Source organism: Xenopus laevis, chromosome 2L, assembly GCF_017654675.1.
Source record: "Xenopus laevis strain J_2021 chromosome 2L, Xenopus_laevis_v10.1, whole genome shotgun sequence".
Lineage (NCBI taxonomy): Eukaryota > Metazoa > Chordata > Amphibia > Anura > Pipidae > Xenopus > Xenopus laevis.
The window spans coordinates 137,820,595-137,892,683 of NC_054373.1; the positions used below are offsets into that span (position 1 = coordinate 137,820,595).

The 72,089-nt window shown below is 37.9% G+C and overlaps 1 long non-coding RNA gene across 1 annotated transcript; it reads right to left on the reverse strand.

The window, feature by feature from the left end:
* Positions 1–13,519: 13,519 nt before the first annotated feature.
* Positions 13,520–50,301, reverse strand: LOC121399657. Its single transcript, XR_005965243.1, has 4 exons — positions 50,117–50,301; positions 14,442–14,487; positions 13,644–13,740; positions 13,520–13,556 (listed from the first exon to the last, which is right to left on the reverse strand). It is a non-coding gene; the product is annotated as an uncharacterized LOC121399657 (long non-coding RNA).
* Between the last annotated feature and the right edge of the window lie 21,788 nt (positions 50,302–72,089).

The following is a 72,089-nucleotide window of genomic DNA, read 5'->3' on the forward strand; positions in this document are numbered from 1 at the left end:
TCTACATTATACAATTTACAAGATGGTACTGTCACATAGTTTATAATCTATATTCTCATCTTCCCCCTGCTTAGCTATCTTGAACTCAAATCTATCATAAGCAATATTTAACATTGACTAAAATCTTAAGATGTGCACATCTGCAAAGATTATATATACTTGTCTTACCTTCTGCCAAATATTTACCTGTATAATATGGCTGGAGTAAGGAAATCAAATTCAATACCATATTTTGTTCGTATGCTCAGCTTCTAAACATTTCTTTAATGCAGCCTTTTATTTCTTTACTGTATTTCCTTTTAAAATGTATTCAGAATATAATACAAAGGGATTTCATAAAAGATACAATTTCCATAATGTGTGCTGTTTATTCATATTTTATGCAAGGTTTTTGATTCCAACTGCTGAGGAAAATTATGAACAAGGAAGGAACAACTTTTAAAAGGAAAAATTGCCCTTCAGTGAACACTATACAATATACGGTAATTCAAAATGCACACAACCTTCTTTTATAGAATGTTTTATTCCACCTCAATGTGTTGCAGTGTATTACCAGTACCCTTAGGAAGTGACAAATACTGTAGGAGCTGATTTATCATGCCTCGAGACATGAGAAAAGGCTAGGTTTTATGGTTTTTTTGCTAACAATTAGTGGGAAAGGCCAGTTTTTTTAAAAAAAAAAAAAAAAACAGAATCAGGAGAAAACAAAATCAATTAAATGCACAAAATGTGATTGGGTTTAGGAAGTGATTCAAGTTTTCTGCAATAGTTTGACCCAACAATGATATTTTTTATGTGATCGCCAATAGAGATAATTAGGGGCCGATTTACTAAGGGTCGATATTCGACTAGGAATTAAAATCCTTCGACTTCGAATATCGAAGTCGAAGGATTTAGCGCAGATAGTTCGATCGAACGATCGAAGGATAATTCCTTCGATCGAACGATAAAATCCTTTGAATCAAACGATTCGAAGGATTTTAATCCAACGATCGAAGGAATATCCTTCCATCAAAAAAAGTTAGCCAAGCCTATGGGGACCTTCCCCATAGGCTAACATTGACTTCAGTAGCTTTTAGATGGCGAACTAGGGGGTCAAAGTTTTTTTTAAAGAGACAGTACTTCGACTATCGAATGGTCGAATAGTCGAACGATTTTTACTATGAATCCTTAGATTCGAAGTCGTAGTCAAAGGTCAAAGTAGCCCATTCGATGGTCGAAGTAGCCCAAAAAAAACTTCGAAATTCTACGTTTTTTACCTTCTAATCCTTCACTCGAAATTAGTGAATCGGCCCCTTAATGTTATATTGTGCTCAGGCTTCATCCAGCATACCAGAATAAACCATTCCACAATATTGTGGATGCCTAATCTCCTCTCAATATTGTTGCCATTTCAAACATATGGAATGATGATCTGATTTGTGTTTTCTGTAACATCATTAACAGTGCTGCTATCAGGGCCGCCATCAGGGGGGGACAGGGGGGACAAGCGTACCGGGCCCGGGCATGAAGGGGGGCCCGGCAGCGCTGCATTTTTTTGAAGATCCGGGCCCCCCTTACGAGCGCCCGAGCCGTACGTCTTGCCTCTTCAGTGCCGAATGCGGAAGTGCCGAAAAGCCGAAGCCGATGCGACGAAAAGACCCGAAGTCACGGAAAAAGCCGAAGTCCCGAAGTCACGAAGCGCCGAAAAGACCCGAAGTCACGAAAACAGCCGAAGCCGAAGTCCTGAAGCAGCGCAAAGACCCGAAGTCACGAAAACAGCCGAAGCCGAAGTCCTGAAGCGGTGAAAAGACCCGAAGTCACGAAAGGAGGCGAAGTTGAAGTACTGAAGCCATGAGTTCAATTCTACTGAACACCAGTTTGTGTTTTTTTTTTTTTTAATCCCCTGGCCACCAATGTATTATTTTAATATTCTATAGGCCCCTGCCACCAATCTTTTTTTTAAAACTTTTGTTTTTGGGGCCCCAATTTTTTTTTTAACTCGTAAGGGGCCCCTTGCCACCATTGTTTTTTTTGGGGTTTTTTTTTTAAAAAAAAAAATTAATTTTCTTTTTGGTGGCCCCAAATTTTTTTAACTTGTAAGGGGGCCCCTGCCACCAGTTTTTTTTTTTTCAAAAAAAAATTATTTTTTTTTTAAATTTTTTTTGGGGCCCCAATTTGTTTTTAACTTGTAAGGGGGCCCCTGCCACCATTTTTTTTTTTTCAAAAAAATTTTTTTTTCTCCAAATTTTTTTTTTGGGGCCCCAATTTGTTTTTAACTTATAAGGGGGCCCCTGCCGCCAATGTTTTTTTTTTTTTTCAAAAAAAAATTAATTTTTTTTCAAATTTTTTTTTGGGGCCCCAATTTGTTTTTAACTTATAAGGGGGCCCCTGCCGCCAATGTTTTTTTTTTTTTTCAAAAAAAAATTAATTTTTTTTCAAATTTTTTTTTGGGGCCCCAATTTGTTTTTAACTTAGAAGGGGGCCCCTGCCACCAATGTTTGTTTATTTTTTAGTTTTTTTTACATTTTTTTTTGTTGGGGCCCCAAGTTTTTTTTAACAGGGGGCCCCTGCCACCAAGGTTTTTAAAAAAAAAAAATTTTAATTTTTTTTTTTTTTGGGGCCCCAATTTTTTTTATAAGGGGGCCCTGACCATCAATAGCTTTTTACAACTTGTGTGGGGGGGGGTTACTTTTTTAGCGCTGATGTCTGTGTGGTCTTTTAACTGCGATGTGGGCGGGATATGGGGCGGAGCTTGGTCGTCAGTGTGGGCGGGGCCCAGGGGGCCCCAAAAATTTTGTTGTACGGGGCCCCGTGATTTCTAATGGCGGCCCTGGCTGCTATAAATACTATCGCATAGGAGATAACTCTTGAAAAGTATTCTCACTCGTTTGCATATAGACTGACACCATTGCTATTAATAGTAAGATGGAGGAGATAAGTTTAGAGGTGGGTTGACAAAGACCACTTACAATAGGCAATTAGACTAATCAATCCACAATCTTTACATTTTACAGACTAATCAAGCATACTATCATGGACAACCTTATGCCAATTCTCTATATCCTTGTGATATACCTGTACCACATCCCTATCAAGATAATGCATTATCACTAATGCAATATCCATTAAACATACAGTATAAAAGAGAACAATTATCTGCACCTGAAATGTGCCAGCACCCACTCTATCCATTACTTAAGCCATGTCCACCATTGCCACAGAGATGGGAGTGGAAGAACTTGACAGGACAGCACAGTGCCAGTATCAGTGCCTTGTCTCTTACATATGAATAAAACTAATCCCACCAACAAGGTTAAAACATCTAGTGGAAAGCCTTCCCAGAAGAGAAGAATAATGTGAAGAGACTTAATTTTATTACCATTGTTTTAAATTAAATGTTGGATAGACAGGCTTGCTGCTATATTTGGGCATTTAGGGCTCTATTTACCATGCTGTGTAAAAAGTTAAGAGTGAAACACTACCAGTGATGTTGCCCATAGCAACCAATCAGATCTTTGCTTTTGTTTTCTAACTGTTGACATCAAAATGCTGATTGGTTGCTCTGGGTAGTGCTTCACTCCACTTTTTGCACAGCATGATAAATAATGTATAAATGTTTTATTTAGTGTAGGGAGATTTAAAGGAGAAGGAAATTCCCTGGGCGCAAAAACCCTGCCCCCTCCCCTGTGTTGCCCCCCCTCCCTCCTCCCCCCTGGCCTACCTGTCCCGCCGGGCAAATGCCCCTAACTTGTTACTCACCCCTCTGCGCAGGTCCAGTCCATGGAGTTCACAGGTGCCATCTTCTCCAAAAGTCACATGCACCAAAAGTCACTTTGTGTCGTGACTTTTGGCGCATGTGCAGTAGATCCGTACCGGTAAAATGCTCCTACTGCACATGCGCCAAAAACGCCAGTCAAATCAGGAAGAAGACCGCGTGGGAAAAGATGGCGCCTGTGAACTCCGTGGACTGGACCTGCGCAGAGGGGTGAGTAAGGGGCATTTGCCCGGCGGGACAGGTAGGCCATGGGGAGTAGGGAGGGGGGCAACACAGGGGAGGGGGGATTTTTGCGCCCAGGGGGTTTCCTTCTCCTTTAAAGCTCATTCATATACATACATGCATTGTTTGTACTGGGGCATTTTGAGGTGATAATCATATGTGTGGAGCTACAAACTACTATATGCAGTATTAATAAAGGTATGTATTTTCTTTATGAACCAGCACTGTTTTCCCTTAATGCAGACCTGATGTAATTGACTGAGGTCAATGAGTCAAGCTCAGGTATCAAATTATTTTTGGTTAGAAAATGGTGGAAAAGTCACAGGTTTGGAATACTACAGTTTTGGCTACACATAGGCCTAAATGCATTACAAAGTGCTATACTTATGCCTTATTTTCATAGAGATTCTTCTTTGCGCAGTAATATAAATATATTGGTGTGTAGACTTACGCATCAGCCTTTTAAGTAGAATCAAATATTTTTATATAAAGGTTCACCAAACTCATTCTACCCTCGCTCAGATTGCTGAAAAAATATATGATCTGCAATAGAGAATTTAGACTTAAAGGTTCATAGTATTCTCACCTGTGTACCAGGGTGATTCCCTTGCAGTATAATAGAAATGGTCCAGGTGTGTTAATTGCCATGCTGTTTCCCTAGATCACACAGACTACATTCCACAGTTAAGAGAAATCATACATGGGGTCAAACAAAATAACCATGATGTGATTTACAGAACTATTTACTTTAGATCTGCCTAGGTAAAAATGTGGCCCTGCACTAAGCACTTTAATGGATGGTTGGTCTAACAATCATGACATTAGGGCAAGAAAGAGCCATTTCCCAAATTTCAAATATCCCCTGTCATTCCAAATCTTTTGCTGAATAGATTTTTTTCTTCAGCTACTTTCCTATGCTGTTCTATCTAGAAGATACTCTGCTATTTTATTGATGTATTATATCTTCCCCCTGACAGTTTTAAATTCACAAACAACTAGTCCATTACGAGCATTTGGTTGAGCTTTTGTGTATAAGACAGAAGATTTCAAAGTACAGATAAGAGTGTCTCCAAGTAACTAGAGTAATTGTTTCACTGTTAATATTCTGACAAAATACTCATTTGCATTTGTGATGCATATTTCTTTGTGATGATAAAACAGAGCAGAGAGAAAAGGGGATTTTTTTAATACCACTAAATGTATTTTGATTGTGGTGTTTGCCTCTTGCGTCCTGTAGAAAATCATAACTCATTAATTTCCTTCCATCCACACAATTTGTAATTTCTAAGTAGTATTAAATGAACAGTTAGGCAGTCTCTAAGCTTCCAAACCAATGCAAGAATCAGCACAATGGATGCTGGTAAAGGAATCCCATTAAAAGCAATACATTTCAGAATCCTAGTGCACCCTTTTTGCTCCCATCTAATCCCAGTACTCTGGTAATTAGACTTTGATAAATAGCTGTTCAAATGGTCTATAATACATTAGTCTTTGCATATTTGCCTGCGTGCAATTGCTACTGTTAAACATCACTGCAGCTTATTCTGTGATTAAGAAAACCAGCGTTTGCCAAGTATTTTGTTTGAAGTATGGATTTATCTGGAGAAGGCACACACTGCTTTGAAACTGCTTGCACTCCAGATGCATTGCCTGTAGGATTTACCTTACTGTGTGATCCCATATCTGTAAACATGGCTGCTTTCTGCATTTACAATTCCTAAAAAAGGAAATAAATTAGGCAGCTACTTTCAAGTTACATATTTATAAGCATTAATCATTTATTTATATTGCAATTATTTAGAGTAGATATAGTGTATATTAAACTGTAACAATATTGTACAGCATCAGAAATCAGATTTTAAGGATTTTAAGAACTGTTCATTGCCTGTCTTTTCTGTACTTTTTTTAATATGCAGGAGTAAATTAGAAAGAAGTTACACCTAGTGAGTAGTGATGGGCGAATCTGTCCAGTTTCAAAAAATTTGTGAAACTGTGAAAAAAACACAAATGGCGAAAAATTTGTGAAACACATTGAAGTTAATGGGCGTCAAAATTATTTTGACGTGCATCAAGTTTGACGTGATTTGTCCAAATGCATTAAAGTCGATGGGCGTCCGAATAATTTTGATGAGCGTAAATTTTTATGTGCGTTTTAATTTTCTTCACCCATCACTACTAGCCGGTAAAACACCTGCCAAGCCCGAGACCAGTATTTTAAATTTACCAGCAATGTAGTTGCTGGTAAATTTGCAATACCCTTTAGCTAAGCTCCTGGCTCGTCAACTTAAACCATCCACCCTTGATTCTCCATTGTGTTAATGCTCCAACCCATTTTGGCACGGCCCCTCCCAATTACCTGCCCCCTTTCATTGCCACCCTTCATCTAACCGGTACATCTTTTTTTTAAAAAATATGGCAACCCTAGCTACACAAAATGAGGGCACAGTGGTTAGCATTGCTGCCTAGCATTGCTGGTTTATTGGGTTTGATTTCAGCCTGGAGACTATCTGCAAGATGTTTCTATGTAGTGCATTGGATTTCCTTGGGCAAAAAAAAGAAATCAAATTACCTTAATAGTTGTAAAATGATTGGTGAGCATGCAAACTGTTAAATTTATATTTGTAAAACACAGAATTCAGTTTTTTGGATTGGTGAGTGTGTAAGCTGATAAATTTATATTTTGAAAAAATGCAATTCAGTTTCTTTAATATGATCTGTCAAAGGGGTGTTTCACCTTAAAGGGTAACTTTTAGTACTGTATGTAATAAAATAGCTAAATCTATGAAACTTTGCAATTGGCCTTCATTTTTATTCTTTCTTTTTTATAGTTTTTGAATTATTTACCTCCTTCTTCTGACTCATCTAAAAAACAAATTTAGCTCGACCATTAGATAGTCGAAGTACTGTCTCTTTAAAAAAAAACTTCGACCACCTACTTCGCCACCTAAAACCTACCGAGCACCAATGTTAGCCTATGGGGAAGGTCCCCATAGGCTTTCCTAGCAATTTCTGATTGAAGAAAAATCATTCGGTCGATGGATTAAAATCCTTCGAACGATTTTTCCTTCGATCGTTTGATTGAATGAATTGCGGTAAATCCTTTGACTTCGATATTCGAAGTTGAAGGATTTACCTTTGATGGTCGAATATTGAGGGTTAATTAACCCTTGATATTCGACCCATAGTAAATGTGCCCCATATTGTTATTGCTACTTTTTATTACTCATCTTGCTATTCAGGGCCTCTCCTATTCATAGTCCAGCCTCTAATTCAAATCAATGCATGGCAGCAACCAGATTGCTTAAATTGCATTGCTAAAACTGCTTAAAAAGTTAATGTAAAGGTGAACAACCCCTTTAAGCAATAGTTATATGAATAATTGAGCAGATAGGAATATGTTCTACAATATCCCTGTTTTTCATAGGGTTGAATTTTTGTTTTTCCTCTGGGTAGTCTGATTACCTGCCAGACTTTAAAAACACACAGGCAGGATAATTGGCTCCTGATTAAACTGACATTATATCACAGAGATCTTATACTGAGTCAAGTAAACCCCATGTATGTTTTTGAAGCATGGAAGGAAACGAGAACTTAAATAATGCCTCTATACTAACACTTTTTAAAAGTGACTACTTCCTGTGGATAAAAATTATGCAAGTTTACAAGAATAAGGCACTTGCAGCAGAGATTAAGTGCTCAAAAAGGGTTCATTGACACACAACATGTTTAAACCCCCGGAGCTCTTTATATCAAGTGTGAAACAGTACAACACAACATATTTAAGATGTAGTACAGGAAGTGACCTACGCAAATTAGAAACATTCTCCAAGTTTTACACCACCCCTAAGGTGATTGACCTAAAATATGTCCAAAACTAATGTCCAACAGGTTGCACAATGTCCATATTTCCAGTCCCAATCACAAAGCCAAATATTCAAGTGAAAGTCCCATGAGTTGACAAAATATCCATATTTACATAGGAACTGTGGAGAATAAAAATCAAAGCATAAGTAAAAATATACATGTATAGAGAATGAGCACTAGGATATATATATATATATATAACAACCAAAGGGTCGGTGCACACAGAGCACAAAATGGATGCCTAGGTGCTGGAGCAATTAAACATAGTATGGAGGTAACAAGAAAAGCCCGCACACACAGGAAGTCTTCCTGAAGACGGCTCATGTGACTGGGCCGAAACGTTGAATAAACTAAAAAAAATTTCTTCACTCAAGTCCTGTGTGTGCGGGCTTTTCTTGTTACCTCTATATATATACGTTACCATTAGCAGTATTCTGAGTGTCCACAAATCTGGACTAGGGCAAAATATTAAAATCTGAAAAGTAAATAGAAAGTTGCTATTAACGTCAATAGTATAATACCATTGCAAAGACCCAAATTGCAAGAAAACTTTTTACACTCCAAGATTAATTTATGCCTTTAGGACTAACCATGTTTAATTTCTTAATCCAATACATTTCTCTTTGTGTTTGTATTAATTTAAAATCTCCTGCTCTAGGGGGCATATATACAACCCCCAAGACTAGACATTTTAATTGGCTCAGGTTATGATTCCTCTCTATGATCTCAAAGTGTCTTGCTACCACAGTATCAGTGTAAATGCCTTTACGGTAGTTACGAATATTCCCACAATGTTCTTTAATTCGTGTTTTTACCTGTCGTCCAGTCTGACCCACATATGCCATCCCACATGGGCATTTAAGTAGATATACCATAATTACAGGAGTCACAGGTGGCATAGTTCTTTAATTGTATTGGGGTACCATGTAGGGGTTGATTGATCTTAACTCCTTTAATATTGGATGTGCAACATACACAGTTTAAATGGGCATAGGTCCTTCTTAGGTTTACCCATGAATCTTTGGGTGCTTTTTTTTCATGTGCTAAATGTATATACTTCCTATGGCTACATACATGCCATCAGCTATGAACACACCATTCCTATTAAACCTTTGTTATATTATTGATTTGGAACTTCCAAACCATTGGGAATATTAGAACTACTCTTGAAAAAGGCCCCAGGGTGAGCATCTGCAGGTAAATAATCTAGTGACTTTATAATTCACTCAATTTAATGACCACTAGCACTGTTTGCTATTATACATGTTAAGTGATAATGTGGACACAAGGGAACTGGTATAGAAACAGTGATGATGCAGTAAAAAAGATTGCAAATAACAGTTGGGTTAACAGCTACAGGAGGAGAGCAGAAGGATTGAAGAATCTGGTAGCGGTGGTTGAGGCTGAATAGTAGCAATTCCTTTTAAAAGGTATATACTGTTATCTACAGAACACTGTTCAACACTGACATTTTCATCTTACGATTTTTCAGCCCTCATCTGTCAGAAAATTGATCGGCCAGGTTAAAAAATCTTTATCTTCACCCGTGCAATTTATCTATGTTTGCCGGGCCAAGCAGGCAGCTCCCCTTTTTTTTCCTGGCAAATTGGTCTTTTTAGTTGATGGACAATTCGTACGATCGTTCCAAGATAATCATGGTCTCATGATGACGATCGGATCTTTTAAAAATCTCAACATCTATGGCCAGCTTTAGACAGAGGACTGATCAATGTAAGTATGGGTGGGAGAATGTTGGAGCTCATGTTTACCTTTCCTAATGGAGCAAAAGATACTTCAAAATTATTAAGTAAAGCAGACTGGAGCTCCTTGGAGTAGGACAAAGGATATCCCAACATGATCTGCCACAATAGGGAACAGGTTTATTTCTTTTGCATTGGAGAAAAATATATATAATGACTTTCTAAATATATCTGGGGAACATATAACGCATCTGATGCCTTATTCACCAGTTGACCTTTCCAGTGGAAATTACATTTGATAACATGAAGTTTTGTATTTCTTTTTAAATAGATGTCATGTTGTGTAATTCTCACCCAAAGCATTTGTACAATACGATACATTAAATAATTTCAAGAAATGGCTGGATGTTTTTTAAGCAAGTGACATGATGGCAAATGTATATTTTGAGCCATTATCACCATGTAACATATAGTTTGCTGATTGAAGTTCTTGAAGTTTTCTCTTCATTATATTTTAGTTTATCTTATTTTAGGGGACCAAGAAAGCTCTTTTATTAATACTAATGCAATTTTTCTCACAAGCAACCAATTAGTAAACAAAGTTCAAACAGTTTTTAATGGTTTAATACATTATGGGCCACTTTGTTACTGCCTTATAGCATTTGGGTGTCTTTTGCTAATATGTTTTCAGTTGTGCTGGTGACGTTATTGATTGTACTGTGTTTGTTTCATTTAAATATTGGGATTTGTTTACAAAGTGAACTTTGGCATTTCAAAATATACAGAAACTGCTTATATGCGCTTCCAGCAGAGGATGATTACTTCAAAGAATAATAATGATGGTTAAAAATTGTTTTTGGTCCTCAATACAGCAAGTAATAATGATCAAGTTTGAAAATACGGTATCATAAACCTTCAGTGGAAATAAGGTTCTCATTCATCAAAGTGACACTTAAAGGCAAAAACTGAGCCAAGAAAAAGTCAAGGAAATGTAATTCAAACAGATTACAAAAGCACACCATACTGAAACACGTCAAGAAACGTGCTCTGTAACTTTTATTTGATGCATATTCACTTCTTTATTTGGCTAGCAGTTTCAGAGGAAATGTCAACTTTGCAAGCCAATTATGATTGGAAAACATATTTATTCAGGATCTAATTGCTTTCTGAACCAGTAAATCAACAACCTGCATTGAAAATAAACTGAGCATATTTCAGCATTGGGATTAGGATGAAAGGTTCTGTCTTAAAAACTGCTTAGACTTTGCTTTATCAATAGAATTTCTGAAATCTCTCCCTGTGTTTCATTCAAAGGCTTACCTGTGGTTGCTTGGATTTGTTTGCTTTACCACACATAAGCTTCACATTGCCTTCCAGCTACAACAGCCATGGACCTCTCCAATCAGCAGTGTAGCAAATGTAAACAATTGTTTCAGTTAAAGGGCAATTGATTTGCTTTGTGAAATGCTTGCTCTGATCCTGAATTTCCCATAACCACTGATTATTACCAGAAAGAAAATAAGTACCAGGGAATACACATCTCATTGTGAGTCCAAATCCAGAAACTAATAATAATGTTTAAGAAGTAAAATAAATCAAAAGTTATGTAATATTGCTGTTCAGTTACAGGTTAACTATTTCTGTTTTATAACATTTTCCTTGTTACTGGGTGAGCTTTTTGGTATCCTTCACCTTGTGGTCAAATCTTCTCCTCTCATTTCTCCATGCAATTCCCGATTGTAAGGCTTCTCTCAAGTTTGTACCTCTGTCTCAAGCTGTCAGACTCTCTCTTTCACTCAAGTTCAATGGCTGTTGGCAGCTAAAGAAAATTTGCAATGTCACGCCCCCCAGCAATCTAGTCCATGCTAGTCAATTTTTTATAGAAGAGGCACCAGCCTGGGACAAAATGTTGGTATTTTTCCTGTGAAATGTTTAGGGCTGAAGTATCAAGCATCTCCCTTTTTCTACTAAATCCAGCCCTGCATTTTGGAAGTTGTATCAGAATGTGTGTATGTATAATAGGATATCACAAATAATATAATTGCTCTCATAATAACAATGGCTTACTCTGAGAAGCATTATTCGTTTTAATTGATTATAGTGCATTTTTTTAATATGCAGTGCACATTACAGTGGTGCACAACACTAGATTTCATGGACTGAACATTACATGCCATGTGCATGGTTTGAAATCATTTGGACAAGTGAGCACTCAATACCACATTGCTTTCAATGACAACTAAGCTACCACCTGTAACAAATTATTGTTCACAGTTACTATATTTTCTTATTACCCATTAATATATGTACATTAATTTTTCCATATAATCTTTAAATAAATAATAAGAAAGCATACAAATTGTGTCTCTTTAAATAGATGTGATAAAGGGGGTGTGGCTTGACCCAAAGTTGTATGGCAGCATAGAAAGAGAGCTCCGTGCTCACTAAATGGAATTAGCCTTTTATAGCATCGGAGAAGATGGGGAAAACTCACAGAGCAAAACCAGAGAAAGAAAAAACAAAACCCTGAGGAGGAAAATACTGGCAGCCTCAAATGAGATAGCAACGCTTTTCTTTAGAAAAAAAGTGGAGCATCTCAATTCCAAGATGGCGCCGATGCGAGACACGTCTGAGGAGGATGAGGCTGCAACAGACAGAGAGCAGTCAGAGGGTGAAAGCAACGCAGAGGAGGAATGAGGCATACACAATTATATTGCCAACTTGCCTTCAAAAGCTGATATTAAAGAGATGTTGCAGGACAATCCACAATAAATCCACAATAAAAGAAGAAATCCAGGATATAAAAAAGATATGATATCCCTTGCTGCACGCACAGAGGATATGGAAACTAATCTTACCAAGTGCACATCTGATCAAAAGACGATCTATAAGCATATCAAACACAGGACATTATTATACAAGAATTGCAGAGACAACTGGAGGACCAAGAACACAGGAGCAGGAGGAACAACATCAGAATAGCTTCAATGGGAAATTCTGTCTTCTCAAATAACAGCCCAATTATTACAAAGTTCCTACTCCCAAATACATTGAAAGCAGAATTTACTTGGCGTCTAAATGAAACCCTGTTACACACAGAGGATAGAAAACAGCAAATCCAATCTTGGATGTCACAAACAGTCCAAACAAACAATACTCCACACACTTCACCAGCGACATTTGGGAAACTCTTAAATGTGTCTTAAGAGGGAAATTGCTTGCCATGGGGAGTAACCTAAAAAAAAAAAGAGAAAAAGATAAGTGAATTATTGCAGGAAATATCAGTTTTAGAACAAATTCATAAGACACTTGCCCAAAAAACTCTTACTAAACTACAGAGCAAGAGGCTACAACTAGCAGTATTAGATCAGAAGGTGCAAAAAGCTTATATGAGGGTCAAACAAAAATATTACAAATTAAATAACAAATGTACTAAGCACTTTGCTCGAACACTCAAAAAAAAAATACAACCCCATACACATATGTCTATTAAAGATCACAATAAAACATACCACGACACAAGGTATTGCTAATGTTTTTCAGGAGTACTGCCATGCCGTCTATAAACACAAAACGTCAACACGTCAGGCTAATCCGTCTGATAATATAGAGAAATTTATAGAAGAGGCGAGTCTTCCTAGATAATCTCAAGAACAATCCCAATTATTAGAAGAACCCTTTACTAATATGGAAATTGAAGATTATATAGATTCCCTGCCTGCAAGGAAAAGCCCTGGACCTAACGGCTACACTGCATTATTCTATAAAGCATTTAAAAAAGATTTTACTCCTCTACTTTTCCAATACTTTAACTTTGTCTCTAAAGAAAATGGCTTCCACCCCCAAGCTCAAGAGGCTTATATCACCATAATTCCAAAGCGGGAAAAGATCCTCAATTATGCCCTAGACCTATTTCCCTTTCAATTTAGATATGAAAATATATGCCAATATTATAGGTATTAGACTGAAAAAATACTTGCCCTTTCTGATTCAAGACCAAGTGGGATTTGTCCCTAAAAGAGAAGGGAAAGACAACACATTTAAAGTTATGTCATTGGTACGATATGCACAATGAAAAATATACCTTCATTGATACTTACCACAGACGCAGAGAAAGCCTTTGATAGGGTGTCATGGCTTTTCCTTGACAAGACGTTAGCTGGGTTTAGGTCCAATCATCAGACAAAGAATGGCTCTCTACAAAAAACACAAGAATTAGAGTGAATGGTATACTATCCCCAACTGTCCAGATCCACAATGGAACAAGGCAGGGATGCCCACTCTCGCCCTTTATATTAGTTATGGAAACATTACTGTCACAAATTAGGAATAACCCCAACATTTCAGGGATTGTAGCAGCAGGCAAAGAATATAAATATATTGCTTTTGCGGACGACTTACTAATGTGCATTACCAAACCACATAGTATCACTGATGAGAACTTTTGGTGAATTATCCAATTTCAAGGTTAATTATACTATATCTGAAATCTTAAATATAAATATCCCAGAGTTACAAGCCAAGATTATTAAACAGAATTTCTCATTTAAATGGGCTTAACCATTCCTTACATATCTAGGTATCAAAATTAGGGCAGATTTGGACATATCTTATCAAGACAATTATATCCCATTATTACTCTCACTTCAAAAATTGGTAGATAATTGGACTAATTACATTTATCATGGGTTTGGTGTATTCAAGCTACAAACATGATTGTAATGCCAAAATTACTTTATCTACTTCAAGTATTGCCAGTGTGGGTACCTCATTCCTTCTTCATCTCGATTAAATCACTGATATCGAGATTTATTTGGAATGGGAAAAACCCAAGACTTAAGCATCAACTACAGATTCTACCCAAAAGAAAAGGGTGCCTGGGTCTTCCAGATACCTACCTTTATTACTTTGCAATTCGCTTGGCTCGCATTCTCTCCTGGGCCTCTGAAAAAGTAAAGAAAGATTGGTGTGTCTTAGAACAAAGCTTATTTGAATACCCAATCATAAATAATTTGTGGTTTGAAAGTGGAAGTTTAACTAAGGAAATAAGACAATGCCCATTAATTGGGGCAACTTTGAAAACATGGCATAATAACAAAAGTATATAAGCTAACAAGTCCTCCATTTGTACTCCAACTTTTGTTGTTTAACCCAAATGTTCCTGCCACTCTAGAGAAGGGTGCTTTCATTAGATGGGGGAAATTTGTAAGCAGAGACACTAAACTTAGTGACTTCATTAAAAACAATAAAATGATCTCACTAGCGGAGATCCAAAAATGCTGGGGTCAGCATCCAAGAGACATATGCGGTGAATCAATTTATTAATCAGACTGGGGATAGAGTGCAGAAGGAATCTAGAGCAGAACAACAAGAGAAGCTGATAGCAGGAGAGGACTGGAGCAGAAAGCTGGAGTGGACTGGAGCAGAAAGCAGGAGAGGACTGGAAAAGGCAGGGCAAGATGCAGAGTGAGATGAGTTGGTACAAGGCGGGTCAGGAAGCAAGAATCAGGAACAGGCGAGGCAAGGTCAGTACAAAGTAGGACAGGAATCAGGAACAGGTCAAGGCTGAAATAGGTTAAGGCAAGGTGAATGGTAGAGAACAGAACAGGCAGGAACAGAACAAGGAAAGATAAGGAGGAAAGGTTCAAGGTAGGACAGAACAAAGCAAGGAGGCAAAAGCTGAAACCCTTAGCTAGGGACAATGTCACACTGCTAGTCTGGGAAACTCTGCTCTGCTCTGGCAAGGAGTGTTTGGAGGGCTGACCTTAAATAGGGCAGAGGCAGCCCTGGTTGGCTGATTGCAACTAATCAGGCAGCAGCTGGGTTGGGGCTGCAGAGGCCAAACAGGCTGCAGCTGGGCAGGGGCTGCAGAGATCAGGTAACATATAGCAAACAACCCTACAAGCTGCTCACCTGGCCAAATGGTTAAGGTATCGAACCGAAAACCCAAAGGTCTCTGGCTTGAATCCCAGCAATACCTGACAATAATAAGTGGCTAAATAACACTGAGGAAATAAGACAACTGGAAGAATTGACACATATGATGAACAATGATAGTGCTACCTACTGGAAAATTTGGTCCCCCTGGATAAATTTCCTTAGAAATATCAAATAAAGTATAAATTCTAACATTTATAGCTAAGCGCAACCTAGAAGGGAAAATCACTCATATGTAATCCTATTCACAAGATCTGTCAATGCAATTTTATGGTTGTATCTGTGTAGAAGTATTTCACACTATAATTGAGTCTATGACCTGTTGTCTGACTTGTCTGTCTGTATACTATGGTTTTGATATTGTTTATTACATGTATACCTTATTCTTTCCCAACCCTCTTCCTTTTTCTTCTGTACCCCTTCCCCCTCCCTCGTTAAAATTATAAATAAAGAATTATATAAAAAAAAAATGATGTGATAAGGTGCATCAGATCTATTTAAAGGGATATTAATCTATTTTAACTTGCTTTAATTTATCCTTTATTCAACATTTACATTAAAAACATTCTGGTTAAAAAGCTGATTATTTCTTGCATAGAGAAATGGTTGCCTAGCCAATAGTCTAGTTGACAATAAAAACAGTATCTAGGCCTCTCTTATCTTATTCTCCTATGATGACTCCCTTAGGTCATGCAGTGACCTTAAGTCAAAGAAGGCAATGTGCTCCAAGGAATTGCAATTTATCTAGCAGGTTGTGATAAGAATGCTGCTTTTTTGTTATCTTGAGTATTGGTCATTTTCCAAGGAAAAATTCTCTTGGTATTCTCTTTATTGCATTCTTCACCTATTGGCATAATGCACAATACATAAATTGAGTTTTTTGTTGGGGTAAAATATATAAACAAGCGAATGTAACATAAAGCAGAATAAAACTATTCAGTGAAAAACAATAGCGAATGTGTACCTTTAATATTTGCATTGTTTATTTTCCTGACAGGTTCTTTTAAGGCTTATAACAAGCAGGCATTTTTAATTACTATTGTCTTCTTGGCAAGAACCATGTGATCAAGACAACCTTGTTCTCCAATTTCTACTTCCCACTCTTAATGCATTATGGTTAAGAACAGTCATTCACTTATCTTTCAAAGTATGGGAAGTTTATGGCAATGTTTTAATTTTTGCAGTTCTCCCTCACCAAGGTGATCAAAATGTGCTGTCTGCCATTATTCATGACACTGTAATAAAAACTATGTATATTAGTATTAGGGGAGGTTATTTTTTTTTAACCTTACTTAAACGAATGCTCTTTGCAGTTTTGTGCCAGCATTATGAAATTTATTTTTTCAGTAGTTATTTGACTGTCTCTCCTAACTTTTTTTTCTATATATGGCTTGGTTATCACCTGGCTAGTGGCTGCTGGCTAAAATACCAGCAAGGGGAAGTACATGCTGGTAAATTTATAATTCCCTGTCATTCTGTCTTCTGCACACCTAAATCTAACTATCTGCCACCAAGCTCCCAGCTCAGCCTCTATTCCCCTGCTCTTTATCAGCCTGACTAACCCATCAAATCACTGCCTATATCTCCCCTTTTGCATCATCTCCCTGCACATTTTGCATCATGGTCTGGCCTCTTATACATCATGGACCCTCAACCTTACAGGTTCACCTCCTCTCCTTTCTCTTTGGTCAGAATCTTTTCGTTTAAAAGGTAGCAACCCCTAATTGTGACAAGGATTCTAGCTATGCATTCAGGATAGACAGTAGGGGGCAGATTTATCAAGGATCAAAGTGAAAAATCTAATTAAAAAAATTAGATTTTTGAGCTTTTTTTTTTTTAGTGTACTTCGACTATCAAATTGTCCAAAATGTGTTTGAATTTGAAAAAAATGTGACTATTCGAATATCGAAATTTATCATGTACTGTCTCTTTAAAACGTTGACTTCGACCATTCGCCATCTAAAACCTGCCAAATTGATGTTTAAGCCTATGGGGGACCTCCTAGAACCTATTTGGAGTCATTTGGTGGATGAAGTTTTGAGATCTAAGTTTTTTGGGGCAAATACTTTGATTCCAATTCGATAAAACTTTGTTTTGAACGATTCGAATACAGCTTATTCACCCGAACTTTGATTTCTTTTTAATAAATTTCAATTGGTCTTTTTTTATTCAAATTTTGAGTTGAGGGGAGTTTAAAAAAACTCCCCTCACCTCGAAATTCGACCCTTGACAAATCTGCCCCTTGGTGTCATTTATTAATGCCACAAGCGAAGGTGCACTAAGAGCCACAAAGGTGCACCTCTTTATGGCCATTCACTTCCTACTTGCAACTGGGACCATGCAGCACAATGCACCTTGTGCCAGATAAAAAAAAAATCTTGTGCTGCCCTCCCCTCATGAATACAACCCTAATACAGGCATGGGGTAGACCAGATCCACAGCAATTGGGGTGACAAGTGCAGAACCATTGCAGATTGTGCCCATGTCTTGCACTATGCATCCTTTCCTGCACCTAATAAATAACCATTTATCTGAAATGTTCTTCTACTTTTCACTTGGATATGACTGTGACTAATTTAATCATAAAGGGTGGAAGAAATAAGAAAACTTGTAAAATTATCTCACATTTCTACCTCTAATGCCTTATGCCTTATAAATGCTTGTTTTAAAAAAAAAAAAAAATGAAATGGAACCAATTTTGAGATAATAGCTTTACTTGAACTGAAAAAACCTCAAATGTTCCTTACCGCAGAGCACCATTTCCTAATGTCCTGCTGCTTTTTTAATCTCAGAGACAGGAACACTTGCAGATATATACAGTGAGTAGGAGTGCTAGTGATCAGGCATGGTTGATGCTACTCATTTCAATGACAAAGCACTTGAAAGTCTTCTAGAATGCAAAGGATTAATCTAAGCAAATATCTCCCTCACTAGCCAAGATAAATGATGATAAACTATTCATGAGTGCACATGTGAGCTTGTTAGCACTTTTTAAAGCGACTATTTACTGATTGTAAAATGATCAGAAGTGTGCTTTTGCATCTGTATTGCCAACATCAATTCACCACATTTTCTTAATGAGACAATCATTATTCATTGTAATGCCTGAGAATTGCTTTCTTCATTAAACTCTTTTGTTCTTCAATTCTACTTCACACCTAGGTGTGTTCATCTTCCGATCTGTCATTTGTTCTCTTTTCAATGCCTTTTGAGTTATGTGGTATAGAATATCATCTTATTAAAATTACTCTTGGCAAATTAGTCTTTTAAATTCAGTACAAAATCTCCACTAAGTGATGGAAATAGGTAAAGGTGAACTGAGTCAGATTTAATCATTTAATGCAAATTACACCAAGATGGAGTATGTCAGTCTGAAATAAATAGTTATTATAGTCCGTGGGTTTTCCTGAAATCTACATAAAAGTCTCCTCTCATCTTTCAATAGGAGGGAGTATTATTTTTGTATTAAAATTATATTAAAATTAGAATTACTCATAGAGAAGTAAAATCATCTTCACCATGAAAAAATGCATAATGGATAATACACTATTTGAGTCATACTTTTTTAGACTTTTACAAAGAGAATTTCATAATAATGAAAGGGATCATCAGGAATTATTCACCTCACAAGACAGCTATAGCTTAAACAAAGTCATCCCGGATCTACATAGAAAAGCACATTTGCGAATTGAACTGAGTCAAGTGACTTATTACAAAAGGTCATCAGACTCTGAAAGCGAAGGGAAGATGTATTGTTTTATTTGTTCTAAGTAAACCTCCATATATTAAACAAGTAATATCTCTTCATAAAAGTGAAGAGTTGTTCCAACATTAAATACTCCAACAAAAGCCTAAACAGCAGAGGAGCAAGTCAATGGCAACTATGTGCAGTGGACTTTGTATACAAAATATTTTTATAGGAACAGAGATTCTTGCATATATTCAGGCATATTTGAGCAATGTAATATCGGTTGCTAATGAAAAAAACTTTTGAAATTAGTTCGCAATGCTAATAAATGTTTGCAAAGTAAAAAGTTTTGCCTTCGCTAACACTTTGCCCCTCATGTGACAGTAGGATAGCGAATTTTATAGTTTGCGACATATTTATGTAATAAAATTTCATAATTGCAAACTGTTTTTTGTTACAAAATATTTAACGAAACTCCAGAGCAGGTGTTAAATGTTCACAATGCGCAATTAAAATTCGCAATGCAATAAAAGTTTAACGAACAATATTACATTGTGACATGCAAATTTTTGTTTCCAAAGTTTTGCACTTTGAAAATTTTATTAAATGTCCCCATTAGAGTTTTTCTTGACTATATTCTACTTGACATTTACTAGGAACTGTATATTATGACCTGGATAAAACAGAATCTTCATAGACAACTCATTTAGAGCTATTCCTGGATTCTGACTGGTCAACATATACCTGTCTAATGATGGTTTAACCAGAATATTCGTGCTCAGAGTAAGAACTATATTTAGTAACCACACACACACAGGTTTTATCCTATTGCAGTGAATTATCATTTTGCTGGGAACAGACAAGGCATTGGACCAGAGATACGTCGGGGCAAATTCACTAAGATTCGTAGTTGCGCCAGGCGTAACTTTGCCGCACTTCGCCGCACTTCGCCAGGCGTAGTTTCGCCAGCGCTTCGAAAATTCACTAAAATTCGAAGTTGCGCTCAGGGGTAGCGTAATGTTGCGAAGTTGAGCTAGCGTTGATTTGCTAAGTAAAGAGAAGTTACGCTAGCGAAGGCTAATTTGCATACGGCGCCAAATTCAAATTTCAATGGAGGAATACGTATCAGCACTACAAATGGCTAGAAAAGCTTCAAAACATCAAATAAAATTTTTTTTTTGCCTTACACATGTGCCCACTGTCTAGGTAAGTTGCCATGAGTCAGGAAATGTAGGGGGGAAAGAGGGGAGCCCCAAAAAATTTTTCGATCTTTTTCAGCCTATCACCCATAATGTAGAAAACACGCCAGCGTTTTTTGGGACTTAGAAAAAATGTTGACTTTTTTTGAAGCAATCCCTATCTACTCTATTGCGCTTCGTCTGGTCTAAGGTGGCGAAGGAAGTCTAGCGTAAAAGGTAGCGTTCAGTACACTGCGCGCGTTAGTGAATTTGCGTAGTTACGTCGCTAGCGAAACTTAGCCAGGCGTAAGGGTGCGAAATTAACACTAGCGAAACTACGCCAGCGTTCGTTAGTGAATTTGCGCAGTAACGAAAATGCCAAACGCTAGCGAAGTAACGCTAGCGTTCGGCGCTTTGGTGCTTAGTGAATTTGCCCCTTTGAATATTCACACTTTCACAACCTGCAAAACTACCAACTTATTTTCATTATCCGAGGCTACTTATGCAACCCTTTTATAAAACTTTCACAAAATACTACAATTGCATATTGGCAATAGCTCCATAACCCCTTGTGCAGGCCAGACAATACATTATCTAAAAAGTTGCTTCCAGAATAAAAGCTACAAAGCCAGACTCTCTGAACAAAAGCAAAGGAAAATGTGTGAAACGCATTGAAGTCAAGGGCTGTATTTTGACAGCAACTTTTTTTGGCAACAACTTTTCAGCGCAAAATACATTTGTGATTTTTTCATAGCAATATTTTTTTGGTGGCAACTTTCTCTGCACAAAATACAGTTTATGAGCTTTTTTTCGATATAACTTTTTTGCACAAAGTACATTGGGGGGTCTAGTGTTTTTTTACAGCTATATTTGGTTATGCAAAAATATTAACTAACTGCGAAATGCAGAATTTTATTGCAAATGCAATTTTTAATTACTATTGTCTTTTTGGCAAGACAGCCTTTTACTCCAATTGCTACTTCACATTCTGCAGAGCTCCCAAATGAAGTGTGTAGTGATGAGTGAAACGCATTCAAGTCAATGGGCGTCAAAATTATTTTGATGCACGTCAATTTCTATGCCCGCGACAATTTTTATACGCACCAATCATGTCCAAATGCATTAAAGTGAATGGATGTCCGAATAATTTTGATGCGCGCGACTATTCTGACGCATGCCCAAATTTTTTGGGGCTGCGTATTTTTCGCCGGGGGATTTTCTTGACAGTTTAGGGAATGTATTTGCTGGTGGCAAAGTGCGGAAATTCACAGTGAATTCAGGCCTGGCGAATTTTTTCGCCCATGACTAGCAGTGTGCTATAGGACAGTCATTTCCAATTCAATAGTAGGAGAAGTAATTGGTGAAATGGATAATAATTTTAATTGTTGCTGTTCTCCCTCACCAAGGTGATTGAAATGTCTGCCACTGCCCCAATGTGACACTGTTCTAAAAATAAGAATGTACATGTATTTAATTACATTCATTTGAGCTTCTATGTAATGTGTCACTGCTGGAAAAATATTGTGCCATGTTTCCAGGTTAGTATTACTTGTCAATGGTGACATACAATAAGTGCTTGTCCAGGGTGGGGAAAAAAACATTGACTTCTGTAATGTTTTAATCCATTTTTATAATAGCATTTTTGCAGGTACCTAGGATCCAGCTCCACATTACAGGAAGGCAGCCTCCTAACTCATTTAAAGCATTTAAGCATTTAAAACAGGGTGTTTAAATATTTTTTAGTAGACGGGAAGTGTCACGGATTACGGTACTTCCAGCTGCACATGACTTTAAGTGTGACTATCAGGGGTCACTAGCTCAGTCTCTCACACACCTTGCACACAGGTTAGACTAACACACCAGTACCCCAAACACCAACCAACACCCACAAAACTTGCTGCCATCACTTTCATACTTCTCCCACTGGAGGTGAAAGAAACCAGGTACTCTAGTAGTTCAAGGGTTAATGTAATTGAAACACACACTCTTCCTATGAGCATTCAAATGGTTACTCAGAACACAGCATGCAGAGGGCTAAGGCTCACAAGTTACACACTTTCAGGCTAGGGTCATTTACAGCATCAAAGACAAACTTGTTACATTTTATATGTTATAGTATAAAAGGTATAACAGTGAAAATTAGCAAAAAGATGTCACAAAAAGCCACACATTCAAAAATACAAACAGTTTATAAAATAAAAGGGAAACCACCTAGAAAACCTACACTTGTGTTCAAATAATAGAGTTTCCTGGTCCTATAGGCAAGGGGAAACAAGGAAACTATGGAAATAGGTCCCCAACTTCTTAGTCAGAAGAGATGACTATTTATTAGTGATTTCAGGGGCATCAGGTAACTGGACACTTCCCCCTCCTTCAGGAATGCAAGGTTTTTTTTTATGACCTCCTGTGTAGGGACAGGACCAAGAATACAATAACCATAAATCCTCACATGGTGGAGTAATGATATTACATTAATCTGTTATTCATTTTCCCTTAGATTCCATAGATACTAAACACCAATACAGGAAAGCCCTGGAGCTATAAGGGGCTGCATGACAAGGGATCTGAATGACCAGCAGCCAAATTATACTGGTCTAGGTCAGAGATGTGCAGAACCACATGTAGCTGTGTTTAGGTGAGAAGGAATGAGTTAAAGCAGGAGATGGCCAGGCCCAGGGGTGGAGTAATAAGAGAGGGATGTGATGTCAGGGGAAGAAGCAGTTCACTACCTTATCTTCTGAGCAGGTAGAAACATGAGGCAGAGCTCTCTCTGTAATATAATGTTATTAGCTGCAGTATATACACTTTAACTCCTCAGTAAACTGCATGGAAGTCAGCCTGGGCCCAACAGGCACCCTCTGTATTATAGAGAAACCCAGCCTGTGACACTGAGCTGCTGCAACTCATTAGAATATACAGAGAGCTGTAGTTGGACTATACAGAGAGGGCGGTGGGCAGTATTTCTAAGATATTGTTACTTGATTCAGAAGCCTGTCTTCAGAGTCTCACCTCTAATTTTACTGGGCTTTATTGACTTATATATATATATATATATATATATATATATATATATATATATATATATATATATATATATATATATACATATACATACATACATACATACACATATATATATATATATATATATATATATATATATATATATATATATGTATATAGTAAAATTGGTAAATAAACCGCACAACCAGGACTTCAGTAAAGTGTGAAAAAAACAAAGATTATTTTATTGTCAACGTTTCGGCTCCTGAAGGACCTCCTGAAGACGGCTTAAGTTAGGATCCGAAATGTTGAAAATAAAATAATCTTTGTTTTTTTCACACTTTACTGAAGTCCTGGTTGTGCGGTTTATTTACCAATTTTACTATTTATAATTTAACCAGCACCTAGGCAGTGACGATCACTTGGGAGTGCTCCAGATCGCAATTTTGGATCTATATATATATATATATATATATATATATATATATATATATATATATATATATATATATATATATATATATATATATATATAATTGAGCCTGTAGCTAGTTATATATTTATTTGTACAACATTTCAGCTGTCCTGTCATACCCTATAGAGGCGGAACACTGTCACTCATGCTTGTTGCATAGGGCAAAGTAGTTCTAAGGTGTTAAGACAGTTCCCCCCTGTGAGTTTACAGTCAATCACACTGGGGTCACTCAGGCAGCATGGAAGTCACCTTGGGGCCCAAAAGGGGTACTCTCTGTATTTTATAGAAATCCTGGCTGTGGCACTGACCTGCTGCTACGGCAACTATTTAAACGATACAGAGAGCTGTAGTTGTAGTATACTGGAAGGCAATACATTTTCTGGTGTTACTTTCAGAAATCTGCATATTGTATGGTATTTCTATAGATAAAATTACTCAAGTCAGCAGCCTATTATCAGATTCTGACTTTTATGTTATTAGCCTTTATTGAGTTACTGATTTCAGCTCCTGCTCAGAGGACAATCCACTACTACTGCAGATGGAACCTACATATAGTAATCCTCTGATACCGCGGGTAAGTAGCAGCCACCAGGCCCAGATGTTGATTACTGTATTTAAGGGTGTGCGCATTGTGGCAAGCTGGCGGCTTGAACACGTAACTTTTGGGGGAATAAGTCAATGGTAGGCAGGCAGCATAGGAAAAAGGAGCATAAAGACAGTGACACACAGCTTCTTCAAAGAAAACACAGGTTTATTTTCCAACTTTAAACAAACACAGTGTATTGTCCACAGACACAGAGGTAACCATTTTATCATTCAAACAAATCATAAAATAAAACCTAGCCCATTGGGCACTACCTTCCAACTTTGGAGCAGTCCCTGACTAGGCTGGGCCCCTTGTGGACTACCAGCAAACAAAACAATTGTTGTGGCTCACCCCTGTACTCACAGTCTTGGAGTGAACTTTTTAGCCTCCTGGCTTTTCTTCAATGTCCCACACAGACAACAAATCTGGCTCTTAGTCACAGCCACAGGCTCCCTCTGCTTCATGCAGTATCAGGCTGCACTCCCAGCTCCTCTGGGAGTTCCTCACACAGCCAGGTCTCCTACCTGCTGAGAGACACACTCTTCCATTCTAATTAACTTTAAATAGCCTTTCCACAGGACAGCTTTCCTGTGGAAGGTGAACTCCAATCTTTGGACTGGATTTGCGGAATGGAGTCCCTGGCTACTAAAGTCTTTAAACAGAGCACTGATTCTCTGTTTAAAAACTCCCTTCCTGGGGAGAAATTAAAGGCTAGAGTGACCCTTTTCCACCTTTTCCTAGTCACCCTACCACAGCATAAACAGTATATGTAGTTATAGCAGACAACTCCAACATACAATAGGTCTTGCAGTGCCTGTGGCTTGCAACTAGAAGTTTCGGGATGCTTGCCTTGGGGGCTATGGCCAGAGTTTATTGAGCTGAGTAGCCAAATTGTAGCGAGACAGGGTCTTGATGGGCAGGAGTCCTGCAGTAGTAGGGACAAGTGGCTGGCAGGTTACACTTGCCCAACTGACCCCTAGCGTTTGGGTGGCCAGCATGTCAAGTAATCCAGGACGGCAGATGGTATTTGCAAGCTTTCTCTCTGGGAAAAGTGGTAATTTCACTTCATGCGTTAAGCTTGCATGAAATCCATAGCGCCTGCAAAAAACAATAATAATACTACTACATAACAGTTGGGGGTTAGAGGCAATTTCACTGTATCAGGGCAAGTATATAGAATTAACAGCCCCCAATATTATATCATACGAACCTGCTATTGCAGCTTCCTTTTGTGTGCTGTGGAGAGAGGTGGGTATACTGTACTTAAGCTGGTCACTTAACTCCCCAGCTAGCCTTTACTTTCAAAGAGCCTAGTTTTGATTGTCTGGACAGAAAGCAGTTGGAGCATGGGTCATCACAATGTGGAAGCATGTGTTCCACTGTGTGGAACAGCTGCTGGAGCACGGGGCTCCATAGTTCAGAAGGGCTGCTGGAGCTCGGGGCTCCACAGTGTGGAAGGGCTGCCGGAGCACGGGGTTCCACAGTGCGGAAGGGCTGCTGGAGCACGGGCTGCACAACATGAAAGGGCTGCTGGAGCACATGCTCCACAGTGTAGAAGGGCTGCTGGAGCGTGGGCTCCACAACGTGGAAGGGTGCCGAAGGACACCACAGCATGGAAGGGCTGTTGGAGAGCAGGGGCTCCACAGTATGGAAAGGCTGCTGGAGCGCGGGCTCTACAGTGGGCAAGGGCTGCTGGAGCATGGGGCTCCACAGTGTGGAAGGGCTGCCGGAGCGTGGGCTCCACAGCATGGAAGGGCTGCCGGAGCGCGGGCTCCACAGCATGGAAGGGCTGCTGGAACGCTGGCTCCACAGCGTGAAAGGGCTGCTGGAGCATGGGGCTCCAGAGTGTGGAAGGGCTGCCAGAGCAAGGGGTTCCACAGCGTGGAACAGCTGCTGAAGCGCGGGGCTCCATAGTTCAGAAGGGCTGCAGGAGCATGAGGCTCCACAGTGTGGAAGGGCTGCTGGAGCATGGGGTTCCACAGTGTGCAAGGGCTGCTGGAGCATGGGGCTCCACAGTGTGGAAGGGCTGCAGGAGTGCGGGCTCCACAGCGTGGAAGGACTGATGAAGCGCAGGGCACCACAGCGTGGACGGGCTGCTGGAGTGCGGGCTCCACAGCGTGGAAGGGCTGCTGGAGCATGGGCTCCACAGTGTGAAAGGGCTGCCAGAGCATGGGGTTCCACAGTGTCGAAGAGCTGCTGGAGCCCGGGGCTCCACAGCATGGAAGGGCTGTTGGAGCGCTGGTCTCCACAGTGTGGTTGGGCTGTGGGAGTGCTGGTCTCCACAGCGTGGTTGGGCTGTGGGAGCGCTGGTCTGCACAGCATGGTTGGGCTGTCAGAGCGCTGGTCTCCACAGCGTGGTTGAGCTGTGTTGGAGAACACAAGCAGCTGGTGGCTGGTAAGGGGATCCTGCAAGTGTTGCATGGATCATGCATGTGTGGCCCATGGTTGGATGTTTCCTTTCTGGGAGGTGTTACTTTACATCAACATACCTCGGTCAAAGCATGCAATCTGGCGTACCCACCATGCTATTTGGCGTACCCACCATGCTGGAGAAAAATGGGGGCTGGTGGCTGGTACGGTGGATCATGAATGTGTTACAGTGGCCCATGGTTGGATGTTTCCTCTCTAAGAGCGTTGGTCTCTGGGAGGTGTTATGTTACATAGAGATACTTGGGTCGAAGCATACAATCAGCTGTACCCACCATGCTGGAGGACATAAGAGGCTGGTTGTCGGTATGATGGATACTGCAAGTGTTACCTGGTTCCTGCATACAGTAGGCTACAGTGGCCCATGGTGGGACATTGAGATACCTGGGTTGAAGCATACAATTGGGCTTACCCACCATGCAGGAAGGCACATGCGGCTGGTGGCCTGCTACTATGGGTCCTGCATATGTTATGCTACCCTTGGTGGAATAAGGCAACGTAGTACAGCAGCTAACATATCTAGAAGCCACATCTACAGTAAAGAAATTTGTTACAATGAGCATCTAACGACCAGAAATACTTTTAGGATTACACTTAGGGTTACTACCACTCTGATAGGAACCCCTAGGTTTTAGTTCATAGGGTACTGGGAAAACTCGGTTTATATGGGGGGACGAATGATAGTACACGCAAGCGAGAAATTATTGGCCCCCATCCCAGTCATGACAGGGTTATCAGTATTCTTAATGATTAATTGTCACTACAGTGACCATGATATCAAAATGGTTGGGAGACCTTACCCTCTAAGCTGGGCCCAATAAACTGAGCACTTGCGGCTGGAGGGAGGTCTATGTAGTTGGGAGGGTTGCTAAGGTAGTAGCATGGGAAAGGGGTTGGTTGGCCTTACCCTCTAATACAGGGCCCTCTGAGCTGGACACTTGTGGCTGGGGGGAGGACACTACTTAATGGAGGGGCTTTTAGGGAAGCAACATGGCAAGGTGGTTTGGTGACATTACCCTCTGAGCTGGGGCCTCTGGAGCAGATGGGGCAGGTCGACCATCACTCCATTATTAATAAGAAAGTACATTTGGTATCCAGGATGAAATAAAATTGCCTGTGTAAATATCCTAGTATAACGCATTGGGCAGAGTAAATGGTAATTTGTGGCAAGATAATACAATTTCCTAGGTTTTCCTAGGCTTTGGCTTTTCATATGACAGGCAACCTACTTCTCTCCTTTGACTGCACAGTGGATTGATTGATACAGACACTACTACTGCTTGTGCTAGGGGGCAGCCTGCTTGGATTTCCTATCATCGACACACTGCAGATGCAGGTCCAGCAGCAGGGCTGCTGAACTTCTCTCATGTTGGCGGCAGAGCATAGTAACGATCTCTTGTTAAATTCTATATTTAGATTATTGACTTGGGTTAAGCTGGCAAGGTCCTATTTATTTAATAAAATGTGAATAAATGCTGTGGCCATTTTACACCCATCTCTGTCTCCTGGTTTCTTTAAAGTATGTAATAATGGAGTCCAGTGGGATAGCTCAAGGCGGAGGGTCAAATTGAGGAGTCCCCTTGTCAAGGAAAGCCCTGGAGCTATAAGCGCAGGGGCTGCATGACAAGGGATCCGAATGACCAGCAGCCAAATTATACTGGTCTAGGCCAGAGATGTGCAGAATCACATGTAGCTGTGTTTAGGTGAGAAGGAATGAGTCAAAGCAGGAGATGGCCAGGCCCAGGGGTGGAATAAGAGAGGGATGTGATGTCAGGGGAAGAAGCAGTTCACTTCCTTATCTTCTCAGCAGGTAGAAACATCCCACCCACCCTCTACCATTTTGCAAATTTTATGAAATGTCAGGAGTTTTCGACTTTATGTTCTCATATTTTCTATTAAAAACTGAATATTGATGTTTTCATGAAAGTGCTGTTATATTGTGGTTTCTGTATCTTTATACATTAGAATTGTGAGAGTCTGTATTGAATGTATTTATGTTAAATTAATATGAATCGCTTGATCCAGGGAATGTTTCTGATCGCCATTGGGGTCAGGAAGGAATTTTTTCCCTCTTGAAGCATAATTGGCACTGGCTTTGGGCTGGGTTTTTTGCCTTCCTCTGGATCAAAACAGTGCACATATGATACTATATTTTAAGTTTTATTTGTCACAGCAGCGATAGGACCTTGCCAGAGTACTGCACAGGTAAGTTCAGAAGAGGGAGAAAGGAGGTTCTCTCCTGTGACTGCACGGTGGATTGATTGATACAGACGCTACTACTGCTTGTGCTAAGGGGCAGCCTGCTTGGATTTCCTATCATCGACACACTGCAGACGCAGGTCCGGCAGCAGGGCTGCTGAACTTCTCTCATGTTGGCGGTAGAGCATAGTAGCGATCTCTTGTTAAATTCTATATTTAGATTATTGCCTTGGGTTAAGCTGGCAAGGTCCTATTTATTTAATACAATGTGAATAAATGATGTGGCCATTTTACACCCATCTCTATCTCCTGGTTTCATTAAGGTATGTAATAATGGGGTCCAGTGGGATAGCTCAAGGCGAAGGGTCAAATTGAGGAGTCCCCTTGTCATGTCTTGCCCCTGCCCAGATATTCATATCTGAGTACCAAACCTAGTCATGTTTGAAAGCTAATATTACATTGAACCCATCAAAAATATATGGGTTTTGAGAGGATAAATATGTTTGAGTATATATTATAGTGTGACCTCCACATCATCTATGAGGGGCCTTAATGTGAACTCTAAGCCCCCTGTTTGGGCTTTCCCCCCTCTACATGGAATCAGCCATGGCTTGAAGCAGGGCATCACAAGCTGTGACCCCTTTCCACATGATTGATTCCAGACCTCAATCAAGAGAGACCTGTTACATCTGATGTTGGTACTGGGTGATGTTGGTACTGGGAAAGTACTACTGGCAGAAATGTTGTTTCATGATACCTTGGCCTGTTTTATTAACTCTTACGGGTCTGTATCAATACAGGAAGACCCATTTACTAAAAGTCAATATTTAAGTGGCATTTAGAGCTTTTTGAAACCACAATAGAACTTTATTTCTCTAAAAATCACAAATCACGAAAATAGCTAATGAAAAAATTCAAAACCTCCAAATTTTTCATGAACAAATTTTTTTAATGGTTTTTACACTAATCTAAATTATGAAAAAAATTGTGGAATAAGTAACTATATGAAAAACATGTTCATTTGAGTTAAAAAGTATGATTCAGAGAAATGAATGTTCTACAAACTTTCATAAATGGGCCCTTAAGGTATGGTCATTTCAATTCAGGGAAAAAAAACTTGAAAAAAAATCTGGAAAACCCCAGGTCCTTAGCAATCCAGATAATAGGTTTCATACTGTTTTATATATAAAAAATTAATTCTGTTTTGCAACACTCCATAACCCCCATACAGCTACAGAAAAAGCAGTATAAATAATAAAAAGAATATATCAATACCTAAAATAGGCATCATGTAATTGGCTCTCACAGAAACGTACCAAAGTGTTTGGTATAATATATCCCCAATGTAATTTTAAAAATGTATTTTACATCAATCACATTTAATAAATATTGCAATCCCTTGCTATTCTCCATAGAATTGCGTATAACCAGTTTAAAGCTTTAAAGAGAGACAAGGTCCTAGGAAACGCAATAGCAGAGTGAGCTACTGATATACTGAATTTGATCCTGAATGGCTTTTCTTCCATAATGCACGTATGGGATAAATTCGATATAATAAGATGTTGATTAGAAACTGTTAAATATTAACTTTGCAACCCATAGTTTTGAATCTGTAGTGTAAATACCAACATGTTCATTAGTGCAAAGACTACACAGTGTTTTCCATGAGATAATTCATATCTATGAATTCTAGAAAATAAGCAACCTGGCCTTAATAAAAGGTTTAAGCACCAAAAAAGATATTTGGTGTGTGTAGCTCCTAATTTCATCTACCATTTACACACAAGCTAGTGTGGTGAGTGTGGCCAATCATACAAAGGAATTGGCAGATGTCTAACATAACAGAAACCAACTTCCTGCTATGCAGCTCCCTAACTCTGAGTTAGTCAGCGACTTTAAGGGGCCCACATGGGACATAACTGTTCAGTGAGTTTGCAATTGATCCGTGGCATGCAGGTCATAATAAAGCAAACAGTTATGACCCCCTCAAGTCACTGATTGGTTACTGCCTGGTAACCAATCAGCGGAAACCAAGAGAGCAGGAAGTAGTGTCCTGGATATTATGTTAGGCAGCCAGTCACTGCAGCCTCTATAGATTGCATTTTATTTAACTAACTATACTGAAAATATTTTTTTTATTTTGCACATCATATCTTTTTACGGTACCCAGATTTTATATTTATACTGAACAATTCCTTTAAGAGAAGTGCATTCAAACACATTGATCATAACTTCAGCCAGATGCATTTTGTGCTAAAAATGGCATTTGCTAATAGGCAAGTAAGCGCTAGATACACCACAAAATACATAATCCAAAGCTTATGTTATAGTATCAATAAATCTTCAACCTAGCAACTACTTCTAGGCTCCTCAAGACTGAACCTCTTTAACAATGGGCCCCTGCAAACACAACCTCTAGGGATCCCATTGTCTGCAATCCATATTTTGACATCAAGGAAGCTATTGGATATAAAGCATGATCACTCCCTGTAATAGAACAGTAATAGAACACAAGGGAAAAATATACAATTCTTTAATGATCTGTCATCTCTCATGCTGCAAAAGTGGAGGGTGTTAAGACCAGCGACCCAGCCTCTTTGGTCAAAGATCATCATAGAAAGGATTGACAGCAACATGCGATTTACTAAATCCCATCTATGCAAAGCACCTTCTGGATTCCCTTGGATACCAGATCATCTCCAAACACATTGCTAGCAAGCTCATCACTAGGGAGATTTATGCCTCATTGGGAGAAAGGTGTTGTATTTCAAAGATGAGCACAATCCAACCCGACAGCACAAGCCAAAACAGCCCTCTTCTCTGCAATTTTACTGTTTAATAAAATAAGATGACAGAAGATGGAAAATAAAGCTACTCTTTAACCCCTTTAATCTTCTCATGTCAGTTTTTATCTTGAATTCCCAAAATGTACACACACATACTGAGTTAAGTCATAAACGACAATTAGACGCCTCCCATGCTATCCATCTGCTAAAAGGAATTATGATTTGGTTCTCTAATGGGTTTAGCATTTAACTGTCACTTGTTTAAAAGCAAGCATCTTGGCTGCTGTGGATTACTTCTCCTGGAAAAGTGTAAAACACAATGCCATTTGTCAGTTACCTATTGTTTACATAAATGTACTTTCAGGAGGAACAGCAGTAATTACCTTAATCACATCCTCAACATGTAACAGGAGTTACACTCATTCACAAACACTGTCCATTTAAATTCCTGTATAACAGTAAAGATCCTAACGATCATTTTTTGATCTCAATGGTCACTTACACAGTGCACACAAATCTATTTATTTCTATAATTGTTTTATTTTCTCTAAATGTATGCAAGAGTTTTTTTTTAAGAAGCTGCTGAATAATTAAATGTGCCAAATCGGTCATTATACAACAGGGGGAGGCAATTTCATAATCAATGAAATAAGTAAATGTAAGTATCTCTTTAAATGGGGCAGTCCATACAGGTGCAAATACATAGTTTTTCACTTTCAAAATGAAATTAACAATAAAAAGAGTCAGTAATGCTGAAAGATGTGGATCAATCAATAATATTCTCCGAATGCCACAAGGCATACACCCTACTAGCAGGAAAGCTTTGAGGAGAAAATCTGCTATGCAGAATTTTGTTAATTAAGACAGATTAGAGTGCACAAACAAGGCTATAGCCAATCAGTTTTACACTGACTCATATAATCTTCCAAAATCTAACAATAGATACCATGCAACACGTGTCCAAACCTCCAAACATGACCTCCAAATCTTAACAACATAGGAAATAAATTTGCTAAACAGGGACATCGTTGAAGTTGCCATTCTGAAATGATTTACTGCTTATAAGGCACCTGGTCCTGAAAGTTTTCCTTAAAGTTACTATTAGAAGTTTATTTGCCTTCTAGTCCCCATCTTACTACTATATTTAATACATTCCTGCAAGGAGTTCTAGTTCCAGATTCAATGCCTGCTTCATTTATCACCCTGTCACCCAGGGAGAGCAAAGTTGTAACACTAACGGGGGAATGTAATAAAAGTCGGTAATGGAAAAAGTATTCTCAATGCGAAAAGTTATGCCTTTGCGTGAACAAATTTTGCTTTGCACGAATTTAATATAGCTTTGGCGAACACGGAAACTGTTTAGCAACCACTTTCAACAGTAGAAGACCGTTTGCGAATTGTATAGTTTACGCCGCAGGGTCCTAGTGCCCACCAGTGCCGCACCGCTGGGTCTTATCGCCCGGCAAATTTGCGTGCAACCCCCTGCTCCCCCGTATGAGCAGGATTAATGTCGACTGGCACTTCTTAGAATGCGGCATGAAAACTTTGATGAAAGAGGAAACGTTCTGTAAAATTAAACTTTAGTGAATATGCAGAGTTACAATTGTTTGCCTGAGTGAAAATTTGCCTTGCGATAGGGTGCAGAACTGCATTCTTTCACTCGCAAATTGTTATCTAACCTGTTATAAAATTGCCCATGTCCCTGCAGATGAGATTTCTGATGAATTTTCACTAGCGATGGCCACTGCACCCTTTAGTAAATTTGCCCCAGTGTCTTTATAACCAAAGTTATTGACACTAATTACAGTTTACTCCCTTTTTCAGCACTGAATGGCCTCCAAATAAATTGCCCATAGACATCAAATGTTAATGCTTATTATTGACAGACTCTGAATATAATCACTTCTAAAATAATGGAATTAGATCAGCTCTCCTCCAGTCTAGTGGTATCCCAGATGAAAGAGAGTCTAAGAAAATTAGAAAAACTGACCTAGCTAAAACTGAACTATGAGCTGTAAGCATTTGAGGGTGTGTTTTAGCAGAGACATTTATACATTTACAGAGTGTGTCCTGTAACTCAGACACCACTATTTTAAAAAATGAGGAAAGGAATCAAAGCTATCTAATTTTAATAGCTAATAGGGCATTCATTTTTTAAAAAAATTGATACAGGGATTAGACTTTTCACATGAAGCGATTTGTTTCTTATTTACTATTTTTGCCTATTTGCAACACGTTTAGTATTTCTAGGTCTTTAAATAAGTCTCTGTTCCATCAAACTTTTAAAATGCTTTCCTCATTATTATTATTTTCTTCACATCTGGGTTAAGTCACACAGGACTTTTAGATTTATTTCCACCTATAACCGTATAGATTTAACAATTTTAAAACAACCATTTATATTATGTGATTTTGTTGAAGACCGCATGTCCCAATCTACATGTTGAAGTGAAGATTTTAAGGTGAAAAAGTTTGTTAGTTGTTTCGTGAAATTTACAGCCTTTGTTTACCCAATGCATATTTGCTTTTACAACCTTTAATGAGATAAAATTATGGTCACTACTACCAAAGCGTTCTAGTACTTGTACTGTCTAGAAATCCCTTAATATTTTAAGATGTGATTAAGCTGTTCAAACCATAGCTTACTTAACGCGCCTATTTATAAACAGGCAATGTAAATTTTATTTCGGAAAACAAACTCTGCATATGCATTAATTCGAATAATAGAGAAAATAGAGTGTAAAATAACAGCAAGTTAAGCCAATGTTCAATATTCATTGAAAGCAATATTGGTCTTTCAGTTGCTATTGGTAGCTGGTATTTTAGCTTGTATTTTGGAAACAATGTACTGTACTAGAAGCCAGCCTGATAGCCAGGAGGATTTCTGCTATGTTGTTTTAAGAGACAGAACCAGCAGTGCAGAAAGAGACATACACATGCTGCTTTCAATTGCAGTTGTACTTATGAATAACTTTAACTTCAGACTGTTCAGAGGAACAAGTACAGGTCAGGGACAGACTTACAGGACAGGATACTTGGACAGGCTCTCAGGATCTCAGACGGCTTTAATTAGCAGGAAGACTAATGATCCAGCAACAGGTTGTAGGGAGAGGCAAGCATTAGTACCACCTTACTTGGGCTATTGCCTTGCAGGGAAAGGACATTCAGATAAACTGGTAGGCTACAACCTCAGAGCCTCAACCCACAGGAGCAGTGCAGCATGCACCAGGTTCCTGGTACTAAACCAGGGAGTTTCTGGCATCCCTTGAGCTTTTAGACAAATACAAAAGGTCCTCTGCACTCAACCCATTATCAATATATTTAAGACAGAGACATTTTGTGCATGCTGCTACTGAAAAATGCCTTACCCGTTAAACAAAACAGGGATCCCTTGAGCATTACCATTTGCATCAGCTGAGGCTCTTTTCATTCTGCATTATTCAAAGTGATGACAGAAGGAAAGGGGCAATATATAATTTGACGTTCTTCACTGAAGGGCCGCAGTGGACAAAATGTCAAGTGTGTCATAGGCCATATGACCATACCCTCTGCATTCTGTTCTTGTACCCCTTGATCAACATCGCCTTTCCTGTTTCTTCCATGCCCTCCTCTTTTTGGTTTATCCTTTCACTTCATTTGGTCTCATGTATCTTTTATTTTCATAAAAATATACTTGGCTGATTTTCTGTACAACTACCACTATAATTTTATTTTTGTTTTTCAAGTGGTTTATACTGCAGTGTTATGTTCAATGTATCTTCCATGCCAAAGTTTTGCACAGTAACTGCCTTTTGAGAGGACTTTGCTTTCTTGTTGTCAAAAATAAATAGAAACATGTATAGTGTTGTTTTCATTTAATGAAGCTGTTGCCAACTCACAACCATTAATTCGGTCTCTTATTTGCAGATTAGGATTTGGGAGTACAGGTATGAGACCTGTTATACAGAATGCTCGGGACCTGGGGATTTCCGTATAATGGATCTTTTCATAATGTGGATCTTCATACCTTAAGGGGCCGATTCATCAAGGGTCGAATATCGAGGGTTAATTAACCCTCGATATTCGACTAGGAACTAAAATCCTTCGACTTCGAATATCGAAGTCGAAGGATTTAGCGCAGAAAATTCGATCGAACGATCGAAGGATTATTCCTTCGATCGAACGATTAAATCCTTCGAATCGAACGATTCGAAGGATTTAAATCCAACAATCGAAGGAATATCCTTCGATCAAAAAAACTTAGGCAAGCCTATGGGGACCTTCCCCATAGGCTAACATTGACTTCGGTAGCTTTTAGCTGCCGAAGTAGGGGGTCGAAGTTTTTTTTAAAGAGGCAGTACTTCGACTATCGAATGGTCGAATAGTCGAACGATTTTTAGTTCGAATCCTTCGATTCAAAGTCGTAGTCGAAGGTCGAAGTAGCCCATTCGATGGTCGAAGTAGCCCAAAAAACACTTCGAAATTCGAAGTTTTTTTACTTCGAATCCTTCACTCGAGCTTCATGAATCGGCCCCTAAGTGTAATATCAAATCAAATAAACATTAAATAAACCCATTAGGCTGGTTTTGCCTCCAATAAGGATTAATTATATCTTAGTTTGGATCAAGTACAAACTCCTGTTTTATTATTACAGAGAATAAGGGAATTCTTTTAAAAAATCTGGATTATTTAGATAAAATAGAGTCTATGGGAGATGGGCTTTCCATAATTCAGAACTTTCTGAATAAGAGATTTCCGGATAAGGCATCCCATACCTGTACTTTCCTGTTTGGAGAGTAGGATCATGCTGACATCTCCACAGTCTTGTAAATTACTCTTCAGCAGACTCTGAAAAGGGAAATCTAGCCCTGTCCCATGTATAAACATCTATGCAAAAGCAAATTAGCTGTGCTTATAAAATGTCTAGGAGGGTCTCAGTCCATCATTTTGATAAAACTGACTAATATTTTTAAATATATATATATACTGTATATATAAATATATATTTTGCTAAGTGATTCTTCTCCACCATTTTGCTTGAATACACTAGAACTGGAGTGGAAGCAATATGTGATTTTATTTTTCATGTCATAAGAAACAGTTGTCACTTGTCATGGAAATAATACTTCAAAAAAAGCACGCACCATGCTTTAGCTACATAAAAAAAATGGCTGTTAACAACACAGCATTAATTCAACAAGTGGAAGATATTGAGAGAATTCTGCAGTGTAGCATCTTGAGGATGTAAAATTACAGTTGTGCCATCTGTAATTTGTAATATAATGACATAATGCCATTTTTGAGATAATCAAGCAGAAGTATGACAAACATATTCAGAAAATCTTGACTTTTGTGTTGTTTTTACAAGCTGCAAAATGAAAATCAAATAAATTGAAGACCATACCCTTAAATATTTGGAGAATGCCAAGAAAAATTTTAAAGACCATAAGGGCAGACTGGTTTTAAAGCTTTAAGGGGAAGCAATGTGTTTAAAGCATGGTGTTCTTAAGAGAAAGGGCATGTTGAAACATCACAGATGTAGCTATTACGACAAAGTTTTCCTTGTCAGAAAATGTAACTTTCTGAAAATATTCAAACAGAGTAAGTAATGATCGCAGTAGGGTCAAACATCTTGCTATCTTACTTTTTCCTCATTTCTATGCTCCAGGCATAGTTCATAGTTTTAAAGTTATACACTAAATGGCAATGTGTTGGGAGTTTCCTTAAATGAAAAGGATCTAGGGGTCTTTGTAGATAACACGTTGTCTAATTCTGGGCAGTGTCATTCTGTGGCTACTAAAGCAAATAAAGTTCTGTCTTGCATAAAAAAGGGCATTAACTCAAGGGATGAAAACATAATTATGCCTCTTTATAGGTCCCTGGTAAGGCCTCATCTGGAGTATGCAGTTCAGTTTTGGACTCCAGTCCTTAAGAGGGATATAAATGAGCTGGAGAGAGTGCAGAGACTAAGTGCAACTAAATTGGTTAGAGGGACGGAAGACTTAAATTATGAGGGTAGACTGTCAAGGTTGGGGTTGTTTTCTCTGGAAAAAAGGCGCTTGCGAGGGGACATGATTACACTTTACAAGTACATTAGAGGACATTATAGACAAATGGCAGGGGACCTTTTTACCCATAAAGTGGATCACCGTACCAGAGGCCACCCCTTTAGACTAGAAGAAAAGAACTTTCATTTGAAGCAACGTAGAGGGTTCTTCACAGTCAGGACAGTGAGGTTGTGGAATGCACTGCCGGGTGATGTTGTGATGGCTGATTCAGTTAATGCCTTTAAGAATGGCTTGGATGATTTTTTGGACAGACATAATATTAAAGGCTATTATGATACTAAACTCTATAGTTAGTATAGGTATGGGTATATAGAATTTTAATTAAAAGTAGGGAGGGGTGTGTGTAGGGATGCTGGGTTTTCATTTGGAGGGGTTGAACTTGATGGACTTTGTCTTTTTTCAACCCAATTTAACTATGTAACTATGTAACTATGTAACTATTTTGATCAAATGAATAAGATGGTGCTTATCGATTGGAGGTAACTTCCGGCCCCACCCCCACATGCAGGAAGTGATGTCTAATAGTGATTGGTTTTGCCTCCAATAAGGATTAATTATATCTTAGTTTGGATCAAGTACAAACTCCTGTTTTATTATTACAGAGAATAAGGGAATTCTTTAAAAAATTCTATTCTAATTCTATTACAATTAAAGGTATATGACCTGTTATCCAGAATGCTAGGGACCTGGGGTTTGCTGGATAAGGGGGTTTTCCATATTTTGAATCTCTACTAAAAATGATTTAACCATTAAATAAACCAAATATGATTAGTTTGCCTCCAACAAGGGTTAATAATAGGTTAGTTGGGAACAAGTACAAGGTTCTGTTTTATTATTACAAAGAAAAAATATTTGAATTATTTGATTAAAATGGCCTTCATATTATTCAGATCTTTCTGGATACTGGGTTTCTGGAAGATAAATCACATATGTGTAATTGTATACACTGTTTGCAACTTTAGTATTGATTTTATAATTAAGAACCTATAAAATGGTGAAATAAAATGATACCAATGTTTTTTATAATCGCTTTAATGTCAATTTAAAGCCATGTAACCATTTATTAAAACAAACTATACAAGATATAGTTAGCATAGGCATCTTGCTTGTTATTTAATGAAGAAAGAAGGGGATGGGTAATTGTTTTTCAGGCTTTGTGTGCAAAAGAAAAGGTATTTTAGGACATCAACTTGCTACATGTGTCTTATCCTATGAAACATATCGACACAACTGACATCTTTCTCCATTAAATATTTTATGTGGTGAAATCCAGCTTTGCAGGGAAGACAATGAAATTGTGTTAAGAGATCATGACCCAAGAGAAGAAATATTTCATGTATAGGATCATACAAAGCCTTGCTGCAGAACAATGGAAAAAATAAAGCACTCTTCATTACATAAACCTTTTCAATTTCAAGAGCATTTGTATAAACAAACTGTATTCTGTCAAACCACTTAATAAAACCCATATTTATTCACAGCAGATCTGTCTGCAGTCAAGACTTTATTCAAAACTAAAGTTTTCCAATTAACTGAATGTTTTAATTTGTATTTAAAAAATGTCCTAATGTTTTCCCCAGCCCTGTGTATTCCAATATGTGGTCACTTGTATCAAAATGTGAAGACATTTGAATACTCCCCTAAGAGAGAGGTTAGTGCTACCCATGAAAGCACTGTGCCTTTTGATATTTAAATCAGCTCCCTTCATCTCTCTTGTACATGAGTGAGTTAAGGCTAGGTGAATAACGGATGTCATAAAGCCAGCAGGGGTACATGACAGACAAGTTCTACAAGCCAAATGTACTCATAAAAGTTGAATCCTCAAAGAAAGGAATAAAATAATATCCACGGGAAATGCTGACAATCAAACATGGTTTATAATCTCATACCATGCCATTAATCAAAGCAATGCCTGGTAAATTGCAAGTAGGAACCAAATAAAGATCCTTATTAGTAAAAAGGTCAACTTGTTCATTCATATTGTTTGTTAAAATGAATGTTTAGTGGTGGAAAAATCCACGCTGTATAATAAATGTCTAATTAACTACAGATAGTGTGTGGGTGTCAAGTCTGACTCTGAAAAAGAAACTGACAAAGGCTTATAAAATGTTTAAAGGAGAACACAACCTACCTGCAACCCCAGACCGTCAACAAAGGTCCCCTTCTGCTCCCAAACTGCACCACCCATTAGTTGAAACAAATCCTATCTGTGTACATAGGTAAAAAAAATAAACTGTGAACAGAGCAGCTGGGATGTCAGGGCACTTAAGTTCATCTTCTTTGTAATAGTTGACATGGAGCATTTGCAGTTGAAGCCAGTCCTGGACCAGATTCAACCGTGCATGTAATTTTAATTGAGAAACAATGAAATGTCTAGTTATGTGTGAGTGACATTAAATTGCATGTTTTTATAAAGATGTTGACATGGCTATATCAAAATGGGTGAGATGGGAGAGGTAATTATATTTTCCATATTTGTTATAGTAAACTGTTAGCCTTTAGGTTGGGCCTGATTAGGGTTCCCCTGGGAGGTCCAAGGGTATGCAGATGAAATAAGGGAGCTGTAAAACTATCTAAATAGATGAATAAATAGTTTGTTGCAAGGTGTGCGGCAGCTAGGTTAGTTGGTGTAGTCAAGTATCTCCCTTTTAAAGGAGAAGGGAAGGTTAAAACTAAGTAAGCCTTATCAGAAAGGTCCACCTAAGTATACCAGTAAACCCTCAAAGTAGTGGTGCTCCGAGTCCTCTTCAAAAGAAACACTGTATTTCTTTTCTTCTATTATGCACACATGGGCTTCTGTATCAGACTTCCTGCCTTCAGCTTAAACCTCCTTGCCCCAGGCATGAGCATGCTCAGTTTGCTATTCTCCCCCCCCCCTTCTCTGCTGTAATCTGAGCCCAGAGCTATAAGTGATCAGGGAGAGACTGAGGCAGGAAGTGATGTCACACCAAGTTAATACTGCAGAAACTATCCTAAACAAACAGAGAGCTTCTAGAGCTTTTTACTCAGGTATAGTAAAACATTCTACAGAATAAATATAGCATTCTAGCTTGCACTATTGCAGCTACTCTATTGGCAATAAAATGAATCCGTAGTTTTCCTTCTCCTTTAAGGAGAATATTGTTGTACATGTATGGGACCTTATATCCAGAATGCTCTGGACTTGGTGTTTTCCAGATAATGGACCTTTCCATAATTTGGATCTCCATACCTGAAACAAATCATGTAAACATTAAATAAACACAATAGGCTGCTTCCATAAGGATTACTTATATCTTAGTTTGGATTAAGTACCTGGTACTGTTTTATTTTTTACAGAGAAAAGGGTAATCATTTTTAAAAATTTGGATTATTTTATTATAAAAGAGTCTATGAAAGACAGCCTTTCTGTAATCCGGAGCATTATAGATAATGGGTTTCCGGACAATGGATCCCATACCTGTAGTACAGGTATGGGACCTTTTATCCAGAATGCTTGGGACCTGGGGTTTTCCGGATAATGGATCTTTTGGATAATGGATATTTCCTTAATTTGGATCTTCATTCTACTAGAAATTAATGTAAATATGAAATCAATCCAATAGACTGGTTTTGTTTTCAATAAGGATGAATTATATCTTAGTTTGGATCAAGTACAAGGTATTGTTGTATTATTACAGAGAAAAAGTTAATTATTTTTAAAAATTTGGATTATATTGACAAAATGGAGTCTACGGCAGACACCCTTTTTATGTTATTTGGGGCTTTCTGGATAATGGGTTTCCAGATAATGGATCCCATAATCACAATAAAAATGTAAGCGTAAATACATTCACCCTTGTAGAAAACTCACCAGTAAAAAACAGTGGGCCCAGACCCTCAACTCTGGGGAGTGGATAAATCATGTATATGGACACAAACAAGAGGTATTGGGCACTCTGGAAGTCCCCCCCCCAAAAAAAATAACAAAAAAGTTAATTAAAAATAGAAAAATAAAAAATTGAATAGTCATCGCAAAAAGCCTTACACATTAATCATAGGCTTAAATATGTACATAGCAATACAAGAATATAAAAGGCACAACAGGTATATGATCCCTTATCCAGAAACCTGATATCCAGAAAGCTCCGAATTACGGAATGGCTGTCTCCAATAGACTCCATTTTATCCAAATAATCCAAATTTTTAAAAATGGTTTCCTTTTTCTCTGTAATAAAAAACAGTAGCTTATATCCCAACTAAGATATAACAAATCCTAATTGAAAGCAAAACCAGCCTATTGGGTTTATTTAATGTTTAAATGAATTTCTAGTTGACATAAGGCATGAGAATCCAAATTACAGAAAGATCCGTTATCCAGAAAACCCCAGGTCCCGAGCATTCTGGATAACAGGTCCCATACCTGTAATAGGAAAAAAGGGGAGCGAGGAACAAAGAAGGGAAAAAATTGTAAGAACAGTTTACCCTATAATGTTGGTCAGATTGAAAAAACACATAGGTTACGACGGCTATAGTTACCAATGTCTAAAAAGATCAATATGTTTAGATATTCAAAGGATTACATATAGACATTTACTGTATGTAAAATGATCTCATATAAATGTATATATAGGTCAGACATATAAGTAAATTATTAATGGATATCATTGTATAAGTATTCAAAAAGTTACATGGAGAATCTAAAAAAAAGTTTACCAATACTGTAAATAGTAATTAAATAAAAGGGTTAAACAGAATTCAATAGTAATAACAGGACACATCAAAATCTGAATTCATCCATTTCGGTGATCTGGTACCCAGGGGGAATATCCAAAAAATCTCACATTTTAATATTTTACTTGTTAAGTCACCACCTCTACAGATCCTTTCTATTCCTTGAATTTGAAAAAAATAGGCTAACATTGTACCTCGGTAGGTTTAAACTGCCGAAGTATGTTGTCAAAGTTTTTCTTAAAGAGACAGTATAGTCGACCAATTTTTAGTTTGAATCGAAGTCGAAGTCATAGTCAAAGGTTGTAGTAGCCTATTCGAAGGTCGAAGTACCCAAAAAAAAAACTTCAAAATTCAAAGTTTTTTTACTGCGAATCCTTCACTTGAGCTTGGTAAATGTGCCCCGAAGTGTCTAGACACATCAGTATATTTTTTAATCCGATTCAGATTTTTAATCTGGATAACATATCCCATACCTGTATGGCTACCTTATTTACTCACTCGCACTAAGGCTGTCACTTATTACCTTACACACTCACATTAAAACACTATGTAGGATTTTCTTTGTCTCACTTTCATATGGTTTTGTACCTTTGCTCCTTAGAGAAACAACAAGAAGCCACAGGCTGACATTTAGCAGTAAGTAGCTCTTGGCATGTGCAAACTGAACATTTTGCAAAATCCTCAACCAAGCCAACTAGGCTTTTACCAGAAGAGAAGTCAGGACCAACTAGGAAGCATCAGAGAGGCCAGTTGTTAGATCCAATTTGCAGTATCCAAGGTTTCTCTAGGTTGAATTTCAGGCACAGGTCAGGGCTAGCTGAGAGTAGTCAGAATCAGGCAGAAGGGTCAGGTAGAAGATCAAGCAGAAAATGTAATTTTAGAAATTCAGAAACTTGCAAGAAAAGTCCTATAATCTGGAATGGAACCTGAGTCCCTGACGTTCTTTTATTTTGAATTTGCCAAATTGTGGTGCACATCAGCACGCAATTACATTGGAGCACCAATGTAAGGAAATCATGTGGCATTCTTGGGCACCACCATCTTGTAAAGTCCACCAGAGAGAAAGGACTCACCATAAAGGTTTTGTAGTCTCTGTTTTGGTGTCATGTGTACATGCCCTTGAAGTACAGTCCCATATGCCACTGGAAAAGATCTGCAGTAGCTAAGTCTCTGTAAAGGTAGAAGGAATCAAATGCTCTATGGCTATATACTCCTACAGTATATCTATAAGGTGCTGCCGGATTTGTAGCTCAGCAACATCTAGTGGGTCACCCCAGGCCTTTTTAAAAGTTTATTTACTCTTACTTTTCCTGACCTGTACAATACATATTTGTTTTTGTAATCAAATATAACATTAATAAAATCACTTGAATCCCTTAAATCCAGGAAATCCAAGAATGCACAAGTCTCCGTTTTTATTTTGCCATGTAAAGATGAGCTTCAGGATCACTGTACAAAGTCTCTGATGTGTGAAGCAGTCTATCAGGAGTGTTGCATTTATGTTTCTCTTCTTTATCATTACACAAAAAGGTTACTCTACTGCTGGAAAGGCCTGTAAGGTATTTTGGTGTACGAATGAGCTAATAGCTATACTGTAACCTATACTAAACCTCAGCTTTCAGCATGACTAGGCTGTGTTTTCAGCACTGCAAACATTTAAAGGTAGAATTCTATATGGTGATATTTTGGAATCTGATGAATGGAAAGCGATTCATGGCTCAGTTCTCAGCTATAATTTGGTAATATAAATAATATCCATGTTATATATTTCAGGGCAATTCTGTTTGTATATTGCCTCATCTTGCCTAGAAACAAGTGAGTTTTTCTATATATTTGCATTCACAGTGTCACATATGGTGACCCAAAACACCAAGGGGGCTCTAATATCCATGTCTGAATGTTCACATTTGCTTCCAGAAATAGGGTATAATTTACAATAACAGCCACAAGTGCATTCAAGCAAAAATGGTCACAATCATTCACTTGTACTGACACCATTCCTTATGGATTTGTCCACTTAAACATGTTTCTTGCATTGTGCCTTCCTGGTTTGTCTGACAAAAGTGCCTATTGAAGCAGGGGAAATTGGGACCTACCATCACTCAGAACAGGGTTCCCACTGTGGAATGCATCAACAACAACAGACTTGTACCTAAATAATCATGCGCAGGCATCATTTTAAATTTTAATTATGTGCTCCAAAAAGGAGGCAATGCTTTGATGAACTGTGCACAAAATTGTACTTTGCAGTCTTTATATGCATTTGTAAATTACTCCTATGTCAAATATTAGCAACAGAAGGTGCCCAGAACAAAATGCATGCAAATAGATGAAATCTAAAAGTGGCCATACAGGATAATCTGACCAATCGGACAGCCGTATGGACATCTTTCTATTGTGCTATTTATTCAGCTTATCTTCACTTCATTATCTACTAATACATCATGTGCTGGTGACATGGTGCATTGATGGTTGAAATTTTCAAAGCTTCCCAAATGATACATGGTTCAAAATATTTGGTCAAGCATGAGGCTAACATACATATATCTGTATACTACTTTAGAGGAAGATTGGCCCGGGACAGCTAATTTACAAAATGATCAGATTCATCAATGGTTAAATTCACCACTCAAAGTAAAATTCAAAGGGATTTTCTTTAAACTGGGGCTAAATTAACTGTGTAAAGTTGATACCAAGGGCTACCGCTGGACTAATGATAGAAATGAAAACAAATTATTTTGGGGCAACATAGGAACCCCTTAATGATACACACTTTATAGAGAAGAGTCTCTACATTTAGTAACTGTCTGCTACATATATTTGAAATATCATGCTTGATACATATATATTTTTTGTACATGGCTTCACCGAGTAGTGTAAGAGGGATTATGATCCCAGGTACCAATTGCCCAGAAGTAGGGACTAAAGGGGAAATGTAATACAATTCGCAAAGAGCAAAACTTTGTGAATAAAAATTTGCCTGTCACAATGTAATGTTCTTCAGTAGGCTTTTATTGCATTGAGAAAATGAATTGCACATTGTGAACTTTTAACACCTGCTCTGGAGTTTTGTTTGCCTAAAGAAAACGTGATTAGCAATTGAGAAATTTTATTACATACACGGCCAACGTTCGCAAAAGCAATTTGGTAGCACACTTTGTGAAGAAGTCTTTGAGGTCTTTAATCAGTCAAAAATGGAGCACACATGATTGCTTACATTCAAAAGAGTCTTTGCAAAGAATATTAAATTCCCCCTTTTGTGTTAGAGTGCACTCCACTTAGGGTAAAGGTTGAAAGTTGGGTGTACCTTTGTAGACGCCGTTTATGCTATTGTCCCTGTGGAGACTTATACTGACGACTGATGCTGTGAGTAGATATGCCTATACACTGTTGTTTTATGTTCCTGTAATTCTCTATTTGAACTCCCTTGTAGATTATTATATTCAGTAATAGTGATGGGCGAATCTTTGGTGTTTCGCTTCACCGAATAATTTGTGAATTTCCCATGAAATTCGCGGAACTGCAAAAAATTCGCGAAACAGCACCATTTTTTTTGTATGCCGGCGAACATAAAACATGTATTTTGATTTGTTAGCTGAATATATAAAGTCCGCTAATTTGTTGAATATTTCTTAATCTACTTTTCAGTTAAATACCCCGGCAAGTGACTATACTATAGGCATTAGAGTATCATTTCTAACAAGTAACAGCATCCCGAGAAATTTGCGGAACTGCGAAAAATTTGCAAAATGGCGCCGGCATCTTGTTTTTAACGCCAGCGTCCGCTTTTGGATGCCGGCATCCATTTTTTTTATGCTGGCGCACGTTCACCGGTGAAAATGCGCCGGCGTCCAATTTTTCGCCTGTCAAATAAATTCACCCATCACTATTCAATAAATAAATTCCCTATTTCAGTTGCAAGAACCACTGGCGCCCAATTATAGTGCAATGTATCTGGTTACAGTTGCACAACAACCCGCCTCCACACTGTTGCTAGGGCTAAACCCCTGGGAACTAAGGTCTCATCTGGAGCATATTATTGGGGTAAAGCTCATAGTTAGAGCAACAGTGCCACTCAGTTTACTATAAGCATACATATCTATGTATAATTCCCTTTTAATCTTAATGAAAACATAATGTTTCTTCCCTAAAAGTTCTCAGTTTCTCTAGCAGTAAAATACTGTGAAAAATGTATCAGGAACATATATTTTGATTTGTTAGCTGAATATACAAAGTCTGCTAATTTGTTGAACATTTCTTCCACTTTCCTGTTAAATACCCCTGCAAGTGACTATACTATAGGCATTAGAGTATCAGTTCTAACAAGTAACAACATCCACTTAATAACACATTGCCCATTTCTCTTTCTGCCTTGACCCCCCCACCACCACCTTTACACAACAGTTTTCATCTCCCCTCTCATTCCTTTTCTTTTCTGCACATTTACTATTGCATTAAAGCGGCTTTCATGGTTCACTTCCATTAGGGAGTGCAGGGTGGAAGTTGAATTGCTTGTACTTCATTCAGGCACTGTCTTTTTGATAGAAATAAATTATTGCGAGTACTGCACCTCGTCTGCACAGTCATCGATAAAACTAAAAGTCTAGCAGAATCAAAGAATGCTTTATAGCAAAGGAAGATCCAAATATTTTTTTCATCTGAATTCAAGGTGTTTAACGTTTTAGATCATTATTTTTATTTATGACTGTAATATATCCATTCATCCATTTGTTTTAATTTTACTGCAGCTATTTTTTAAACAACAGTTACATCTAACTATTATTATTTGGCTGTAGAAATCTCAACTATCCGGGACATGTTGGTCTATGAATCTCATCATGCACAGCTTCCTCTCTTTGGATGATGGGTAATTTAGTTTGGCCAGATTGGGACATCAGAAGTTTGACAATACCTCTTGACAGAATCAAGGCAGCAACCATGTTAAGTGTAAAACAACCTGTCTAGCTGGTGGAGCCAGGATATTTATTTTGCAGCTATGCACAGACATATGCTTAAATCACATCAAGATAACCATGTGTTTGCACATCTACATTAACTTAATGGCCATATTATAGAACCCAAATATGTGTTATGTGACTTAGTTTATAGCAAAGGATTTAAAAGTGTAGAGGTTGTCATTCGCCTAGAGTTCTAGGATATACTGCTCTGCAAACCCTTTGTTCTTTTACTGTCAAGTGAATTTATTTTGTTCTGTGGAGGAATTATTCTGTCAGTACTACTGAACTTTCTGTAGCTTTTTTTTTACTCTAATAGAAGCTCTAGGGAATAATGACTTTCCGAATTAAGATGATATGCTGTAAATAGCCTATTCCCCACCTCACCTTAGTAGTCTTATATAACCTTACTTACAATATATACTTCAAAGCCTGATGTTGAGTTTGAAAGCTCCAGAAACATAAGGAGAAATGGCGCTCAATGTAAGTTATTACACCATTATATTCTGGGAAAATCCACGGCAGTGATATTTTATGCAGTGGAGCGCCCATTTGCAGTTATCAATGTAAATGTATTGCTTTAGATCTTCGCCTGTGTCTTTGAACACTGAGGTATATCTCTGCCCTGTTTTTCACTTTGATGGTTTCATACATTCATTTGGCATTAAAAAAATGAAATTGGAGGAAAGGGAAAGAACGACCATATAGGTACTGTTGTGTTTACTGTGGACAAAGTAATTTCAGACTTGTTTCACAAAGGAAAAGATGGAACATGAAAGATAAACAAAGCAATTCTGTTGTCTACAGTGCTGTTTCTGTAATTGGTTTAGCAATGCAGCCTACTGAATACTCAATCTTTTTGTTATTTATTCCCTGCTTTTTTGAAGAACCAAGTTCAAATTAATCTTCCAAAGTCAGATAAAAAAAGCACTCATATAGGACATTCATGCATATTTGTTGTCTATTACAATCATTTCTGATCTATCTGCGCAGTGACATTTTTTTTGAGGCTGCAACGGAATTTGCCTTACATTGCGCACACACACTGCAAAACATTATAATAAACTCAGTGGTTGGAGGAAACAATCAGTGCAGGAGCAAGATAGTGTCAAAAAATTCAGCAGTCAGAATTACTTTAATGTACCTAGTGACAAGTGATGAGCAAACTTTCCCGTTTTGCTTTTGTGAAAAAATCGGAAAACCATGGAAACATTTGCAAAATGTTAAAGGGATACTGTCATGGGAAAAATTTTTTTTTCAAAATGAATCAATTAATAGTGCTGCTCCAGCAGAATTCTGCACTGAAATCCATTTCTCAAAAGAGCAAACAGATTTTTTTTATATTCAATTTTGAAATCTGACATGGGGCTAGACATATTGTCAATTTCCCAGCTGCCCCAAGTCATGTGACTTGTGCTCTGATAAACTTCAATCACTCTTTACTGCTGTACTGCAAGTTGGAGTGATATCACCCCCCTCCCTTTTCCCCCCCAGCAGCCAAACAAAAGAACAATGGGAAGGTAACAAGATAACAGCTCTCTAACACAAGATAACAGCTGCCTGGTAGATCTAAGAACGACACTCAATAGTAAAAACTCAAGTCCCACTGAGACACATTCAGTTACATTGAGAAGGAAAAACAGCAGCCTGCCAGAAAGCATTTCTCTCCTAAAGTGCAGGCACAAGCAGGGCCGGACTGGGAGTAAAAAGCAGCCCGGGCAAAAAAAAATCAAAGCAGCCCACATGTAAACACACAATGCTCTTGTACTCAGACACACTTATATATTGGGTTTAAAACGTATATATTGGTGTCCACTTCGAGAGTCTGTTTACCCTCCATGTATGCAAAAAAATGATCCTCAACATAATTGTGATATACTGGCATAGATGCTATAATTCATCAGTGCAGTTGCCTATATAAATCAATCAATGGCTTGAAAATTAAAGCAAAGGTCCAAATTGCTGTTATGGGGAACCACTCCGGTGCAATTTAGCATCTGTTAGTAAATCATTCCCAGTGTATTTGAAGTTTTTTTTAAAGAACTACCCTCAAACCTTCCTGTTGTATGGTAAATAGTGCAAGAGAATACCTATGCTGACATGGTTTTCTGGTATCTCTCTGTACAGACTATGAGCAAACTTAGGGGCTGTTCCTGCTGAATTGTGCTTAGTACAGGGAATACCTATGCTGTCATAGTTTGTGTATAAATTTAAATGTATGTATAAATACCCCATCAGGGGTGACATCTGTCAGATGAGTGGCAATTCCATGTATAAATACCAACAAAAATCATAACAGAAAAATGGCACAACTGCAATTTTTGCTAGCAAGGAAAGGGTTAAAATTCACAAGGCCATGTAATAAACATGATTTGTAGCCTTAATTGGCCAGCATTCTTTCTGCACTAATAGTCTGGGGGGGGGAGAGGATGAATCTGCAGCACCATGATTTCTCCTCTCATGAACCCACTATTACTATTATACTATGCAGGGGATTTCCAGACGTGCTGCAAAATCACTTTGTCAGGCTGCCAGCAGACAGAAACTGTGGGTACCAGCCCGGCAATGCAACAAGTGCCAGTCCCGGTCTAACAACATACCTCGTCATTTACTGCAGCGTGGGCCTGGCCGGCATTTTTTGTAACTCGATCTGACTGCTGCTGCACAGTCTCTATGTCTAAACGGACTAACCCAGGCTTCTCTCACAGCATTTCCAGCCGGCACGGATTGGAGCAGGGGAGTAAAGAAGCACCCAGTGACGAACGATCCTTTTCCCATCCCACCTCTCCACCGCTCACTCGCTCAACCCCATCTTAATTTGCTGCTACAGTCAGCCTACGGCCAGCACATGGTTAGCGCACGCAGGAGTGTGCGTGCATATTCTGCTGATGCTGTGCTAAAATGCTTGCGGCCCATTTGACCTGTAAATTGAGCGGCCCTTCGGGCAATTGCCCGAACAGGCAAATTGCCAGTCCGGGCCTGGGCACAAGTCACTTGACCAGGGGCAGCTGGCAAATTGACAAAATGCCTAGCCCCATGTCAGATTTCAAAATTGATTATAAAAAAATCTGTTTGCTCTTTTGAGAAATGGATTTCAGTGCAGAATTCTGCTGGAGTAGCACTATTAACTGATGCGTTTGGAAAAAACATGTTTTCCGATGACAGGATCCCTTTAAGGGACTTTTTTTTGTTTTTTTTCTACCACCAAACACGTAAATTGGAATCAATTGGCCTTATTTTTTCTCGTGCTAAATGCTTTGAAGTCAATAATTTTTTTAATTACTAAACCACAAATTTATTTGATTGGGCTTTTTGGAGCAAAAACTCGATTTTTTTGAGATTTATTATATACTGATGCTGCAAAAAGGCGAGAATCAGAAAGTCCGCCATCTCAGACCTGTCGAGGTTCGTTATGTCAAAGAAAATGCACCTATACCAATTTGACGTTATTGTGCCCTGTGCTGTATTTAGCCAGAAAAACTGATTTTTTTTTCTAGGTTTTAAGGCAAAAACTCAAAAAAATCAAGCTTTTCGGGAGAAAAGTCAGAAAAAATTGTACAATTTTGGTTTTTGCTTGATTTTTTTTACCAATCAGATTAATCGGGTATGGGAGTTTGATTGAGCTTTTTTATTGGGACAATGAGATAAATTTGGATTTTATTTAATAACCCTAAAAGTCTAGCACAGATTCACAAAAATGTTTGCCACTTGATAAAGAAAATGATGCTGCAAATCAGCATCAGGCTAATTGTTGTGCCCTGTTGACTAACCTTTCTAGTCTCCCTAGAGATTTTTTGGTACCCTGGTGGACTACTAGAAGTTTCACATCCTGGAAAAATTCCCTCATAAATGTCCTTACCTTTTTTTCATCATGTCTTATATTCATTTATTAAATTTCATTCAAAAGTCCAAAATAAAGAAAAGAATGAGGAAGCCGTAAAGCTGGGCATGGCAAGAGTCCACTGTTTTATAAATAGATCCTTTGATGCGCCAGAGCAGTGCTGATTGCTGACCAATAGCGATGGGTGAATTTATTCACCATGGCGCGAATTTCCGATGCCGCCGTCAAAGTTTTTTCTATGCCGGTGCCAACTTTGACGCCCAGTGATAACTGATAAATGGACGCCCATTGACTTTAATGGTCACCGGCATCAACTTTGAGGCCGGCGCCCATTTTGACACCAACGAATTGTCGCCGATGTCAAAATCTACGATTTGCACATTTTTCGCCAGTTTTGTGGGAAATTTGCGAAATTCGCAAATTTCGTGGTGAAGTGAAACGGGACAAATTCGCCCATCACTACTGTCCAACTCTTTATGTTCCAGGCGCCATAGACTAAAATGATAATGTCACAAAAATTCAATTGGAGGTCCACAATTAAAAAAAAAGATCTTTGTTTCAAATGCAGATGTACCATGTCAAGAGTTAACCAAATCACAGGACTTTCTTTGTAAGGTCAAATACTTATATTTAATCCCAGCCAAATCCAAACCCCTGATGTCATGGGACAAGTGATGAAAATATATTTCCAGCAGTAAATTATGTACACCAATTGTATTCATAATACAATCATCATTATCATCCTAAACAGTTTCTAATAAGATAGCATGTTCGGGTAATGAGTTCATTTAAATATGTATGAGCTCTTTGGAATTTAGCATTTAGTTTATAACAGCTTTTTGTTGTTATTTTGTGCCAGAAATATATAATATTATAATGAAGTAACAAACCTACTCAGGATAGTACTGGCTACTAAATATTCTGTATATCTTGCTTGCAGCCCACAAAATACTACGTTTATTTATATTTTGAGCACATATATTGATGTGTCAGCTTTTGTCTTGTGCATATACTAGGATGGCAATTCACTGGTCAAGGACTTGCGTGTTTGATTGCATGTTGGATAACATTAATTACAGGTATGGGACCTTTAATCCAGAATGCTCCTGGGGTTTACCACATAATGGATGCAAAAAACCTGAATTCGAAAATACTCCAGCTAAAACCTGTCGAGGTCATGTAGAAGTCAATGGCAGAGGTCCCTTGAACCATTTGAAGATGTTTTTAGACTTCATGATTTTCAGGTTTTCTTTTTTTTTTGTGGTTTCTGCTCGAAATCCCGACTTACTCGAGCTATTCAAGTTTTTATGCAGATAACGCAATCAATTTGAGTATTCAATAGGGGTGGGCAAATTTGACTCATTTTGCCAAAAATTCGCCTCTGGCGAAATGTTGCCAATGCCATTAAAGCCTATGGGCGTCCAAAAAATTTTTGCTGCGCGTCCTTTTTTTTTTGCCGCACAACGCCATACAAGTCTCTGGGTATCACTTTTGCGGAGAAACAAGGCAAAAAAATGTGCCCATCCCTACTATTTAAGTTTTTCTCCCTGATTGCATTCATTAGAGTTTTTTTTTTCATGAATAAGCAAACATTCAAGTCAGAAAAAAACCTTACAAACTCGACCTTTGATAAATAACCCCCTTAATGTTTAAATGATTTTATGGCAGACTTTTGGTATGAAGATACAAATTACGGAAAGATCCATTATCTTGAAAACCCCAAGTCCCGAGCATTCTGAATTACAGGTGCTATACCCGAATAAATCATTGCTAAACGTTAGTTATATGATATATAATCATATTGTGCCTTACTAAAATGCAATACATTATCATCACTGATATTTTCACTGCCTACACTATGGATCAAGCTGAAAAAGGGTCGTGTGCTTTGTGGTTTTGAAATTTTAATAAGGGCCATTGAATATGGAAAAGTGCTGTCCATTTAGTGTTTATCACTGCCTAAGGCAGCCGCTCCGCACTTTCTACTTTTAGCGTTGGATCGGTCCATTGTGCTCGCTGCACTAACAGAACCAAATTTCCATGTTAAAACCAGAAATTTGGCTCTTAAAAATTACCAGAGGCGGCTTTTTGCCGCCCCTGGTAACTGGCCATTCCATGCCGCCTGAGGCAATGTTTTCACCTTGTCTCATGGTAGGAGCTGCCCTGGTACTGAGTGACTACTGCACTGGCTGCTACAGCATCAGCTAAGTATATTAATGCAAACATAAGAGAATGTTCAAAGATGTTAAAGCAGTGCATCTTGTGTCATTTATTTTGCCACTTGGTGCAATGCAAAATGCTGGGAAATACCATGGGTAATTAAGGGACAGATTTATCAAGGGTCAAATGTTGAAGTAATGGGAGTTTTTTCGAATTCCCATAACTTCAGAGTTTGAATGAAAAAAGACCAGATGATATTTATTAAAAAATTCAAAAGTTTCTTTCTGTGGGTGAATAGGCCGTATTCGTCGAATTCGAAACGTTCGAATCAAAGTAACATCGTATCGTGTTGACAACAAAGGGACTTGCCATAAATAGCATATCTCTACATTAAGAGCAACAATATATATTTCGAGTAGTTCTATTTACAGTCGAAGGAAAACAATTGCTGTCTTAAATGTCCGCAAACAGAAAACTATGATATTTGCACATTCATTGACTAAGAAAAAGTATTCCTGCAATTTGACAGCGATTACGCACCCACAATTATTAAGGAATTCTGGGAAATGATATATTTTTGGTAAAACAGGGCAATTTAAACAATTTAATAATGTTTGCTATTCGGTACCTTAATTAGTGATGGGCGAATTTATTCGCCAGGCGCGAATTCGCTGCAAATTTGCGCGATTCGCCACCAGCGAATAAATTTGTGAAACGCAAAAAAACTGACGCGGGCGTCAAAAACAAGACGCCGGCGCCGTTGCGCAAATTCGCCCATCACTAACCTTAATTCATTTAAGGCCCCTGTTTGTTAAAACTGTGCTAATAAGAGAATTCATGTATAATTATGCCATTGTTTATCACTGTTGTTGGGGTGATCACTTCTTTGTGTTTATATTGCACCTATAAAAATGTAGCAAAGTTCAGTGTTCAGAATTAAATATATGTGCACTGATATCTTTGATTATATTTGCATTTCAGGCAACTGCAGAACTTTTTATATTAAAATATGCAGTGTCCAGCAGGAAAAACTTGTGGTTTAGGAAAGGAAAACCAACTCACACATTAACATTTGGACTTAAGTAGCTCCAACCAGACCAAATGTTATTAAAAAATATTTTGGGAAAAAAAGTAATTGCAAAGCTAAAGAGATAATAAGATTTCGGCAAATAGTAATTTTCAGTTGATGGAAACTGGCAAAGCTTGTGTTTGGATTAAGAGGCAATTATATATGTATATGGCATAAGGATTTATTGCTACATTTATATATAAAGCACCAACATATTTCACAGTGCTGTACAGGCTACATGATAAGACACATATGGACAAACCATTTTTTTTTGTATTTTGGCTCATTTTACAAAGATTGGGCTGTACTGCATCTACTAGGCAAAGGGAGTTACTCCCCACCAAATATGTATTTAACTGCCAATCAAAATGTGACTCCTGCATGAAGATGGACAATTACGATTTAATTGATTATTACAAATTGATTGATTATTGATTATGTTAAGAAATTTACTTATTACCAGGAACCAAAGCGCATATATATATATATATATATATATATATATATATATATATATATATATATAATATATATATATATATATATATATATTTATTTATTTATATATATAGTTCCCCATTAAATTAGTTCTTGTCAGTTTAGAAACATTTTTGAGGAGGTAAATATAACCCCAATTTATGATAACTACATAACTCAAGTGAGAAGAGACAAAGAAAGCACCAGTAAAGGAATAAAGATAAGCCTAACATAAATTACTGGATTACAAGGTTAGAGAAAAGGAGAAATTGACTTGTAAATCAAGAGTGAGAGGATAAATGACTGGAAAATTACATATAAAATATTTTCATGATACAGGGTTAAACACATCCTATAAACCAACAGGAAAATCTGAATATGTGTCTCTTTTTATATTTAGCAGCTATTTTGAAAGAAATGCACTTGCAATAACATTGAAAGCCCACAGGAAATAAATGTTAGTATGCACACTCCTGTCTTTGTGCATTTGCTTTGCTCATACTTAGACGGTGACCTCTATATGACATCTTTGTGTTTGTTATTATGCCTGATGTATGTTTCCATTTTATGTATGCCTAAGCTTGTTACCTCTGTGTATATGGGGAGGCTTACATACATGAAAGAAATTACAGAATATTGCAGAATATTATCTATCTATCTATCTATCTATTATTATTATTATTATTATTATTATTAATAACATGTATTTTTAGAGAGAGAGAGAGAGTAGAGATAATACAAATTATAAGTATATTTCAAGTCACCTACTGTGTAAGTAATAGAGCACCTGGAAAATTGGAACCATAATATTTCTTTTTTAATGTATGTTAAAAAAAATACAATCCTAAACTGGGTCAACAAAGACTTTCGGCAAAGAATTTAAGTAAAGCAAACTTTTACTTTTTGTTCATTACTTTAGTGCATACAATGAAATCATACTTTCTTAGATAAAACACAACAAAACAATGCTGTTCTTAAATTTTCCCCTGGAAAGAAATGTAAAAGCATTAAGAGTGACCCTTTATGGCTTTAGAAGTAAAGAAGTCAATTAATAAGAAGAAGAAAATTTAAAAATCAAAGGCAGACTGATGTTGTAAGCATCAGTCAAGAAGGCAAACGTAAAAATGAGGAATAGATTGCTCCATTTGCAAAAATCAATCCCCAAAATTGATAATTATATTGACTGTAAATAGATCCTGGTTGAGACTGTTGGGCGATATTTAATGGCTAAAGGAACTTTGTAAAAAAAAAAAGCTAATATTTTTATTATAGTACCTAGTATTGATAAGGCTACAGCAACTGGACTTGCTGAGTGATCTTGAAAAGTATCACCACTTGTCTAGGTGACTTCAGTTCAAATCAGTGGTAACAAAATTACCCAGGATTTAAGTGCTGACTGAATCTCATTAAATTTCCTCCTGGGCAGTAACCGCTAGCAACTGTAACGTTTTAGTTAGGCTGGAACCAGGAGTTGAGGTTGCTGGTATAGATCTGACTCTTCTGTAAAGTAGGGGATCCTACTTTACAGAACATCCTTTTGGGGCCCCGGAACTTTATACTCGGTTCCAGCTGGGAACCTACTAACTTTAGAGTTCATATAATCTAAACAAGGTACAGGTAAGGATCAGGTAATCAAAATACAGGAAGAGGTCAGGATAAGCAGTGAGCTTCATAGTCAATGGACAGGCAGGAGTCAAAAGCCAGGAGTAAACAAAGGGAAAATGCTTTAGTAGGTTCTACAACGTTACAAATGTTATCCCAAACCTATAACAAACCCCAAGGCCTATAACAAGTGCCTTTCACTTTAGGAGGAGCCCTCCGCTTCTCGGATGCTCCCGGGTCTTAAAGTGAGAGCACCACCTAGAGAGTTCAAGGGAGGCAAGGGAACCAAACGTTTACAGGACAATGGACAGGCCGTGTCAATACCAATTGGGCAGAGCAGTACAATCAGGAGACAAGAGGGTAGTCGAGGTCACAGGCCAGGTCAATCTCGCAGGCCAGGTCAATCACACCAGTACGCAGTATAGAATCAGGATCAGAGAGAATGGTCAGAAACAGGCTAGGGTCAGGACAGGTGGGGTAAACTGGACATGGTCAGGGACAGAGACAGGCGGGGTTAAGCACAGGATAATCCGACTTGAAATTGCACCCAGAAACTATTGAAATCAAACCTACATTGGGCAATGCAATAAAGGACATGGTGCCTTTAAATATTTGAATCTATGACGTCAGATGCAGATGTGAAGCACCCAGAAGCACCATGAGCTTGTGTCAAACAAGGATCGGCGTGCAACGAGGGAGGAAGTGGCGGGCGTCCCCGCCTCACAAGAACAGGTATATTCACAGAGAGACTAGCTTGGGCAAGGAAAGAATGTCAGGAATGGTATAAATAGAAAGCATTGGTGCCAAAACAGCTGAAAACAATTAATAAGAAGAAGAAGGGCAAAATGAATGTCAAAACTGGCTCCTAAGGTTTCAAAATGCAGTACTGCGCAAGTCATGACATCACCACGCGCATCAGGACACACATGCAGCAACACAATGACATCAATGAGGAAGCGCACAATCACCTGCAGGATCCAGAGTGAACCCACTGGCCTGTGTGAGCGGAGGTAAGGGAATCCACCAGAATGGTTGTGTGCCTTAAAACAACCAATCACGTTTTTTGCTTTCATTGTTTTGCCTTCAGCTATTTGAAAAAAAGCTCATAACTAATTGGTTGCATGGGTTACTGCCCAGTTTAAAATGTGCCCAGTGTTGATAAATGAGCCCCACTGAGCTTTGAAAGCATAATTCAGTCACAATGGCCCCATGAATCTTACTGAGGCAGTTTTCATTTTTGAGTTATGTGACTAAAAAATTAGCAAAAACATGGCTCTGCCAAGAATTGTTGTACTGTGAGATATGCATTAAAGATGGATGGTAACCTGAATATTGAAATGTACAGGAAATACATATAAATCTTAGTAGTATCTGGTTTGATTCCCACCATGCACTGGAACATAAGCTGGAAGCTTTCAGATCCATACCACTGGGCTGAAACTGTGACAACCAATGACAAGTCTAAGGACAAGGAATACAAATGTCTGTGAAATCTTGTATATACCTAAACTAGACTTTTATAAAAAGAGCAGTGGGGTCAAAAACAACATACCAACACATACCGTAGAAGGGGATGCAAAGCTGGCAAATAATATAGCCATCTCTGATGTTGTTCAAATAAAGACACACTCCTCTATTTTTTAAGTGAAGAAACAAACTGAGACAGAAGCTTTCCCAGCACCAAAGTAGAATCATAGTTGGAGAATCAGACTAGTGATAAAGTCCACATGGAGTAATAAGGCACAGAAGATAAGATAGGGATGTTGAAGTCTCATAGATAAAAGAAAGCAGATCTTTTTTTTTAAAGTACGAGAGCCAAACTGTCCAAATGGATTACAGGTCACAGTGGGAGATGGGTTAATGCCACATTGAAGGATAAAGGGAAGCATAGTTGTATTGTTGGCACCTAAAACACCTATTAAAGGAATTGAATGGAATAGCACACAGGACCTGAGAAGTACAATGCTAGTTGGTAGCCTTGCCTGAGCTGCAACACATCAGATCTGTCATTCTTGTGTATCTTAAATATACAGTAGCCCACAATAACTAAGATTTCTAAAAAAATAAGTGGTTTTCTTTTTGCTACATTAATAATGAGTAATGTCTATTCATAATTGGCATTAGTAGTTATTAGTGATGGTCAGATGCGTATGTGTAATTAAACGACAGTCCTATTTGGCAAAAATTTGGCTTGAGTAATACAACAAATAATTCTGAATCCTTGGTACATATGGTAACCTGTTATCAGTACTCACACCAGAATTTTCCCTTCTGTATATTTCTAATTTTCAAGGTTAAAAAACACATTCATAACTCATACTGCAAATGTTTATAGCTTATGATTACTAATTTTAATAAACCACAATATGAACATTAACTTAGATAATTATTTTAAAAAAAAACTATTTGCAATGCCAATGAATAGTCAATGCCTGCTTTCTCTGGATATAATTCTAGGCACTCACATAAAGGATTAATAATTCCAGCTTTTATATGATATAAAACCGTATAAAATACTGTGTAACATCCATTGACTCTCAATATTGTGCGACTTTTATTGGATTATGATTACAGCTATTCCTGTTGCTTCCCAAACATCTTGGAAAAATAATGTACTGGTTACAAGAAAACCCAAAGGTGAAAGCAGAGTTCTGCACAGCATCTTATCTGATTTAAACACCAATGTGATAGCTGTTGCAGTGCGAATAAGTAATTACATGGTGAGATAAAGTTTTTTTTTCAAGAGGGTCTTTTAACGATAGCAGATTCCCTTCCAAAAATATAGAGTATTAAACTCATATAAGTACGCACAATGAAGTATTGCTTCAACTAAATGCTATTATCCAGTCTTGCCTGAAGAGCCGAATTCAGCTGTACTATTCAAACATACCATATTCAGCTTTTTTTTCTATTGTTAGATTCCAGAGCTATTAAGAATTTTAGCAGTTGTATGCACAACAAAAAATATATATCAAAGGTAAATACTGTTATTTAATACCAGCATTTGAAGCTTTAAATTAAAATAGATAAGTGCTTCTGCACTTAGCATCTTGATACTGTCCAGTCTTCAGTGTTTATCCAATCCAAAATGTTGTGTGACTTTAAATCAGTACAGAACTGGAGTTACCAAAAGTACAGTATGTTCATGAAATGTTTATGAAAAATTATTTCAGTAGATTTTTAAAAATTTCATAAAAACTGTTATATTTAGAAAAACTTTGCAATTTGACAGTGGTAATTTTACCCATTTTGGATTTGATAGAATCTGCAATTTTCAAAAATACATCACTTTATGGAGCGAATTTACTTTCCTAAAGGATTTCACCACTCACAAAATTTAGAAATGTATTTATTTTGCAGAAGGAACAGTCATGACACTATTTGCACCTAGATTGGTAATTCTATGCCTACTGGGCATCAAACATTTCAGACGAACTCAGGTGTTAATATTTATTATGCTTCTTGGTACCTAATTGAAAGTGGGAATTAAGCTGCTGAAAATGTACATTTTAAGCAAAACTTGGAAGTTTGATAGTTTGGAATACTAAGACATATTTATTCATTTTCTCAGAGTATGTACATATCATAAAAATGGGTTCCTTGGTAAATCTACTGTTGAAATATTTAGCTTTAGAAATACTCTGATTTGTAAAGCAGTGCTTTGAAAATTTGGCAGTGTACTCCTGGGAGTTTCTGATCTATAGAAGTTGGATATTTCCATGCAGCTACATAAATTTGGTATTGGTGTATTCAGGAGACCTGGAGCTTTCAAAATCAGTTTTATTTCATGCATATAATAAAACATTTATATGCTATATATCACTATACACCAAAGTCAAATTATACAAAAATGAGGCAGAGTTAAAACCCTAGGTTGTCCTTAAAAGGGCTCTAACGCTGTAAATGTCTGATCCCTTGTTAAATGAGACTTTGTCTATGACGACACAAATATGTATACTTGTAGTAATGTATTTGGATACTACTGCATATTATAAGCAGAGTACTGCATTTGTGAGTGTGTAAATGACAATGGAAAAGTGTTTAAAAATATAAAAAGGGCAATTATAGATGTGAAGAAACTTCCATTTGGGAATGGTATTTTATTATAATACCATATAATATTTTACCAGCACTAATAATATGCTGTTTTCTTTCACATTATAGAAATTCACATTTCATACATTTATATTATTCAAACGGTTACTGCTTCTGTGTACACAAAGGTTCGAAGTTTGCTCAGGAGCAGTAGCCTATAGCAGCCAATCAGCAGCTAGAATTTATTTGTCACCTGTTTAAAAGTAGACATCTTATTGGTTGCTATGAGTTATTGCTACTGGGCAAATGTAGTACCTTTTATTACATATGGGGGTATGTTTTTCTAGGTGCAGTAACCCATAGTAGCCAATCAGCTGGCAGAAATTGCTTGTGACCTGTTATAAAGGGTTACTGCTCGAGGGAGAACTCTTTTATTTCACATGGTTAGGTAGTGTCTATGCTGAAGTTGGGAATCCTAAGAGCATCAATACAATAAATAATGATTACAATGATTGATTACAATTATTCATTATACATTCCCTATTTTGCTTTCATAGTTCTACATTTTTTACTCATTTGATTTTCAGTATCTTGCAGATGGACAATGTTGGGAAGAAGAGAAAATTAATAACCCAGTATCCATTTCTTCTAGGCATGCAGCAGTTAGTATTCATTGAGTGCCATGTATCCCCTGCATGGAATTTTTATAGTCCTCAAGATTGCCCAAGGGTTCACAGACATCTCTGTATGAAATCACTATTAAAGTTCAATTGGGCCCCCAGACACATATTACATTGGATAATTTGCCCACTAGAATACAAGAACAGATGGCAAGAGCAATATGACAAGTTTATGGTGTTTGTAAGAAAAGTATATGTTTCAACACAAAAAAGACAAAAGTCTATTGAAAAATCTTCCAACATCTCCCAAATCCTACATATTCAATATTTAAGTAACAAATGTAATATACTGTACATTGCACCCAGTGGAAACAAAGAACATTATAATAGAAAATTCAGTTTGTAAAGAATACATTTAACATACACTGTTCCGTAGCACAAATGCATATGTTTTTAACATATGGGAAATTTAGTTTGAAACTCCCTGGGGCTCATTTATTAAAGCAGCGCAGCGCATAAGTGGACACAAAAGATTGTCTGCGCCATCAAGAGCGTGATCGCTAATATATTTGCGTGATATTGCGCATAACACAGAGCTTTTGCGATGGTTTTGTTTATGCGCATTGTGCAAAAGATTGGGCATTTATGTCGCAAACGATGCCGTGGTTGTTAGGGGCGTGGCTGTGGGCGTGGCTACAATGCGCTTGCACTGCGCCCGTCGCAGATTTGCGTCTGTATATGTGCAAAACTGCACCCGGGCAACAGCACCACAATTCTTACGACTGCCTCTTCGTGGCGTAATAGTAACGCTCTTCAAAATGCGCATTCCTGCCCAGCTGCGCTAGTATATTCACATTTTTGCGTTTCATGTTGCTTAAAAGAGAATTTTATATATGTGTGCAGAGCCACACTGCTAAACTGTGTTCTGGCAAATACAATGGTGCTGCTGTTGGTGGGGATGTTTGTTAACTCAAAGTTTACTCAAAGATGAACAACCCCTGTAAAGTGCATATTAACCACGCCTTCCACCCAACATGTTTATATTGACCAAGGTTCCTTTAAGGGTATCAGGTAGGCTAAACACCTTTGCAACCAAACAAATATTAGCACAGAAACAAATGCAGATGCGTCTAAGTGAACGCAATATGCGCAATATGTGACGCAACTAATTAAAGCAGTGCATTCATACATGAGCACAACTAATCCTTACCTTTGCGGTATCTTCCTGTGCGCACAATTTATTATAAGCACTGCGACAGCTGATACGCAGTTTCACACGTCGCACCTGTCTGTGTCTACATTAGCGCACAAATCGCACTGTTAAGGTATCGTGCGCTACATTATTAAATACTCGCATGCGCTGGGCAAATGTCAGGCCACTGCGCTCTTTTTAGCGCTGCGCTGCGTTAATAAATGAGCCCCCCTGTGACTAAAAATGACCTAAGAATAAAAATGTTGTCACATTTATACATTTTATATTTTTTACTATATGAATTGTCTTGGTTTTACTATTCGAAACAATATTGTGACTCATTTATTATTCTGTTTATACAGAATAAAATGAAAATACAATTCCTCAAATGTATAAGGGAAAAGAGAGGATATTGTAGTGATGTTATACACATGCACATGGACAGAATTGGTTTTATAAAATAAGGTGCTCCTGTTTTTCTGAAATATCTAGAACCAACATTCCAATCACATGCATTTTGCTGGACTATCCTAATGTCTAATTGATTTCAAGTGTTGAACCTTTGGTCCTCAGGCTGTTATTAATCTACAGCACCCAGTATTCTATGCCAGCCAATGCTTTGGTGGCTGGAAACTTTCTGCTATTAAAAACTATTCCTATTCCTTTTTTTTTGACAGGGTCCAGTATTTCCATGCATATTTCAAAATGCACTCATTACACTGAAATCTGAAGGAACAAATGCCTGCCCCAAAGATTAGGCTTATTCTACTCTCAATTTAGCCTTGAAAAATAAAGTCTAATTATTGTCAAGTTTTCCAGAGTAAAGTCACATTTAATTACAGCCAAGGAATCTCGGAAGCAGCACAGATTTTATACCTCTCCTAAAACTACAAACTCACGCTATAATTAGACTGCAAAACAAATGTGACATAATTTACTAGCAACAGTGATATATTACTCTACATTATCATTACAAGTGCAGTGCTAGACCTGTTTGATTAGTTTTTCCAAAAGGTTCCTGCACAGAATCTGTATTTATTTTATGACTTGGTAACTTCATTATTTTTTGTTTATGTCCTTAAGCTCCACTGCATGCAACCTCAATTATATTCAATTTGGATAGCAGATTCTCCTCGGTTTATTTCCGTGAGTTAAATGTATTGCTAATGCATCTATACAGTAACTGTAGCATAATCTACTGCTTTTGTACTGTGCAATTAATATGCCAGTCGAAGGGTCTCCAAGCATAAAGAAAAATACATATTACAATGCACTGTTATGACATTTTTCTGTGATGAACAAGACATTAAGAGACCTGAAGCTGCATTCTTTCTTCATGAAGCTGAATTTATTGGCTATTTTCCCTTTAGCTCCATGCCATTGATTACATTTGTGTGGCTTTCTGAGCTTTATTGCAAACATATATTCCTTTTTAATAATTTGAAATAAAAAAAAAAATGGATGCATTTTTCATTTCCCTCCATGTCTTAGATTTCAAATACTCCAAGGCACAGCTAAGATTGCTATTAAAAATACATATAAAAATATTTATGAGGGATGATGTGCTTCTCCTTACATGGCTAAATCATGCCACCTTCTGGCTTCCCAGTATTTAATGAAAAGGCAAGACGCTCATTTCTAGAGTTATGCACCAAGATCTGAAAGTAAAGGCACAGTGCCACCTTTTGGCATGTATCCTGAAATGGCCATCTTACTGTTCATGCACTGTTATATTTCATGTTTCTGGTAAGAACAACCAAAGAATATCATGCAGAAGCCTCTTCATCACCTAATCAGAACCAACATATGTCTTGAGAACACTGTCAATCTGAAGTGAAGCATGCAACTGCCAGTTTGCAATTAGCTAATATCACGTACATATGGCTATTTAATGGCAATCTATTCCTGGATACTGAGATTAAACAGAACGCCTCCAAACCATTTTTATGTCTGACATATAATCTCTGAAATCAATCAGCTGTAAATTAGCATTGATTCGAGTTGCAAGCATCTAATGCCATTGAAGCTGAAAAAGGGTTTCACTGTTCAGCTGCTAGATCACACAATATTTTAGTGCAAAACAGTTTCTAATAAGATATAAAACACATAAGCATAAACAAGGAAACTTTCTGCATGAAGTAACAAGCAGCAGAGCTTATTTGATATTCAATGCCTTGTGAAATAAACACCTTCAATTAACGTGTTCTAATGTTAAACATTGTTAGGCTGTCAGGTTGGGCTCTTGTAAAGCACAATTCCAGGCAATCTGCTGTCCATCCAGGGTACGGGTTGTAGTTCTGTAAGGAGTTGAAAGGGGGATTCAGTGATCTCACTGCAGCCCTGTGACCTTTTCTCTCAACTAAGATCTTATGTGTTGGAGGAAAGGTTTGATGCTGTTGAAATGTATCTCTCAGCATATACATACCGGTTTGTGTGTTTAACAAAGATTATTACAGCATTTAACCCACTTATCCCATTTAACACAGAAAATTGAGTCCCTCCCATCTAATTAAGGATTTCATCATTTGGGAACAATGGTGCTGTGGTATGCTAATGAAAAGTTTAAATGCATTAAATGATTTAGATGATTACCTACTTTCAAGGTCAGGTTTGTGAAAATCAATGCCAGAAAACCCCAGAATTCCTAAATGTACTCGAGTTTTTTGGCATCGGATTGTTTTTTTCCCAGAACTGCTTTTTTTTTGTTTGTTTTTTTTAAATGTTTGACTTTTTTTTTCTCCATGGGGAGAAAAAAAATTGAAAAAAAGCAATCAAGGCCAGAAAACACAAAAGAGTTCAGGTCACGGTCAAGCAGGTGAATACACCTTGTGTAGAAACAAGTAGGCTCCACTGCTTCTTATTTGATTGTTTATTAACTCACAGTAATTCGTAATTAGTCCAACAACACTCTAAGGACATCTAAGAGCACAGTGCTATAGCAAGAATAAGCAGCATATTCATACACGCGTAGTAAGCATGTGAAGGAAATCTCATAGTTCAAACAGAAAATTAATTATGTTGGTCCTCTTCAGTATTCATAATAAAGTTAGAAGAAATGGAGGAATGGACAACTTATAAATAGCCAAGAAATGTCAAAGCATACTTTACAAAGAGCAGAGATTATTGGCCTACATGTACAAAATGTACAGAATGGTGTGGCATATCAGTAGATACACATGGACCAGTCTTGTTTGCCAGTTTTTATATGCAACATTTTGCAGTTCCTGTCATTGTGAGCAATTTTAGAAGAAAAAACTAACTTGTGCTAGTTTTTTTTTGTATTTTTCTTAGCAAACAAAATCCTAGGATATCTAGTTCTCTTGCTAGTAGTTTCCCATTTTCTAGAAAATAAAACTCTAGGATATGGTGTCTGTATATTCTCCTATGTCATGTGTTGTAAATTGTAAGCTCTGCTGGCACAGTGACTGGTGTGAAGTAAGAACAATATTTCTGGGCCGCTTTGTAAATGATTTAGAGCTATATAAATTAATAAAAAATACTGAACAAAATAAATCAATATGACGAACAGGAAAAAGAAAACAAAAACTCACCCTTACTGACTGTGGTTATTATACAGTAACCAACATTTGGGTATATTTATCAAACAGTGAAGTTAGAGATGGCCACAGTCCGCTAGGGTGAAATTCTGCCACTCTCCATTCATTTCTATGGGATTTTTAAAAGAGTATTTATCAATGGGTGAAAGCGAAAGTTCCTCCTTTGATAAATATGCCTTTCAAACTCCTATAGAAATAAATGGAGAGTGGCGGAATTTCATTCTAGCGGACTTCTGCAATCTCTCACTTCACTCTTGATTGTTAAATATACCCTAATGTGTGTGTTTAGTCTTAACTAGCTATGAAATATAGGGATGCACCGAATCCAGGGTTCGGTTTGGGATTCGGCCAGGATTTGGCCTTTTACAGCATGAATGTGTAAAAGAAACGGATCCGCACACACACCGATTAGTGCAGTTTGGGATTATCCCCTTTTATTCAGCCACCAAACATCAACGTTTCGGGGGGGAACACCCACCCTTCAGGAAGAAGGGTGGGTGTTCCCCGGTGTTCCCCCCCGAAACGTTGATGTTTGGTGGCTGAATAAAAGGGGATAATCCCCAACTGCACTAATCGGTGTGTGTGCGGATCCGTTTCTTTTACACATTGGTTGCTAAGGGACCCGGCCGGGTCAACGGAAGGAACGCACCACCAGCTTGCAGGATTGGTGAACTACAGGTGTGCGGTAGGATAATTACATTGTAGTCTTTTACAGCATGAGTCAGATTCGACCGAAACGTTCTGCCTGGCCGAAGGGGGGGACGGAAGGGAAATCCCGTGAATTTTTGTCACAAAACAAGGAAGTAAAAAAATCCCCCTTCCCACCCCTAATTTGCATATGCAAATTCATTTCGGTATTCAGACGAATCTTTCGCGAAGGATTCGAGGTTTCGGCTGTATCCAAAATGGTGGATTCGGTGCAACTCTAATGAAATATGATAGTTGGGCAGGCATTGTGGGAAAAACAAGGGATCATACACTATGATCTGAAATCACTGGAAGGCAGGTACTCCAAAAAAGGTGGCATTCTTATGTACAATAAATTTAAGGCAAAATATTCAATAAATAACTTTGTTTTTTGTCTGTTTTCTGGGGGGGGGGTGAGAGGCAGTGGGTGGGGAGCGAGAAGTGCCAGGGGTGCTGTGATCAGGCAGGGAAGCTGAAACAAATAGTACCACTGTGGATGAGCACTCAAGACTGGCATACTAGGCAAGCAGCCTTAGAGCAATATTTCCCAATGGGAGTATACAGAATACATCCAGGGACCAGTCTATAGCACCAATCCAACTAGAAGAAGCTGAAGGATTTGCACACATGCAGGAGGGGAAAGGTAGTGTCATTTCTGTATATATTCATATAATCATCAGAATGAAAGATAGAAAATGAGAGAAGAGGAAAAACAGAGTAGGAAAGGCTTTAGGGTGAACAAAGTATAAAGTAAACAGAAAAGAAGGTACAACGGAATGATTGTGCAACACAGCAAAAAGTAGTGTATAAGAAGACTGATATTTATGTAAAGTATGTATTTTATTTATAGGGTGCCACTAATGTAAATAGCACTTTGCAGTCTAAATAAACACGAGAGAGAGAAAGATAATAAACATAGTAGCAGAACTATAAATAATACAACAAACACGCCATCTATTTGAATTAAGGAGAACAAAATCTCCTACTCTGCACAACTCTGCACAGTTAGGAAGGGAAGAAACTGTGCTGCTGATTTTCTCCCATGGGTGGATAGCAGTGCAGCTGTAAGCTGTACGAGCAGCAATTACATTTCACCTATTACAAGGTAGAAAATCAAAGTAAATAACTAATTGGTTGCCATCAGCAATGGTATTGGTGAAGTTTGTGACATATTTTAACAAAGCATGTATGTGGTCAAATTAGGGCCCAGACGCACTCGTTTGGCAAACTTGCCACCTATCTACTCAAAATCTGACACCACCCAAAATGAATAATAGCAGGACAAAAAGTTAGAAAAATAATGAGTGTCCCATATGGAATAAAGATGCAGGTAGTGTTGCTCACTCACGTTGTAACACGTCTGAAAGGTAACACATACCTTAATTGCGCATAAAACGTAGTGTAATTATGTTAATGGTCTGTTGCCAAATAGCACATGTTTAAAAAATATTTTAGCAGCAGTGCCAGAAACATCAAGAATTTGTAAATAGTGATGGGTGAATTTGTCCTGTTTAGCCGAAAAATTTGCGAATTTCCCACTAAATTCATGAAACTGCAAAAAATCAGTGAAACTTGAATTTTGACGCCCGCCTCAATTTTGACTCCCGTGTCAATTCTGCCACTCATGTCAATTTTGAGGCTGGGGTTAAAGTCAATGGGTGTCTGAATAGTGTTGACGCAAAATGGTTTTGACGTGAGCGATGGTTTTGATGCGATTGACTTTTCCGACGCGTATCCAAAAATATTTGAGCGCCGAAACTTGGAAATTCTCCATAAATTCACGCCTGGTGAATTTATTCGCGCCTGGTGAATTTATTCGCGCCTGCCGAATTTATTCGCCCATCTTTATTTGTAAACATCAAATAAGTAAACATCACAATCATTAGATATATGTGAGTAGATATAGATGAAAGAAATGAGGCGTGTGCCTATGTAAATAACCAGAAATGTAATGGAGTGTTCAGTAACCTTAATCAAGGACACATTACTCCCTGTATTTAGATATTCTTCAGTTTCTCTGCCCCCGTGTCCCTTTGCCTCCAGACATATTTGCTCCTGTTCTCAGCTCAGTTAATAGCATGGTCTCTTTTCATTATAATCTGTCCCTCTGTTTTGTATAGCTTTAGCCATCCTCTCTGCAGCCATTGTGTTTCTCTAAAGCCTCATTTATTCATTTATTTATCATTTCTGAGCAATAACAAAAGGTATGAAACCAAAGAGTGAAACTTAATGGTACATTTCACAATGAGGTCAGTTACCACAAAACAATATAAATGCACAGAAGTACAGTAAATGCATAATTCAAGGACAGTCTTTATATACTTAGCTGAAGCTAAACGGGTGTTTTATACAAGCTGGATTGCCTCTAGTTAAGTTGTATTTCATTAAGGACTCTTACACATGGGTGGTTTTTCTTGCGCTCCCCTACATTGCGATTTCTTCCATCAGTGGCAGGGGAGCGCATGAGTAGATGCGCCGAACGCAGGTGAAATTCAACATGCTGCGTCCCACCTGTGTATGGCGCTTATATGCGTCTGTGTGAGTACAGCCCCCTTCACAATATCTGAATGCGTCTACTTCTGCGCTCCCCTGCGGCTGAATGGAAGAAAGCGCAACACAGGGGAGCGCAGGAAAAAACAGCCGTCTGTAAGAGCCCTAAGGGAGAGGTCTTTGGACAGCAGTTAGAGTGACAATTCCATACTAATGGCAGCACTGGACCCCTGAAATATAAAAATCTTTCATTTTTTTAAACCTACAGAGGATCCAACCCCATTCACAGTGTGTGTTTTACCTTGTAGTGTCATGGGTTGGGACATTCTCATTTGCACAGTCTTATGATCCATTCCTAGACTTGTTGGTACATGTGCCATCTGTTACCAGACACATCTACGCAATTTAATCCTGTCATTAGAACTGTCATAAGTACACCTTTAAATCCTCCTCATTAGGATGAGATATAATCATAGGGTTGGACCATGTAAGCTCTCCATATAATAAAATATGTTATAGTTTACTAGGTATGCACAGAACTATGGTCTTTCTAGGATAGTGTTGTTGAATAGAATTCAAACACAGAATAGGACTAAAGCTAAAAGGCAGTTTGGCCAGAATGAAATAAAAACTGTTGATGGGGGGGAGGGGGTTTAAAATAAATTACAATGACATATTGTTCATTGGACAGTTTATTACATTGCAAATTGTAAATGCCGATAGCTTGTTTTTAAGACCTGCTTGATGGTGCCTTATAATTAGTTTAAATTTATGGCTATTTTAAGTAAAGGATTGTATTGCATACAATGAACACTGGCACAAACAACAAATGTGTAGTCCTTTTGTCTTTTAGCAGTAGGAGTTAAATACATGCAATAGAATGGAAAGGTTCTTAGGCCTATAGGTAAATCATGTTTTTTTGCTGAAAAAAAGGTGCAAAAGGGGGAACAATAAGGGTAAGAAAACTGTAGTCCATAGAACACCATAGAATGCACTTGGACCACTAACCTCTGAAAATTCGCCAGCGATGGCTTTGCTCACAGCGCAACACTTCGCCAGGCGTAGATTCACGAGGACTTTGCTAATTCACTAAAATCCAAGTTGCGTTTAGGGAGCGAAGTTGCGCTAGTGTTACTGCTCCAAGCGAAGCGAAGTTGCACTAGCATTGCTTAATTTGCATATGGCGGGAAGTTAAAGTTGTATATGTTGCAGCAAATACATTACACTACACAAGCCCAGGGAACCTTAATAAAATAAAATAGAGTTGTTATATTGGCCTACACATGAGCCCAGTGTATAGTTTATATGCCATATGTTAGGAAATGTAGGGGGGAAGCTGGGTACCCCAGAAAAAATTTACGATCTTTCTCAGCCTATCACTCTGAAAGGAATTTTTTTAGGCACTAATTTCTACTCTATTGCACTTCGCCTGGTCTGAGGTGTCGAAGGCAAGTCTGGCGCAAGAATTTGCATCTTAGTGAATTTGAGTAGTTACGTCCATTCGTCAGAGCACAAATTTGCCTGGAGTTAGGGAGCGAAGTAGCGCTAGAGTCTATCTCCTTCGCTAGCGAAGTTACACCAGCGACTGTTAGTAAAACGGGAAATTCCGAAATGACGTCACGCTGTCGAATTTTCGCCTACATTAGTCATTTCGCCCTTATAAATTTGCCCCTATAAGAGCAACTACATAGTACAGGGTACCCCTGGTTTGTTCATCTTGTTAAAGGAGAAGTAAAACTATCCCCCAAAATGAATACTTAAGCAACATATAGTTTATATCAAATTAAGGGGCAGATTTATCAAGGGTCAAATTGAAAAATGTTATTTTTAAATTCAAATTTTGAGCTAATTTTAGTGTACTTCAACAAGAGAATAGCTGAATTCGATTTGAAATGTAAAAAAAAACGAAAATTTGAATATCGAAATATATCATGTAATGTCTCTTTAAAAATTGAACTTTGACTATTCGCCATCTAAAACCTGCCAAATTGCTGTTTTAGCTTATGGGGGACCTCCAATAACCCATTTGGAGTCATTTGGTGAACTTTGAAAAGTCAAAGTTTTTTTTGAAAATACTTCGAATTGAATTTGATCGAATATGATCTGAATTCAATTAGAACGATCAAATACAAATTTAAAAAATCTCCCATCACCTTTCGAAATTCGACCCTTGATAAATTCGCCCTTAAGTGTCATATTAAAGAATCTTACCAACCTGATATATATATATATTTAAGTAAATAAGGACCTTTTACATCTCTTGCCTTGAACCACCATTTTATGATGGTCTGTGTGCTGCCTCAGAGATTCTCTGACCGGAAATACTACAACTCTAACTGTAACAGGAATAAGTGTGGAAACAAAATACAGAACTCTGTCTGTTAATTGGCTCATGTGACTTAAAATGTATGGTTTGGTTTGTTTGTGTGCACCGTGAATCGCAGAATCCCAGAGGGCGGCCCTTATTTTTTAAAATGGCAATTTTCTATTTATGATTATCCAATGGCACATACTACTAAAAAAGTATATTATCATGAAAATAGCTTGGGGGTATAGTTTTACTTTAAGGACTGACTCAAAATACACTGTACGCATAGAATAAACATGTCACAATATAAGGCTGATTAGTAATTAATACAGTTAATTATTACATGGCAGCTCAGAAACCAGTGCAACTAGCATTAAAATGTAATAATCAGCCTTGTAGCATCAGCTTATAGTACAGGCCAACCTCATTTTCGTTTGCAACGACCCCTAAGCTTAGCTTCTCAACATCTGCTCAGACCACACTGAGCATTTGAGTGTCGCAGACACTTTCCAAGATGGTGACCCCCTGTGACAAG